The sequence below is a fragment of the Phalacrocorax carbo genome, chromosome 5, assembly GCF_963921805.1.
Source record: "Phalacrocorax carbo chromosome 5, bPhaCar2.1, whole genome shotgun sequence".
In the NCBI taxonomy this organism is placed as follows: Eukaryota; Metazoa; Chordata; class Aves; order Suliformes; family Phalacrocoracidae; genus Phalacrocorax; species Phalacrocorax carbo.
In genome coordinates this window covers 53,911,057-53,981,831 of record NC_087517.1, presented here as the reverse complement: position 1 = coordinate 53,981,831, position 70,775 = coordinate 53,911,057, and the positions used below count along the sequence as shown (strand labels likewise).

The window sequence follows — 70,775 nt, the reverse complement described above, 5'->3', positions numbered from 1 at the left end:
CATATCACTTCCCCCCTCCTTCTTTGACATACCATTCCTCCTCGCTATCTAGGCTAATCTTCATCAGTCATTGCCCTGATGCTCTCCTGCTCTGACACGCTCCGAGTTTCAGTACAATTCCTGCGGCAGGTCGTGTCACGTCCTCTCATGCCGGCTGCTTTACATGGATCCCCACCGAGGCACCGCACAGCCTTGAGCAAGACTTCTTCTGCTTGTAGTAATTTAGGGTGTCTTTATTGCTGGCTGTTCAGCTCCCTGGGAGGAGGAGCTGGGGCTTTTGGTTTGCTTTGGAGAGCTGGCTAAAACACGGTGCAGGGCAGAAACCAGCTAGCGTGTTCCAGCTTGAGCTCCTGCCTGTGTGATTTAGACACTGAGGGATGCAGACTTGTTATTTCTGGAATGTTAGAGAGTTTCACTTGGGGTGGTTTTTTGTTTGTTTTCTAAAAGGGCCCAACTGATACCCTGTTTATGGCCAGCACACCGTGCTCTCTTGAGAAAAAGGGGTCTGCTTCCACAGTGCTCTCTGCCACACCTCTGCTGCTGCAGGAGGTACATCACTTCCCTCTCCAGCTCTATGCAGATCGAGGTTCTAGCAAGGGAAGGAGCCAGTCTGTGCCACTAGTTCCTCCCTGCACTTCCTATCCTGTCCCGCCCTGTGCTCCCCTGCCCACCTTAATCCAGTCCTCCATCCCTCCAGACTACACAAACCCCTTTTCCCATCCTTCACTTGTGCTCTCTGTTTCTGTACATCCTTCCCCGTTTGCTTCATGTCTTTGCAGGGTTGTGCTTTGTCATGTTAGACAACACCTTGCCTTGTAAGCTTGCAACTCAGTTGTGCAGTCCTCAGCATGACACGTAAAGAGGTGCCACTCTCTTTTTGTTAAGGCGTCTGTGAAGATCTCCCCCCCATCCACTTGAGCCATGTCTTGCTGGTGGAGGTGAGTTTTGCAGAGCATCAAACAGTGCATTGCTCTGATAGATTGGTGATGGGGAAAATCTTGGTAGTTTGATTGTGCAGGTGAAGGAGTAGTACCTGAGCCAGTATGAGGAGAAGCCTCCCAGGTCTGGAGGACACAGAGGTGAAACATCTTCCAGTATGGGCTATGAGAGCAAGCCAGGAGGCTCTTGAAACTGAGCCAGTGTGTCAGTGTCCGTGACTGCCATGGTTACTTGGTTAACAGGCAAAAGAGATCGTGCTGCCTTTGTGTTTACATCTGGTATCACTTCCCCGGGCAAGTCGCAGGGCTGGGCAATGCCCAGTGTCACAGGCTGTAATCTGTGGTCTTTGTGCTTTGTTGTGTAGCGGTTACCTGAGCTGATATTGCAAGGCACTTTGAATACTAACAACATGTTTGCATGTTATCTTTTGCCCTAAGTAGTTGCAATGGACCTGGCAGATGAGATGCAGCAAGAGAAGGCTGCCACAGAGAGAAGACATGCTGCATGCAGGGGTGCAGCCATGGAGATGGGGACCTGTCCTTACCCTTCAGTAAGTTCCCAAAGGAAGTTTGGAGCCAAACTGAGAAATATATTCAAACCAAGTTATAGATACAGCAAATGATAGCACTCCCACTTTAAATTTCCAGGTGTTTCTTTCTTGGTGCTGTTACTGCTGCTGGGTAGCAAATAAACTGTAAATACCAGAAATCCTTTTTCATGAAAGACTTTGAGTTTCCTGAATCTGTGCCCTCTCTGACCTGGAGCTGTTCTCCCTGTGATCCTTTTAGCTCAGCTGAAACCTTCCACATTTATGCTCTTTAGGGTTATATCTCACCAACAACGTGTAAAACTCCAACCCTAAACTGCAGAAGGTGGAGCAGATCCTGAGCCCTGGGGCCCCCCACCGTCTCACCTGCTCCATCAGAAGAGGGAAGGAGCAGAGCAAGGAGGGAGAGGACACCCCATCCCTGATGGACAGTCATTTTGTGCCTCCCCCCACTATTTCCACCCTGGCAACTGGCAGTTACTATTATTTTATTTAACAATAAATAAGGAAGAAGGAAGTTCTGAATCCAGGCATATAAAAACACTTGGCCAAAATGCAGAAACAGAGAGAAATGAGTTCGAGGAACTAATTTCCGTTCACGGTGACAGTTTTATCCCCTCCTGAAAAGAAAAAGGCAAGAGGGAAACATGTCTAGTGCAACCACTAAACCACTAAAAGGCCAAAAAAATTGGTTGCTTAACAGCTGGTCTTCAAATAAAGGTGGAACAGAGCCGTGCTTGTTGCGGGCCTGTTCCCCTATCTTTGCTGACAATGACTAAGATGCTTATCACGCCATAACCCCAGAGCAAGTTATTGCTTTGCATGAGCAATGATGACCCTAAATCTGGTGGTACTCTGTGGTGGTCTCTTTAGACCTGCAGTCCTAAAGCGAGCCTGATGTAGGTACTTAGCTTAGGGCCACTGGACCAGCCCTGAAGACCTTTTGGGACCCACATCCAGCCTGGATTGCAATCCCAATGACAAGGCACCCTTTGAATCCTGCTCCCCTTGTGCCTGCTTGAGTTTTGGCTAAGCTTGAGCAAGGAGCAGCCCGGCTCTGCCCCTGGCCCCTCTGCTCCCTCTCCCTGTGCAACTGGCCACTGCTTGGCCCCTGAGACATGGGGAGGAGGAGGAAGGCATTAGGCAAATATCCCCAACTTCTTAAGATTCCTGCTCAATGAGCACATTTGCTCCACACCGAAGTTTTGCCCCCATATCAGTAATCTTATCAGGCTGAGCCTGCCTCTGCCACCTGCAAGCAGAGATATCGGGGCAGGGAGGAGGGGGGGCATAAACCAGTTTGTTTTAAGTTCGTAGGCGCTAAAGTCAAGAATGAGTTTCAAAGTGAACTTATCGTTTTATTTTTGTCATAAAAAAAAAAGAAAAGGGATAAAACACGACCGGCTTGCTTTATGATTCACTGATTGCAGATGTTTCCTGTTGGGTGCCCGGGGTCCTTGGCTTTCTGTTTGCCACTACTGAAAGGCAAAAGTGCTTGGCACTGTTTTGGGCACATGTCGTGCAACTGTTGAGCCACCAAGCCTTGCACACCGCCTCCCCAGGAGGTGCCAAGTCCTACAGCTTCACCTCTTTACGTGCCTGCATGCGCGCAAAAGGACTTTTGTATCTGTACTCGGGCTAAAACCATGTTTCCAAAAGGAGTCGTAGGGACTAGCAGAAGAAAACAAGGTGTGGTAACATGTAACTGCCCACTGCCACTTGGAGTGAGTTTTAAAATATTTTCTGGCCAACTGCTAAGACATCTTACTTATACCAGGTCCGGGCCGGATCCTGACCAGCGAATGAGCAGAGGATTACACTTGACCTCACCTGTGAGCTCACAGCCCAGACACCATCCAGGGGTTCAGTGGTGGCTCACTCCTGACTGCTTTTGTCTTGTAGCCTGGCACAGGCTTTATCACATCCAGGCATAAACCAGTATACTGGCACTATCTTCATTGTTAAAGAACAGAGCAAAACATAAACTCCTTATTTCTACAAATACATATATGACAAATACAAATACAAATATGTAGGACCTCGAGTATTTGAAAGTAATCTTGAACAATTCTGTCCTACCTTAAACAGATGAAAATTCTGTGGTTTTTTCTGTGTTTTTTTAAAGTTTTGAAACAACATCCATTTTACAAGTGGTAAGTTGTATCAAGCATCTCAGAGATCTGGAGTGATAGAAATCCCAGAGAAGACATGTGCTGGACACAGTGCTGGTGACATGAAAAATATGATTTATCTCTCTTTCAACTGTTTATCTTGTGGATACCAACAGCATCACATCCAGGTACTGCCTACCTCCCTAATTAAGCATGCCATGCCTGTGTCGAAGGAGCATAGATACATGGTGTATGAAAACAGCACATATCCAGGTGTATGTTTGGCTGAGCAGCAAAGCTCAGCATCCCCCAGCAAATCAACACAGCCCACATATACACCTAGTGTGTTGCCATCGAGGGCATTGGTCTGCAGGAGCACAAAAACTCACATGCTTTAAGCTCTTTAGTGGGGTCTGCCTGAGGATGAGCAGGGGCAGGGGCATGCAAAGCCAGATGATGGAGCAAGAAGGGGATTTTCAGTACCCACCCCGACCGCTGGCCCATGCCTCTGCCTGGGCAGGCATGCCTGTGCTGAACAGCTGGGCTGCAGGTACGCTGGAGCACTTGCAACACCATGGCTCCGCATGTGCATGCAGAAGTTGCCATCGCGGGTCAAGATGAGAGATGGCAGCCTGATTTTGGAGATAGGGAGGGAGACTTTTCATCTCAGGGATCGGTGTGAGCTGCCTTCACACACAGGCTCAGGTCTGGGAGCAAACCCTTCAGATGAACACGTCACTGAGTTGCACTCTCAGAGCCAGGACCTGCATCCAAACGGTGGCTTGCTGCTATATTTGAATGGGGAAAAAGAGACCCTGAGACAGAAAAATGTGAGGCTCTAAGGGCTGTCTTTCCCCCTCTTTCTCCTTTCTAAGCCATGAGGATGCAGGGTAGCTGCAGGCATAGCTTGCTCAGGATCTGTCAGTTCCCTAGCCCTACCCTGTGCTTTAAACAGGACAAACAGGTTATGACATTAAAGTTTCAAAACCGGGGGGGGGTGTTCCTTGCACAGGAGAGGTTAATGCAGGGGCACTCCAGGCCCCCGGAGAAGGGGAGGGGATGATTTCAGGTTTGAAATGCAGACGCAACTTTTCCAAAATCAGAGGTGGCTCAGAAGAAAACCAAACCCACTCTCCCCACCCACCTCTGTCCTCCCACAGCTCTACAAAGTGCTGTACCTTGGCAGGCAGAGGCTTGAAAATGCAATGCCACAGGGCAAGGCTGTATCTCACCCTGATCCAAGCAGCCCTGGCAGGGGCAGCCACCTCCAGCCCGCAGCCAGGCTTCATGCACCCAGTTGGGGAACACTTGAGTATCCAGCTGCCAACCAGCTGTAGGGGGAAATAGCACTCCGCTCCCTGAGTACCGTCTGAAACAGCCCAAACATAACCAAAGATAGATAGCCTTAAACCCAGAGCCTGCAAGGCGCTGCCAGTCAGGTCTCTGTGCCATTCCCACCACCACAGTGGAAGTGATGCTGGAAGCTAATGGGCACAAGTGGGTCTTGGTTTTATTATTGCAACTGTGTGTTGGTGTGGAAGGCTGTAGAGATGAGCCTGCAGGGCTGCGAGATGAGGGGTTTTGACAGGATCAAGGGGAAAGCATGTGTCCAGGAAGCAAGGAGGAAGGTTCTTGGCCCCAGGCATAAGCTCTCTTCCCCCATGCCTTGAGGACCTTGCAAAACCAGCAGCTTATGGAGGGTGAGAGGAAGGAAAACTGCTTTTTGTCTGCCCCATGGCCTGGGGACCCCTCAGCTTGTGCCCTTGCCTCCTTGCTGCAGGTCTGGAGCACAGGGACTGCACCCCCAAATTCAGGCTGCCCCCATGGCCCCAGGGCAGCACCCGCAGCCATAGTACAAAGCTGCCCCTGTGGGACCAGCAGGCAGGAGCTGGGTGCCAAAGCACTTCTCCACAGGGTGCATGGCTGCGCCCACTCCGGCAACCCCAGAGCAATCTGCAAAAGAAGCAAGTTCTTGCTAAAAGATGAGAAAAGCCTTGGAGAACTTGGAAAAGGTACCTGCGAGGTATTAACTGAGCCACAGATTGGGACACGTACCTAAGAGCTGCTGCAATGGGAAGGACCTCTTTGGGGTCCAAAACACCCTCTAAGAAGTGTCCCAGGAATAGAGAGTCCAAGCAGCCAGCTGGTGTTAGCACACGGCCAGTGGCTTGGGAACTGCCTGCACTGCCTGTGAGCAAGGGAGAGGGGAAAAAGCAGCTTTTTGGGACAAAAGTAACCACTAAGCATATGAATTTTGCAGGCTGCAAGAAGTACTTGTTATACTCCAGAAGCATCTGTGCTGGACCTTTCTCCTTAAAACTGCTAGGAGCCTTCCTGTGGGATTTAATATACAATTTTACAAGAGAACATGGTATTTCCACTGGTTTACGGTGCAAAGGTGCATGGCATTAGCAAAGTAAGTGGTATGCATGGTCCCAGGGCTGTTTGGTGGTCAGGGCATGGGGGGTAGAGTGGGAAACCCCCAGGGACTCCTAACAGGAGGCTGGCCAAGGACTTGCATTCTCTCCCAGCTCTGACACAACTCCAGGAGGTCCCCTCCTGTGCTTGGGGACAAAACAGCCAAGAGATGGTGTGGCAGGGAGGGAAGTGCTGTGTGTGGGTGTCCCTTGACTCAGCTCAGCCATCCCTGGGTGCGGGATGTCATGCATGTACCTCTGAGCATGCTGAGCAGCCCCTGTTGCTCCCAGACCATGGCAGTGGAAGGGACAAGCAGAGAGAGAAAGCTGCCACCGCTCAAGCTCTGCCTGCTGCCCGTGCACCCCCCCCAGCTGATGGGTCTCCAGGCCCCAGGAGGGTGACACCCTGACATTTTCCCTTCTTATTCTGTCTCCAAGTGTCATTTCTCAGTACAGCCAAGGAGCTGCCAAGCTCCCTGTCCCCCGCAGTGCTTTGGAGGGCACCCACCGCAGCCACTGTGCTCAGTGGGAGGGAGTGAGAGAGATGGGCAGAATTGAGGCGGGGGGGGGATGGAGATGACAGCAGTTGGAAAACCCCCCATCTGCAAGTGGATCAGGCTTTCATTCCCAGCTGCTGTGAGAACTTCCTCATGGATCTATATATTTATATTTTTTGAAAATAATTTCTTTTACCTTCTGAAGCCCTCCAGTGCCAAGCTGTCATTTTGCTCTTTTAATTGTATTTTGTGCCTGTGCTGCGCTCTAGGCGAGTCTGCAAGCTGCTTCCAAGCTCTCTCAATGCTTAACCATTTATAGCCAGAAAGACATGCTGAGATGTTTTACTTCTTTCTGGAGGATGGATCCTTCCCCTGTTTTGCCTCCCTTTCAGAGGCTGCTGGAGCTGGTGCTACATTTGCAGTTTAGTTACAGCAAGATTCCTGTAAAGGAGAGGGGAGAGCATTTGAAGAAGAAAGGCAGTCCTCAAGGAAACCCCCTTGTGACTCTTGGTTTAGCTCAGATGTAGGGCCAAGGGAAGTAAAAACTAAATATTCTCAAATCTTAGCTGTTCTCAGCAGCTCTCCAAAGGCAGACAAAGGCATGAAATGGTGGTGTGGAAGAGAAAGCTAAAATGGATTCAGTAACATGCATTCTCTGTGTGTCGGGTAGCAGTTACCAGAAGTCCCAAGAAGAGGTATCCGGCTCGTGGCATCCCTGTGCTCCTTCAGCTGGGTTTGTTCTCGTGCGAGCTGTACATTACCAGCAGAAATTCTTGAAACCCAAATGTCTGCTGGATCACCTGGAAGCATGAGCCATTCCCAGCAAGCCTAGGGGCAAGGAGACAGGATCCTATTTTAACCCAGAAGACGCTTTTACCTACAACATCTGCTTGAGCAACCTCCAGAAGTGGCACTAAGCTGCCTTGGCACATTTGCTAGTGCCAGAGACATCCCACCAAAGAGACATTTCAAGCAGAGATGGTCCAACCGGTGCAGGTGGGGCAGAAAAATAGCTCCTTTCATTTTTGCTGTTTGCATCAAGTCATACAGAGACCAATGTGAGAACATACCACCTGCCATAGGGTGATAAGGAGGCTGACCCTCACAGCAAAGGCAGAGGAGTACTGGAAAGAAGCTCAGACCATGGACAACAAGATGGATAGCTGCTTTGGGGTACCCAAGTCTCATTTTTTAAATGATGGAAGAACTCAACCTTTCTAGATGGAAATCAGGTAAGGAGGTGGCCCTGCTGTCCTAGGTTTTTTGTGCAAGTACGTGGCTGGCAGGGCAGCAGGGGAGCCCTCCACTTTGTATATCCACAGGGACCCTTGTTTCTGGGCAGAAGGGAAGAAGCTCATCTGGAGCTAGTGGGAAGCAGAACATCCCACACTAGCAACGTCCAACCAAACCCATTTATATGCTGCAGAAGGAGGACTCCCAAGGGCTTCACGGGAGCTGCTCCAGTGCGTGGAAGAGATTTGGTGTAATTTGTACCTCTCCCACCTTCCCCCACTCTCACCCTCCCCTTCTTTCAGCTACAGCTCTCCTCTGCAGAGCGGTCTCTGCAAAGGAGTGCTTCTGAAACAAGAGGTCTTTGCTGCATCTGCCTGTCAAAGTCACATGTAGTGGCTGTAGCAGTAGTGACATTTAATGCTCCCCAGCCTTGCAAAGATGGCACTTTTGGGTTTTAACCCATCACATGGATCAGCCAGTGGGCTTATGTTACCATAAGCAGCAGCAGATGCTGAGGATGAGCATGTTGCTTAGCTATAAACAGCAGCAACAGGTGATGAGGAAGATGGTCTACCAGTGCTGAGGAAGACCTGCTACAGGCAATTGCATGTAAAAATCACCTGTAAGATCCAGGATGAGTTTGCAGGGTTGGTAGTTAGATGAAAAATGTTCTCCCTCACGGGAGAGGAATTTGCCCCCTGGCAGATTCTGGCCTCTTGCTCTGCATAATGCACATGCGTTTGGCTATGTAAAATGTAGCTGGGTTGAATCCTTGCTCGGAGCAGTGGCAGGGCTGGGATGCACACGTGGACCCCCAAACCGCCATGTGCTCCCAGCCCATGTAGCATTGCTACAGCCTCTGCTGCCTTCCCACTTGTTCTAGTCATGCCCCACATACTTCTCTGTGGACCTAAAAACCTTGCCTGCTCCTCCTAACCTAAAGTGAACAGGTCCTGTTTATTCTTCATTATAATAATTAATGCTATTACTTTTATTACAGGGCTACATAGAATGTGCCTTCGAGGGATGTATTAAAGGAGATGATGGCTAAACACACGGGGCAGGACAGGCTCTGCCCTGCAGAATTGATAGCCAGGGGTGTATGTCTTCCTTGACTTGGAAATGTGCTGGTCACACATCTCATTGACTGCAGGTGCCAATTTGGTAAAACAGTTGTTGAACACAGCTTTATGAACATGTTCCTCCTTTTGGATTCTGTGTCCCACTTCCCTGAACAAGTCACAGGCAAGAAGACATTGTCAATGCTTGCCTGAGATTTTCCAAACCTGTTTATTCTGGCCTCGTTCTGGCCATCCAAAGAAAACACTGCTGGGATGGAGTTACTCTTTGTGGAAACACATGTAGCAAGAACAGAGCGAGGGCAATGGCTATCTTTGGACCCAGCCTTTTCTACAGCAAACCAAAGCTGCTACATCCAATAAGAGTACTTTTAGTGAGCCCTGAGTTGTGCTATGGCCTTCTTTGCCCCATTATTGGAGCTCAGTTGCAGCGCCTGAGCTCTTTGCTCTCCCATAGAGAAAGTAAAAGAAAGGAGAATGTGCTGGGGGCAAGGGAGGCAGGGGGTGATGGTGTGGCAGGGACCCCCTCCCTGAGGACCTGCACATTGATCAGCTGCAGCCAATGCTATGGGGTGACCGTTTGTCCCCTCTCCTGGGTGTGTGACAAGGGAGCTGCATGCTTCCCAGCAGGCCCCCTGCTCAGCAGGAAAGACTGTGAAACTTACATTCGCAGCAAATTGGACATAGTTTTCCCTTTCTTGCTTCCCTTCCTTCCCTCCCATCTGATGTCCCTATAAATTGCATCTCATGAAATGGGCTGCACTCCCCCCACCACAGCTCCAACAGAAGACATGCAAAGGGATGTGGAGAAGCAGCCTGTGCCTGCCACAGACTGGCGAGCCTGTCTGTCTGCCAAAAATGACAGTGGGGTTTCCTACAATCCTTCAAGCACTTAGAGTGAGACTGGCAAATGCTGCGACCAGCAAGGAAGGGAGTGTGTAGCACCATAGCAGGGGCCAAGAAATGCATCAGTGAGTGAGAAGGGCTCAAATCCTGCAGGGCTGACAGACTGAACACATGGTTAGAGCTGTCTGCTGGGATTGAAGTCCAAACCTTTAAGACAGCCTTGAAAACTTTGAAGTATCTTTACAAAAAACTCAAAACTGAAGCCAGCTGTAGCCCTGGCACCTCTGCCAGCATCCTGGAAGAAAATGTGCCCTCTTGGGCAGATGCATTTGCCTAACATGTTTACAAAGCACTGGCCAGTCCCACTGAGTTGGCAGAGGGATCTGCTGTGGCCAGGTAGTCCCAAAAAGAGCAGACACCAGGAATATCCGTGTTCCAGGCAAAGGTTCTTTTTTCTTGGGGTTCAGAGGGTAGAAGAGTGTGTTGCGAAGGGCCAGGAGCATCAAGAGAGGAGGGGTAGCGCTGGGCACGGCTCACGGCCATCACTAAAATATCCTTCAGGGATGTGCCCAGGTCAGCACCGCTCTCCTGTGGCTCGCCAAGGGTAAGCTAGCTGGGCTCACTGGGGCAGCGCTAACCAGTGTCAAAACAGCAGGAACAACCTTACTCAGGGGGACTCTGCTGTGACAGCGAACAGAAAGGGACTAAGGGGTGTCTGAGACATAGACCTGGCTGCCCAACTCCTAAGAGCCTGAACCGTTGACTGTCATGGCTCAGTCCCTTGAAGCCACCCGCACCCAGGGAGGGGAGGGAGCCAGGCTGCCACGATGGGATTCACTGAATGCCAGAACACCACCTTCTTGAACAACCGTCACCTGTGTACCACCCATCTTTCTTCGGGTGCCCATTAATCGTAAACAATGGGAGCCCAGCAATGGCATGGGGTGCCTGGGGAGGGGGGAGGGCAGATCATCACAAAGAGATCACTGCCAACCTCAGGAGATTGCCACAGGATTACCAGTACTTTGTGTTATATTTTAGAAGCTTGTCACTCTTGAAGTGAGAAACTCATCCCTTGGGTTATTTTCCCTGCGAAAATAATTCTGCAAGCTCAAGCTGTGCCCATCGGCAGCAGGTAAATTCAAAGGAAAAAAAAAAGCACTGTCTGTGAAACAGACCAAACCATGCAATGCTTTGGGTGTGGGCTGGTGCGGGCCTGGAGAGGGGCTTTGCAGCTGTACCCTTACACTGAGAGCAAGGAGAGCTGCAAGGAGACCCAGGCGCCGCCAGCCGCGCCTGACCCAACCGTCGTTTAGCAGAGAGGCTCCTCATGTGTTTGTCACTAGCAAGGCCGGGTGCAGGGGGGCACCTCCGGGGGCCCGCCCGCGCTCCGCCCGCAGCTCCCCGCCGCGCGGGGCAGCGCCGGGGGAAGCGGGGGCGCCGCGGCCGCCGGCGGAGCCACAGCGCCGCCCGCTGCGCTGCCGCCGTACTGCGCGCGCTCCCCCGCACGGCCCGCCGCGGGGAGCAGCCCGCGGGGGCGGGGCGGGTTTCGCGGGGGCCTCGCAGCTGCTGGGGCGGCACCTTGCAACCCCTGCTCGTTCCCCTGCGCCTCGCGGGCCCTCATGGTGCGCCCTGCCAGAAAGTCGCTCGTTCACCACGGCCGGCTCCCTCCTGAGCGTCTCAGACGTGCAGAGATTGGCCCTATTTCGCAAGGGTCATCTATTTAATCAAATTTCCATCTTAAAACACACTACGCAGAAAACTACAGATCTCTCTGTAGGTTCACTGCATCACCAGTTCATTCCGTGTCTGCAAAGCTTACTAGCCACCGTCATTTTCTTTCAGACCATTGGTTAAGGTATCAAACAGTGTTGGCCACAGAGGATGCCATCCTCTTTTTTACCAAGTGTGCTTTGCTTTGGGCTAGTTTTCCACGGTTTTTATACCGCACAACTAACTCTTCATTTTACCTCATCTCCTTGAACGGAAAAGCTTTCAGCCTGGCAGTTGGGGTATCTTAAATTAAGACTACATTATTTGAAAGGGCATTGATGTGCAACTGCCCCAGACTAACTCGGATGAGCTGCTCCCCACAAGGTGATGGTGCAATGAAGACCTGCCCTTTCACCTGGGCAGTAATCATGACTTTTTCCCACAAAGAAATCACGTCTTCCTATTTTCTTGAGCTTCCTAATTGCAGATGCTTCTGGTGTCACTGCAAAGTGTGACCAAAAATCTATACTTCTTCAATACCTTGTGTATTGCCCTGGAAAGGGCTAATAGGAGAGGCAGACCTCTTAAGAGGCCGATCGAAAGACCCACCTGATTTTGATGGTAGGTGTCTTGCAGAGTGATGCACTGTCTAAACCCTCAATTAGCCTTCCCTCGCCTCTCCCTGCCTCCTGACATCCGCAGCAGTTAAGCCCTCTTCAGCATCTGTAAGTAGACAGCTGCCTAATAAAAGGCTGCAAAATACCAGCACATCCCTGAGCCACTTCAGGAGGTTGCTATTTAATGCTGAAAAGAGATGCGGTGGAGGGAAACTGCCCCATGCCTCCACTTATAAGGAAAACAGGGAAACCAGGCAAGAAAGAAAAAAGCAGTTTTAAAAAAATACATTAAGAGGAACAGGGGGTTTAAGAGGTTTTAGAAACAGTTTCAGGTGAAGCCTGTGACCCCACCTTTTCTGAAAATCAGGCCCAGATTAGTCACTTCAATACAGGTGTCTGAACTGAAGCCTTTTTGGGTGGCCTGGGGTTTGACTGTGAAGAAAGGTAGTGGAGAGGCTGCAAGCCCTGCCCTGCCTTGGGGCATGCTTGGCTTTGGAGCAGTTCCCTGTCCCCTGCCGTAACATATCCCAGTGCTGTAGTGGGGCTAATGGGGAGGGAGCAGCAGGCACCCATCTGCAGAGATTATTGACAGTCACCCTGAAGCGAAGCAGGATCTGACCAAAAGGGATTTTAACAAGGGAGAAAAAGAGCGAGCGAACACACTGACATGGGCAGACGAGGGACAGGAGGCTTCTGCAGGCTGGGGCTGCACGTCCAGCTGGAGTCAGCACGCTTGGCTTCCTGGAAATTCAGCAAGGGAATGAGATTTCAGGCTCCCTCGTGCTCATCTCCACCCATTAAACAAATGAGTGTTTACTGAAAGGAACAGAGCTGTTCCAAGCCCCTCTTGTTTCAGGAAACCACTTCTTTTTTACGGACATGTCCTGTTAGAAGCTGCTGGCAGTGGAGAGGAGGAGAGGAGCAGACCTGAGAGCTGCTGAGGTTTTGCAATCCTCCTCTGATGTGTTCCCCCCCAGGCAGAGCTTGCCTGGTGTGAGGACCCATGGAAGCAGCTCCGGTTTTCTGCCTCCCAATTCAACCCCTGGCTGACCACCAGCAACCTACACTAGGGCAGAGGGAAGGCTTCAGAGAAAGGGTAAGGAAAGACTTGCAACATCGGTGACATTTATGACCGGTTTCTTTTGCAGATGGTGAGTCATGGTGGAGAAGGGATCTGAGAGGACGGTTTGGATTTCTCTTCTTTCCAGATGCGTCTCTGGTTACAGTTCTCTGAGACCTAACAGAGTTTTGATATCACTGACCAAAAGGCAGGGTGGAGATGGCTACAGAACTTTAAATCTGCTTTGCATACGAAGTAGGTAGAGGAGGTTTCTAGACCAGCTTTAGCTCCTATTTTAAGGCCAGTTGGCCCTCAGAAGGAGATTTCAGGTTCAGGACCATCTCCCAGACATCTCTGGGCCACCGCTTCTCAAGAGAAAATGAGAATGGAGTTTCTTTCAGCCATGCATGTGGGGAAGTGGGCAGAAATAAAACACTTTTAGTGTCCTGCACAGCTGTGTACACTGGGAGAAGGGGATCTCCTTTTCAGGTCTTGCTAGCAAGAATAGAAGCCCAGTGACTGACCTACCCATGGTCAATCCTACCACCTACAGCGAGATGGGAGAATAACCGCAGGATTATGAGAGGTAGTGAGGCACTGGTGGTAAACAGAAGCCCATTCTGCTTACTGCATGTCAGAGGCCTGATGGGACAACCGTTATGGGAGACAGGGAAGGGAGCAGCACACGGTGTTGTAATTACAGAAGAGTCTTAGAAAGGACCTGATTATGACTTTTAATGCTACTATTTGAACAGAAATGCAGCATCCTCCTGGTCCAGGACCTCCAAAGCACCTTGCAGAGGTGGACAAATATCAGCCATCTTCTGGAGAGGCTCTGGACGGAGAGGGGGAGCCTTCTCCGGAGACAGCATCAGCCACGTGAGCTATCATTTCTCCTGGTCTGCCTGTGCCAGAAATGGCTGGAGGACAGGGTGGGGGGAGGCTCCCAGGCCATGACTCAGTGTGGGGCCCAGCCTGGAGCACTGAGTGAGTCACTCTGTGCCACCACCAGTGGAGATGACAGGCCCCCAGGCATGTCACAAACAGCAGGCAGTTGCCCATCCCCATGACTGCTTGGCCTGCCATTGCTCCATCCCCACAGTTCTCAGCTGCCCAGCAGACATCAGGGACCTGATGGCACCAAGCAGGGAACCCTGAGGTTTACCCAGCAGCAACTGCGAAATGTCATGGCAATTAGAAGAACTCATCAAGGTGTCATATTATTGACAAAAGCATAAAGTGGTCCTTATATAAAAATTTTCCTAGCAAACTGAAAAGTGTATTGACCAGTTAACAGCTGGAGGGAGGGATGCTATTTTTCTTTCTTTGTTCTTTTTTGTTTGATTGCTTTTTCTTTTTTTTTTTTCCCAGGGAGAATCTCCCTCCTTTGTTGGATGCGGAAGGTAACCTTGTCACGAAAGATGAGGAGAAGGCTGAGGTACTTAATGCTTTCTTTGCCTCAGTCTGTAATAGTCAGATTGGTCATCCTCGGGGTTGTCAGGCCCCTGTGCTGGGACATGGAGATAGCATGCAGAATGAAGTCCCAGTTGTTGAAGAGGTGGCAGTCACCGACCTGCTCCTTCACCTGGATGTTCACAAGTCCATGGGGCCAGATGGGATCCACCCAAGGATACTGAGGGAGATGCCAGAGGACCTCGCCAAGCTACTCTCCATCATTCATCAGCAGTCCTGGTCAACTGGGGAGGTCCCAGATGACTGGAAACTGGTGAATGTGACACCCCTCTACAAGAAGGGTCAGAAGGAGGATCTGGGGAACTACAGGCCTGTCAGCCTGACCTCAGTGCTGGGAGAGGTCATGGAGCAGACCATCTTGAATGCCATTATGCAGCACATGTGGGACACCCAGGGGATCAGGCTCAGCCAGCATGGGTTTATGAAAGGGAGGTCCTGCCTCACTAATCTGGTCTCCTTCTATGATAAGGTGACCCACTTAGTGGATGAGGGGAAGGCTGTGGATGTTGTCTACTTAGACTTCAGTAAGGCCTTTGACACTGTCTCCCACAGCATTCTCCTGGAGAAGCTGGTTGCTCACGGCTTGGACAAGTACACTCTGCTCTGGGTTAAAAACTGGCTGGATGGCCGAGCCCAGAGAGTGGTGGTGAATGGAGTCAAATCCCGTTGGTGGCCAGTAATGAGCTGGGTTCCCCAGGGCTCAGTGTTGGGGCCGGTCCTGTTCAATATCTTCACTGATGATATGGATGAGGGGATTGAGTGCACCCTCAGTAAGTTTGCAGATGACACCACACCAAGCTGGGTGGAAGTGTTGATCTGCTGGAGGGCAGGAAGGCTCTACAGAGGGACCTGGACAGGCTGGATCATTGGGCTGGAGCCAACAGTAGGAGATTCAACAAGGCTAAGTGCCTGGTCCTGCACTTGGGTCACAACAACCCCATGCAATGCTACAGGCTTGGGGAGGAGTGGCTGGAGAGCTGCCTGGAGGAAAAGGACCTGGGGGTGTTGGTCGACAGCTGACTGAACATGAGCCAGCGATGTACCCACGTGGCCAAGAAGGCCAACAGCATCCTGGCTTGTATCAGGAATAGTGTGGCCAGCAGGAGCAGGGAAGTGATCGTGCCCCTGTACTCGGCACTGGTGAGGCCGCACCTCGAGTACTGTGTTCAGTTTTGGGCCCCTCACTACAAGAAGGACATCGAGGTGGTGGACCGTGTCCAGAGAAGGGCAACGACGTTGGTGAAGGGTCTAGAGAACAAGTCTTATGAGGAGTGGCTGAAGGAGCTGGGGTTGTTTATCCTGGAGAAGAGGAGGCTGAGGGGAGACCCTATCGCTCTCTACAACTACCTGAAAGGAGGTTGTAGCGAGGTGGGTGTTGGTCTCTTCTCCCTAGTAACAAGCGATAGGACGAGAGGAAATGGCCTCAAGCTGCACCAGGGGAAGTTTAGGTTGGATATTAGGAAAATCTTCTTCACCAAAAGGGTTGTCAAACACTGGAACAGGCTGCCCAGGGGGGTGGTTGAGTCTCCATCCCTGGAGGTATTTAAAAGAAGGGTAGACGTGGTGCTTGGGGATATGGTTTAGCGGTGGACTTGGCAGTGATAGGTTAGCGGTTGGACTCGATGATCATAAGGGTCTTTTCCAACCTTAACGGTTCTATGATTGTATGATTCTATGATTTCGGAAGTTTCTCTGGTGGGCTTTTCATGAGGATCTTTTTCAAGAGCTACTATTTTAAATTTTCATTATTTTCTATTCTCTCCATTGATGATCACAGAACAGCAGAGTCGCTGAGGTTGGAAAGGATCTCAAGATCACCTGGTCTGGCCCTCTGCTCACGCAGAGCAGCTGCATGGGGCTGGGTCCACCAGGACCCCATGAGCCTTCCATGCAAAGCTGCTTTCCAGCTAGTTGGCCCACACTATGTGCTGGTGTGTGGGATTATTTCCCTGCAGGGGAAGAACTTTGCATTGTCACTTGCTGAGGTTCCCATCTGACTACTTCTCCAGCCTGCCAAGGTTCCTCTGAAGGGCACCATGACCATTCGGCCATCCAGTGTGTCACAAGCCATCTAAGGAACCTCAGAGGCTAACCTCAATTTGAGTCCAACTTTTAAGTTCTTACTGGGCATGAGGAGTCCCCCTGGTCCTTTTTGGAGCCGAGTGGTGACTAAGGGCCAAAAGGAGACGAGTGGGAACTACACGCAAGGCATTTTCCATCTTGGGCATGGACTTCCCTGATAGGAGAAGGAGTAGTGCCAGGAAAGGTTGTCTTGTGCACAGCTGGTGCACAGCCATACCCCGCTGCCGGCTCCCCAAGTTGTGCTTGAAGACAAGAGCATGGTCTTTCTCCAAAGCTTTATTCTCAAGGAGTAAAATGATGAGCGTTGGATTTCAGCCTCGGGCCTCCACTGCCTGGCAGCTGCAATTGCCATGGAGACACCCCAGGAGTGGAAACAGGCACCCCAAGTTGGGGGGAACCACAAAATGGAGATGTAGGCCAGGTTTTCTGCCCATCCGAGGTCTGCTGTGACCTGTATTGCCTCTGCACTGGATGATGTCCCTGAGACCATAGGCTGCCACGCAAAGAAACTCTGGCACTGGGAGGGGATATGATGAGGGTGGGATGGTGACCCAAAACAGACCGGGGCCACAGCAGCTCTGCACCATTTGCTCATTTATGGTGCCTGAAGGCATTGGCTTCCCTCAGAAGGGATGCAGTCCAAACAGTGCTGGCTCTGATCAAACAGGGTTTTAAAGGAGACCTTCTCCAGGCATTGCCAGGGCTGAAAAGCAGCCCTGCGTCATGGGGCACAGGTAACAACAGGCAGCTGTCTCTGCACCCTCCCTGCGCTGCTTATCGGCAGGGAAGCGGGAGCATCTCCATTTAGGGATGTGTTTGCTTTGCCTGACTGTGGCAGTGTGATAGGGGCTGCAGCAAAACAAGGCAGACCCCGCTGCCCCCCGCTGCCAGTGTCAGTACTATGGACACCCATGTGCACAGGCAGACCTTCGCTCCCATCCCAAACTTCCACCAGGCCCAGTTCACAGCCGTGTACCCACCTTCTCAGTGCTTTCAAATGTGTCTGCGCTGCTTAACTTTGTCCAGTCCACCCCACCCTAACCTCTAGCACAGGGCATGGGAAAGCCCCTTACCACCTCCTAACCCCTCCATCTCTCTGAAAAGCAGAGAGAAACACTCAGATTTTGCTCAGTCATTTGCAAAACCCCAGTGCCAGGGTGAGAAGCTGTTCCTGCACATGGTGCTGGGATTGCATCCCAGCCTTGGTCCCCTCAGTTCCCCCCCTTGGCTATCCCTCACCCCACCCTCAGCAATTTCTTGGCCAATTTCAGGAATAAATGGCTGGCTAATGGCAGAGGACTGGAAAGGCTGATCTGGCTCAGCGCACGCCATAATGACAGGTTATCAGGTACATTGATCCTGCTCCTGTTTTTGAGCACTGGCGAGAAGGCTGCAGCATCCCACAGCCCCCAGAGACCAAGCCCCATGGCAGCCTCTCAGAGCCTGTGTGCCCCGGGGATGTCCTGGGGCATCCTCCAGGGCATGGATCGCTTGCTCAGGATGACCTGTGCTTGGGGCTGGATGCCTGTTTTTGTTGTAGTGAAGCGGGCTGACTTTCTGCGTTTCAGATGTCCTTTTGAAGCACTGAAGTGAGGAGTCTAATGGGGTATTACTTACTTGCAGCGCTGTCCCTCGCCTGCCAGGTGGTTTCTGAAGTAATGGAGAGATTTGATTAGTGCATGTTCCCCTCCAGTGCTGCCACACTTGCATCTCTCAGGGATCAAAAAGTTCCCTGTGCTTTCTTTAAGGTTCCTTTGTGGAGATGCCACTCAGCATCCCTACAAAATAAAATCTATTTTAGTATACAGAAAACTACTGTAAAATTCAATACCTAAGGACCCAGGGGGATAAGTTGAGTGCAGTTGTGCTGAAGCCAACGGGATAAGTCTTTTTACACCCAAAGTAGAAATTTCCCAGTATGCTAAAGCTCATGCTGAAGAAAAATTTGGACAAGATGACAATCCAGGGAAAGATCCTTGCTTTTTTATCATGGGAGTCTTTGTTCATCCCAGTCTAATGACTGACTTGGGAAGTGGAGATTTGGTTACAGCCCTGAAGAGTGCTGGAGCTGTAACAGCCAAACAAACCATAGGAAAGTGTTAAACTAACATTCTGCCATCCCATTATCAAAAAGAAAAGAATAAAAAAGGAGATAATCCTTGTTTAAATATCACAAGCAGCAGCTGAGTCAGTGGGAGCTTTAGACTGGAAATGTCAGGGAGGAATTTAGATTTTCGGAGCAGTTGCTGCTCTGCAATTATCATAAGTCACTTACAAGGACCCCTTGTCTCTCGTTGCCCTCAACCACGCATCTGTGGGGAGGGGGAGCAGGGACAAAACACATGGCCCTACTGGGGACAGATAAGGGAAACAAACGCCATCCCACTAAAGGCACAAGGCAAATCCCTTCAGGCTATGTCTAGGCTTCTGCCACTGTGCGGGTCAGACATAAGCGTAGGCGGGGAGGAAGGGGACAGGGAGCTGGGGGAAGGCAAACTCACAGGAGAGGCAGGGAAGCAATATGAGAAAAAGGAGATTGCTGGAGAAAACCACATGCTGCCTCACCACCCCCCCCCCCGAAAACCGTTTAGTTGCTTCTGGCAATGTTGTGGGGGTAGGAATGAGAAGGGAGACAGAACAACAAAGATCTGGAGGGGGGAAGGTGTCAGCCTTTTCTTCTGTGGTACTTTTCCTCCTGTAGCAGCATGCCTCCTTGCCATCTAGCACGTTCCTGCTGTAAATGAAATAAGTGAAAGTGCGATTAACTCTCCTGAGGCAGGCATTGCCTGTACCAACAGGGGAACAGGGAAGGATGAGCACTCAGAACATCATTTCCACCACATTAAGTGATGCAGAGACATTAATTTTCCCAGCTGGTACAGATGGGAAGGCCAAAGCCTTCATCTGCAGGGATGGTGTTTTCTTACCTGTCTTTTTTCACTAAAAAGGTGAGGTTTACAAGACGGGTCTTGGCTGGGTGCAAGGTAGAAAGACCTCAGCCATGCTGTGCTGGTGGGAGTAGGTAGGGGTCTACAGTGCCTTCCTGGCTCCGAACAGTAGGTACCCCTGGTCCGGCTTTGTGCTTTGTGAGATGGGTTATAACAGCCGTATCTCCTCCTGCACAGCACACGGACTGTACCATTCCCATTAGTCTTACCCAGTCCTGTCTCTGTGTCCAATGGACACATCTTCAAGTGAGGTACTCATTCTGCTTAGGGCACTTCAAGCAAAGTGGCTTTCCACAGTGTGGCAAAAACATGGCTTTCCCGATGCCCACTGGGCTTGCTCACCATCACTGTTAAAAATGAATGTCCTACTGCTGACTTGAACTTTTCTTCTTTGCCTAACTTTCAGCTACTGATCCTTTTGTTCGCTTCTCCACTAGATTAAAGGATCTGCATGTGCAGAGGACAGTCCTATCATGGGGAGGATAGGAAATGTAATCTCATTATCCCTGCTTTTCCATTGCATCATCCTAGAAGCTTAATGGCAGAATTACTGAAGTTTGGCATATAGTACCAGTATAGATCTCAGACCCTTTTCTTTACTTTCCATGACTGTGGATTAATAAAACATTGCTGATACACTTTGAAGATCCAGAAGAGAAGCACAGGGCTTTGATGAGTCATCCTCTTAATCCTGCTGGATGGAGTGAACCTTGCCATGGGTGATAAATTTACATTCATCCTCTAAAAAGAAGAGGAAAATATTTTCTCGTGCTCTTTCCCATGTATTTACTTGATGACTACCTGGTGGGAATAACAGATGAGGTCCTGAGCAGACATGAATCAATAGTGAAGCATTGGCTTCACCGTGAAGTGCTGGTGGCAATTTCCAATTCAGATCTGGTTGTGTCTCCATAATAGATCTCACCCATTCAATGCTGAATGCAATACTCCTTTCTGCCTATAAACAGAACAATGAGTAAACATTTGTATTAAGTCAATATCATGACATTTTCATAGGTCTGAGACCCTTTCATGTGACTCCTAATGCTAAAATCACATCAGACCTTTTGTTTGACAGGCAGATGGTTTTTATCCTCCACTGCCTGAGGAGAGAGGGAACCAAGTGGATAAGAAGTCGGTGTTTTTCTGTTTGTGTGGAAGTAGCACTGAGCTGCATTTCACTGGTCCACCTTGCTGACCTGGAGCTGCCGTTATGGAAGATGAAATAACAGGGGGAAGGACATGTATCTACGTCAAAGGACTGACATGTTCATGAGAAAGAAGAGTGTTGGGCAAACACTAACAAAGCACTGCTGGAAAATCCTTGGCTGCTTCTAGCATCATTTGCTTCCACAGCTAGAGCAGCGAGGGGTGGGTGACCAGGAAACTGAGGGGAAAACAACGCTCAGGGGAACAGCCCAAGAGCAGATGCGGGGTCCAGACCGATCCCAGCCACACTGTGCAGCCCTGCAGTGCAGGTCCTAACAGTCACAGGGGACTGGTGGCAATGGTCAAAGTCCCTTCTGGTCCCACGCCATCAGCTTTCACTGTACTAATATCACACCAACACACAGTGATGTGTTTCCAGTCCTCCTGAAAGGGCAATGGGAACTTGATTTGGATCCCTCACCATTGCTTGTCTTTCTCCATTCTGATGCCATCATAAGCTCGATAATTTATGTCTTATTCCATGGCATGGGTTGATGAGCAAGAGGGTTAAACACATCAGGCCAGATGCCATGATCAATAGCAGTGAAGAAACCAAGTTCCGACAAGCCCACTTGCAAGAATGACTTCATGCAGTTGGATGGGGACTTAATGAACTTGGCAATAAAATGGGGACATGCCTTCAACTTTCTCTTTTCATCTAGAGGAAAAGTTGGAGGAGCCAGGTCACTGCAAACCTCTTAGTGCTGAGACTTCTGAGGGTCTGAAGGAAAAATAAGCAGTAGCATGAATCCCTTTTCCACAGATATTCAGCAATGTAAAGGCCTGATGGGCAATAAGACTACAGGCAAGAGGACAGAAAGGAGGCAAGAGCCAAATATTTCTATTGATTTCTGTATCTGTTGACCACTACTAAGCGCTGCTTCACAGCTGAAGGTTACAGCAATTACCAGCCTCAAGGTAGAAGGCAGGAAACAAGGCAGTGAGTTAAACAACATGCCCACAGCCATGCAGTGAGCAGTCAGAAAGGCAGCCCTGTGTTTTCTGCGCTGGTTGTCAGCAATAGGATTAGTGCCAGACATTTGATTTTTCTTGTCATAATGTTTCTGATGTTTTCAGGCAGTTGTTCACCTGCACATCCTTTTTTTCTTTTTTTTTATTTCAGAAAAGCAAATTCAACATTCAGAAATTCTATGCCAGAGCTCCACATGATAATTACTGTTTCTGGAGGGGTTTTCCACCCCTGTGGGAGCTCCTAGACTCCTCTTCAATCTTTCCTTCCTTCTCAAAAGGGCTGCATTTAATTTTTCTTTTTTTAAAGAAAGGTGACTTCAGGAGCTGGGAGTAAAATCCTGGGTATCACAGACATAAAATCACAAGGGCTGGTAGTACAGAGGGAGACCTGTTGCAATACACATGGGCTACCTTTCTGCACGAAGGTGATATTCCCTGATGACCTTGTTAAAGAAGTTGTCTACAAGTTGAAATACAGTGGGCCAGACATCAGCAATTAGTTTTACAACCCCACAAGATGGCATGCTCTGAGACACAGTGCATTTTATTCTGCCACTCACTCCTGTCTGGTTGCTGCCCACATTTCCAAAGAGAAAATTGCTCCTAAGTGCTTCCCCATTGATCTGAGACAAGATGGTTGTTTTGGATTCTGCCGCGGCAGGTGAATCATCAATACAATATTTCTGAATTTTTACTCGCCTGTTCCACGTCCATTTCATGAAAGAGAGAGGGATTGCTGCTGTGTTTGTTTCTGAAAACTCAGGGCTAAATTCTCAGTTCCTGGGGAGAGGCTGATTTTCTTCTCCACCGAAGCAGCCTCCCTTCCCTCTGAAAACCCTTTCCCCAAACCATTCACTATTTTTCTGGAAAACAGGTTATTTTACTCTGAAAAGTCAGTTGCTGTAAAAAATTCCCAGAATTGCATTTTCATTGTTGACCAATGAAAGGAGATTTGATGGGGTTTGGAGAAAACTTTGAGCATCATGAGTACAAAATTTTGAATCTGGATGTGGAGATGAAAGTTGTAAGTCTAGGCAGACCCATGCTTCAAAATCCCTATTACCCACAACTTTTTGTGGGTAATAGGAATATTCTCAGATTCAGCTAAAACCTGACCTGGCCTTCTGAAATGTGAAATCTCAGACACAGAGGTTTGCATTTAACTGGTGAGGGTATTGGCCTTGATCCTTTAGTCATTGGTTTGCATCTGTGGAGCAGATCGATCCTGTACACTACATTGTGAAAATGTACTAACACATACCGAGGCAAAAAGGCACTAGAGGAGATTGCACAGCTCTGCTCCATCTTCTCTAGGAAAGTGTATCTTCTGCCACTTTTATTTTTTAACATAATTAGCTTTTTTGATTTTGCCTTGGAATTTACCCACTGGCTGGAAGAACAACACTTGCAATGGGGCTCTTCATGTCCATTGGTCACCTCTGCAATGGGGGAATGGAGGGCCAGGACCCCACATCTGGCCTGTCCACTGGACCAGGTCTGAAGCTGCTAAACCTCATCTGATCTTGCAGAGCTTTTCTCCCAGAGTGGCAGGAGACATCTCGCTGCCCCTGCTGAAGAGCTAACTCATCTTTGCTGCTTGCAGCCCACCATTCCCCCAGACTCCTCAGTTGTGTGAGAATGTGAGCATGAAAGTCAGTGTTTTCTAGAAAATAAGAGCCTGCAAAGTTAAGAGGGAGATGAAGATTTTAATTATCTTTTTTTTCCTCCTGTCGCTGCCCCAGTCCTAGGGAGGCTGCAATGACGTGAAAGCGTGAGGTGTCATTATGGGTTATTAAACTCCTTTATGGCACTCAAGGATGTTGAATGGAGCTGCGAAGGGAGAAGAGGAAAAAAAAAATCTCTTGATGGAGCTGGATAACCCCCCTGTAATTGCTTCATGTGGCAGACTGTAATTATTCAGGCTGTAGAGGGAACGAGAGAGTGGGTGTGTGGGAGAAAGAGCAACAAGGGGACCTGGGCATGCCACATGGCCATCAGGGTTGCCTTGGTTGTGACGGGAGATGGCAGCTCTCCCTCACATCAGCATACACCATCTCTTTCTTTGGCCCTTGGTGGGGCAGTCTCACAGCGCAAACTCTGTCCCTGTAACTTCCTGTGCCATCAGAGAGACCCCCACCCTCACCAGGCTGGGCTGTAAGTGCCTTTGCAACTGATTCACCCCGGGACCTGTATCAAGGCCACAGGCTATTGCACGGAGATCTCTCCAACTGCCACGATGGGAGGGATGGCAATTTGGCAGATGGGGCTTTCCTCTTGGTTCCCGTACTTGAGGTGCTCAGGAATGGTGATTATTGCAAACAATGCTTGAGGATGCACAAAATGACCACATGGATCCAGCCAAAAAAGATATCTTGCTCTGCTCTCTGCACCACCAACCCTGCATCCAGCGGCAAGTGAAACGAGCCTCTGGAGGACCAGCAGTGCTCTGCACCTTAATGCCATTTCTGGATTTTATTGGGTCTGCTTTACGCTTGAGGGAGGCACAGCCAGAGCTGTCCAGTTTATGGGCTTTTCTTTCTGGGGACTAGACCAGTGAAGCAGTGTCCAACAGTGTTTGCTCTTTCTGCTTTATGCCAGATTAATCCCTTAAAACACACAGCTGGATACACATGGCACCTGCACACATTCAAGAATGGTCATGTGGTTGGAGTGTGAGAAACAAAGCAGTGATGAAGACCCATCCATCTGTTGTGTTTCCTTCATAAAGCTTCCTAAAGGCTCCTCTTCCTCATTAACAAATCTGGTAGTTAGTCAAACATGACAAAAGCTGAGACAAGCCTGGCTTGGTTTAAGCAAACAGGCTCGCATCCCCTAGAAGTGATGTCTGATAACAGTAGAACGTAAACATGGACCCAAGCAGGTGGTTTATAGAGATGTAGACACACAAAGAGATGGAAGTGTCCAAGCTGTGGATGGTCTCAAAAAAGGTGGGACTTTGCCTGGGAAGAACACAGGTGGAACATGTGTTAAGGAGCTTTCACTGGACCAGCTGGGAAAAAGCAATGCCTGTCCTTTTGCAGCTATGCTGATGACACTGCTCTGAAGGATGTCTACCTGCTGCCCAACTTCCTACCCAAAAGGAGAACCTGCTGCCATGTGGTTTCTCCCAGCTCACCTCTTCTGTCAGCTACTCCAGGGCAGGACAATCAACGTGATTTTTCCACTCCTATCAGAGGGACAAAGTCTTACTACCATCACTCATGGCAATCTGGAAATTTTGCCCTTGGTTGTGTATAAAGCAGGACTTCACTTTGGCTATGTGGAGTCTCTGGGCTGGAGAACATTTCTGTACAATGCAGGACTCATCATCAGACAGGGATGGGGGTGACAGATTAGCAGGGCTTAAAGAAGAGAGTTGTATGCTCAATTTGTCAGACAACCGTATGCCAATTTGTTGTGTAAAGAAGATGGATTAAAAATCAAGGGCTTTGGGATGAGATAACTAAGCAGAAGAACTGATGAACTTAAATAAGATACTGGATTTCACAAGGAAAGTAACAATATGTAAAGAGACCAAAGGAGACAGAAAATATATTCAAAGAAATTTCATCTCTTCATACTTAAAAATTGTCTGATGTTATCAGCACTTTTAAAAAACCACTGTTTGTCAAAAGAGCCTTCACGTGTGATCTCTGAATATGTTACAGCCTACAGGAAGGATGAATGACTCTTTCTGTTCCCATATTTATTGAAGTATTTTACCAGTTTTCTCAATTCTTTACATGAACTGACATTTTAAGGCTATCTTTTCAGCAAATTGATTACAAATTTGGATAACTGGAACTTGCTTTGATGCTGATTTTATGTTTATCATGACTAGCAAATGCTGTTCTAAAGAGACCCTTAAACTCAGTCAGTTACCAAAAATAAAAGGTTTAGCAAAATGTTTTCTCTTCTGATTTTAAGGTAAGAAAACAGTATGAAGAAAAAGAGATTAAATTCATTAAGCAATTTGAAGTTTGTCTTTGTACTAAAATTCAGCTGAAAACCTCAAACAAAAAATGTTGAAATTCCATATTCTACATGCTGTTTTAAAGGTAGTGCAATCCAGAAGAATTCATCCAGAATTAAACGTTTATTTGATAAAAATATTTAAATGCAGTTCTTGCAAATCTCCTCCTAGCCAAGTCCCTTTTTTCTTCCCGAATGAAATCCCAGTGAAGCTGGTCCAATCTTGGCAAGGCCTTTCATTGGCAACGCTCATATTGTAACAGTGTATCACACTAGCAAAGCCTCTCAATAGTTTTAAACATTTCTTAAGTACTTATCCCAGCTATGACTTTCTGCCCTCAACACCTTTTCAGCTTCATTCTAGGCAATCTAACACCACCATTGCATGAAATGGCCTCGTGTGGTTGTAAAGCCACAGAGGACAACTTCTTCTTCAGCAAAGCAAACAGGCAATGGCTGCAAGAGGCATCTTTGCTTTCTTTATGTGTTTACTTTACTGACGTTAATGGAGTCACAGAATCCCCAGTGAGGTACCTTCACTGATACATAACATGAAAGTTAATAAGTTTAATTTTTGTGGCCTCTTTTGGAGTTGATTCTTCTTCCTGCCAGTCTTCATAGATTATCTTCAGATGACCAATATGGTCTTAGTTTGCTTTTAACTCATATATTTCCATATGAGATCTACTTCCTACATACTAGGAAGCACTAACAGCAGAGTGGATTCAGGCTTCCTGAGGCAAGACACTGGTACAACCTAGGACAGACATCTGCTTGTTTGAAGGAGCTGTTTCTGACAGTCTACTGACTTACTGCTTGTCTTTAATCCCCCTATATCAGAAAAAGATACTGAAGATAAACTTAAAAAACCACAAAAATCCAAGAATTTTTCCCCTTGGTCTCTAGAGAGGACCAGATCTCTTGCAGGGTAAATCAGGATGAATTGCTATGATGGACTTCTGTGGGACTGTCTGGGGTGGGCATCCCTCTTCACCCTCTGTGGCTGTGACTGGGGTAAGACAGAAAAGTTCCAGCATGGGAATGAGTGTCATACTGATTGAAAGTCTGGTCTATGAGTTCCCTGAAAAAAGCCTTGCTTCAAAAAATTGGGACAGAATGTGGAAACATGAGACAGCATGGGTGGCAATCTGCATAAGATCCTAGTCTTCTTAAGTTCATGGAAAGTATAACTTCAGCAGGAGCTGGGCTGTGTTTTAAATGAATGCTGTCCCACAGTTAACACCAAAGCCCTTCATTCCCTTAGCCAGGAGGCAATCAAGCGCTGAGCATGTTGGCGAGCCTGGCCATCAAAGACAGCCGCCACTCCTTAGGTGACAGAGGTCTCTGGGTGGCAGAGCGAAGCAATGCCAATGATCTGCTGTTCTATTCATTTGCTTGAAAAATGGTCTCAAAAGGGTTGTGAAAAAGTGCAGCCTGCAGTGAGCACAGCTGGGACGCCTGGCTAAGGCAGCAGCATGGGAGTGAGCACCAGTGTCTTGGAGCAGTGTTCCCCGCACCCCAGCTTGTCCAGCTACCACGGTCCACCTCAGCCAGTGGCACAAAAAAAAAAAATCAACCGTAGGATTGTGCTAATTTGTATTACCCAGTAAGGGGGTCCCAAGGCCACCCCAGTAGCCAGGGGGTAACTGAGCCTGTAGTGCTGCTCCTTGCCCTGCTGCTAGGTAGCAGGGATGGCCCAGGATCTGCCCCTAAAATGTTTTCTGAGATGATCCTGCAACACCAGGCAGCATTCCCCTCCATCAGTTTGGTGGGGTTTTATCTTATGTTTTGAGCATCCAGGGTTTAGCAGAGGGCAAACAGAAGGTGAGGAGACTCTGAGGGGATTAGGGATGAAATTAAAGCAAAAACAAAGGCTGCTCTTGGTGTGCGAGGTGGTACCACATGGGAGGACACAGAGGCTGGGGAGAGAGGAGCCCTGATGGCTGCTTAACTCTTTCCTCTGGTTTCCACTGGACTGAACAGCAGGGTGTCCTCAGCACCTGTAATAAGAGAAGCTGCTCCACCTGAATTCAAATTATTTTTGGCTCACTGCTGGACCAATTCTTTAGCTGCTGCCAACTGCTCACTTCAACTTCTTCCAAGCTCTAGCCAGTTGGAGCTTCCCAAGCTGCCTTGGTGGGTCTGGCATTGATCATGCTACCTGCTCCCTGGTGTTTGCAGGAGATGGCAAACATCGAGAGCTTTGCGGCCTTGAGGAATTCAATGGGGTGTTGATCCTCCAGGGCTTTTGTCACTGCAAAAATCATCAGCGTGCTGGCACGAACTCAGCTATCCCAGGACAGGAAGGACAAGCCACCAACACTAACCAGGTGTCTTCAGCAGATGTCTTCCAAAGCAAGGCTGTTGTTGGCAAGGTTGTGGGTGAGCTCCCCAGCAGCCAACCAGTGAAACACCACTGGCTTCCCCACAGCAGGTATTTGTGCCAGGCAGTGGCTCACAGAAGCAGGACCGTGCATTCCCACAATGCTTTTTTTGGTGTGGGAGAGCTGCTGCAAATCCCCTGGGAGGAAAAGGCCTTTTTGCTCAAGCAAAGCAGAGTCCTGGGACATGTCCTGAGCTGCCACCCATTGTCACAGTCCCAGAGGTCCTCAGGCATTTGGTCTCTTAGGAATTACTGCAAGAGGAGCAAAGCCCTTGGGAAGGCAGGATTGAGAGTTTGTTTTTTTTTCCCCAGGTTATTTTATTTAAAGCTTTTTTCATCTTTGAGGGCTCAAGGGGGCTGATTCTGTAGTGCTGCTGTCAGCGTTCCATGGCCAAACCAAAACACAAGGTGGTGGGAGAGCACCAAAATGCACAGAGTTTGCAGGGGCCAGTCATCGGAAGGTGTGTATGTGAGAACAGCATCCAGTCCCATGGCTGCCTTGGGGGAATCAGTGTTATTTTCCTATTCATTTACTGCCTCAATGACAAGGTAAACATGGGGGAAAAAGAGCTAGAAAGGACTGAATCCTTTCTTTGATTTTGTCCGTTCACAGATCAAAATCCTTTCATGCAACTCCCAAGCTGGGAAAGCAAATGTGTCAGACTGAAACACGGCACAAGAGTGAACTCCATCAAGAAGAAGAGGAGGAAAAAAACAGACTAGAAATCTTTTGGGCACAGGCAAACAGGTGGGGGGAGCGTCTGGTCTGCAAAGGCAGGGTGTCTGCAATCTTTGTAGCGATTAGATTTAATGGGACAGAAACGTTTCTCTCCTTCACATCCCCTCCTCCTCTCAGCCCGAGGGCGAGAAAGGAGGGAGGTGGTGATGGGGAGGTGACGGGGGGAGAGAAGATTTGAAAGAGTCTTTGACGTCAGCCCTGCCCTATAAAAACCTGGCAAGGAGCTAGAAAGCTGAGATGAGAGCTTGTGGAAGAGCAAAGATGCCAACCCCAAACATCTCCACATCTGCCGCCAAAGGCTTCCGCAGGGCGGTGTCAGAGTTGGACTCCAAGCAAGCCGAGGCCATCATGGTAAGACAACCCTACCCCACTTCTTTCCCTCCCCCTCCAAAAACTGCAGGCTATCCTATAGCTATAGGCAGAGGCAAGCAGGATAGATGGACCAATACTGCCTTTGTGTGTGTTCCTCCGGGCTCCAGGCTGGCAAAGGGAAATTACTGGAACAGTTCTCCGTACATACTGGTACATGTGAAATGCAAACATTTAGGGGGATGAAAGCTTGAACTAATTCAACATGCTCTTGCAACCAAAAGCAGGATAAATAACCCATAGACCTAAGGCAGGAATAACAAGGAATCCCCAGAGTGAAAGGTAATTCGAAAACCTTAATGCTCTCCTGATTTCAAGGCAATAAATTGCAGAGATTTCACCTGTTCCAGCATAATGAAAAAGTGTGGCTGTTATTTCAGACAACATACAGGCACAGGCAATTTAATCAGTTTGTTCGCTGCTTCTGCATCCACAGTTTTGCTTTTTCCCAGCACATCCTTCCCCTGTTTCTGTTCCCAGCCCTCCTCTGATGTGGTCTCAGCCCTGGGTTTAGCCTGGGGAATGCTTCTGCACACACCAGGTTTGATTGTGTCAGGGAAAGGAGAATAAAACTTCATGATGAGCTGTCAAGTGCCTTTAGAAAGTTAAGTCTGGCCAACCCATTGGACTGGCTGTAGGGACAGCGACTTTTCACCCCTAACCCAAATGCCAGGGCAGGAAGAAGCCCAGAGACTCCTGGCATGGGTCACTCATCCTGTGGGTTAGAGATGTGGCCAGGCTGCAGGCGACCACGGAGGAGCCAGAGCAGCCACTGGCAGTGGGTGTACCAGGAGGGGACCCGCTTTGGATGCTCGGTAGCAGGAAACACAGGAATCGAGCCTGGTTAGGGAGCAGATGTTTTTGGCAGATATCTTCAGGATGACTCCAGCAGGTCAGTTATAGAGCTCCCCATTTCCCTCCCCTACACTCACTGCCTTTTTCACCCCCTCTCCTCTTAACCCCGTGTGATGCTCTGACTCGGTAAAATCAGCCACTACATAGGCAGCAAGAGGTGTCTGGGGAGTGGAGTGTACTGGGAAAGAAGGGAAACATTTAGGAAACAAGGAGGTAAGCTTGCTTTCTCTAATAAATGGAAATCAGGGAAGGCTTCCCTCTCACACTTAAGTGGTTCTTGAAAACCTGGTATTTTCCAGGCTGCTCATCAAATCAGTACTTGAGACACTCATTACTGTCTCGAGAAGGGGCAAGTCCTTCGTTATTACCCACCCTGGGGTGCTGCTTCATGCTTGATGGGAAACAGACCACTGACTGAAGGGGCCAGAGGAACTCAGGTTCATCAGGTGTGCTGGCAGAAGCCTGGCAGCCTGCTTGGGGTGAGTGGCTCCTCCAGCCTGGGTTGGACATAAGACCTCAGCCTATCTTTGCATCCCTTCTTTGAATGGAAATTCTCAGGAAAAAAAAAACCAAACCCCAAACTTAGTCCTGTTAGGGTCACTCTGAGAGCAGCCTGCATGGAAGACTTTGCCCTTTGCTCTCACCTAGCATTGGAGCTCTCTACAATCCCATCACTTATTTTGCTGGCTTGTACCAGGCAAGAGGCATGACTGCAGTTGTATGCGACATTGCGTGTCCCCAGTCCTTGTGGTGTTGGCCTGACCATGGGTGATTGGCCAGCCAGCCCCTGCCCACTACCACACCAGCTCTGGCAGGTCTGAGGTGTTCCTTTGCCACTAACCCCCAGGGACCAGCATCCTGCTGCAGGGGAAACTGTGCAAACTGGGGGGAAAAAAAAAGACCTTTGCAATCTACACTGGCAGGTATTTTACCTGTCAGCTGAGCCAGCCAAAAATTGAACTCACACTGTGGACAAATCTTTTGTTACTTATTTAGTTTTTCTGCTGCTAATAGTTTTTACAATACACCCTGGGACTGTAGGTGGACCAGGGTTTTGTTACAGAGCACATAACCAGAGCCAGGCAGGAGACAGCAGCTGGAGGCAAAGCAGCAGGAAGAAACATCCAGGGAAACAAGGGTGGGGTGTTACTGTCCCCATGCTGCGGGGAGGGAAATAGTCTTTATAATCCTTCCTGCTTGCTGCAAATAATGAGCCAGGGAAAAAAAGGCAAAGTACTTTAACTCAGAGCACCGTATTTTTAATGACACTGCTTAGGCAGGGCACTCTGAGCTGCAGCAAATTCAAAGAAGGAAAACGAGCTAATCCTTCATAAGAGGTGAATGACCATATGGGACTCAGGCCCCAGTTAGGCAAATAAATGCTTTGCAAAAGCAAATTAAACTTCTCACTGTAGCTAGATATGCACTCAGGGAGCTAGTCTGCAAGGCAATTTGGAAATACCATGTAAAAGTGCCTTCCGAAGAAAGGAAGGCATTTATGATGAGAGATCAGTTTGATTAGTTTATATGCCAGATTCCTAATTTCTAGCAAAAGGAGGCGATACCCCAATAAGCGTAAATGTGAGGGGTAGAGGAGAGGATGCTGAGACAGGGAGCATGCAGTCCGGAAGCCTCTACCCGGCAGATGAGACAGCAGGCAGGCAGACCCCTAACAGTGCTCTTCTCCCAAGCAAAATTCAGACTTTTTTTTTTTTCTTTTTTTTTTTTTTAAATTTATCCACCCAAAACGTGCCAGCTTGGAGCTAAGCAGCTTCCGGGACCCCTTGACAGGGACTGAAACCCCCGACTCCTGCCTGCCAAGGGGCCACCGAGTCCCCGCCTATGGGTCTGACTGTGTCTGCCTCTCCCTGTGCAGCTTTCCAGTCACACAGGTCTTCTCGCTATTTAAACTCCTTCCAGTCAGATTTTAAGTTGATTTACAGCCTAAAAATGGGGGTCTAATTTCCCTCCTCTCCCTCGCTCCATCCCAGAAGTAAAATCCTGCTGCACCTCTGTGCCTCAGGGCACAGTGTGATAAAACATCCTTAGCGAAAGCACTGCCTGTCTTGGGACTTCTGCAGAGCCCAGTTACTGTGGCTAGCACAAGGCTGTTTGCCCTGCTTATTGCAGGCACTTTAAAGTAAACGCCAGCTTAGCTTTAAACACAGTAGCAATATAAAACACATGCTTAAAGCTGATCACATGCTCACAAGCTTTTAAAAGTTGTACTTCAGATTATTCATTAGATGTCTTCTCTCTTGGGGCATAAATACCATCAATGTAGACAAGCAGCAATATGTGCTTATTTCTTAGAAGGTGTTTTTCTGTGCCACAAGGGGCACAGAAAGGGGTTGAGGATCAGCAAATATAATTTCAGAGGGGTACCTTTATTAAAAAAGGACCAGATAGAAGTGTGTGGGCTGGTGCCTAGACGTGTTGTGTTTTTCAGGCTGCATTTAAAATGTCAGCTTTACACTGCTAAAGCATCCACAAGGATTTTCACAGGAAATATTAGTTACTGACGGTGGGCTTTGGAAATCAGAGTAAAAATGGGCTTAGCAGTTGAGCAGGCTGTCTTTTTCAAAGGAAAGCATTCTCCAAATTTTTACAAGGTAGAGAAGGTGCTGCTTGGTTGTCATCTATCTCTTTTCCAGATATTTTCAATATAATCAAAGGGAAAACTGCAGCCAGTCCTGCTTTATATAGAATCATAGAATCATTAAGGTTGGAAAAGACCTCTAAGACCATAAAATCTACAGTACTGGATGGATTTATGTCCTGTTCCTTCTTTAGTGCTGCCCCAGGTTCCTTTTAGCAAAACCTGAGGGTTTGTAATCTGGTTTGGATATTGAACACAGAAAATTAGGACCAGCTGAACTGCTTCTAAATGGAAAACTGGTTGTGAAAAGACCAAGAACAAATAAGCTGGTATATGAGCCATTTGTATAACAAAAGAAACAGCAGTGATGTAAATAGTTTGTAGCTCACTATAAATATGAATTATTGACCTAAGATGGCCCCAGGCAGAGGGTTGCAGCATTTTAGGTGCAATTCCAAGTAACAGAAATCCGCATGAGTTTGTTGGGACAAACAAATATATAGATCAGTGGGAGGAGTTTATTTTCTGGGGTATGTGGATGTGGTTCCAATTACAATTCAATGGGCAAGCATCCACTTAATCTCACTGTTGCTAGGGAAGGTGTGGGGAGAAACCCACTCTTTAGTTGTGCTACAAGGATATTTTACAGGTATTTTTCCTAAAGCTCCACATTTCCAAAAGTTCAATTCTAAAGCCTCAGTCCTCCTCATCAGAGCTTACTCTACCTCCAGGCAAGTCAGTCCAACCTTCCCCTTCTTCCTCTGCTGAGACACATTGGTCACACCTCATCCAGCTACCGGGGATGCCTCTGGTCTTCCCTACAGCTCTATCAGATGTGTTAGTTATTTCTGTTCTGCCTTCAGTCTCCACGGTTCATTGGTAGACGTCAAAGCCTTATTGAAGATGCCAGGAAGGAAAGAGAGGCTGCAGCTGCAGCCACTGATGCTGCAGAGTCTACAGAGACCATTGTCTTTGAGGAGAAGGATGGGAGAGCCATGCTGAACCTCTTCTTCATGCTCAGAGGAGCCAAGACTTCACCTCTGTCCCGTGCACTTAAGGTATTTGAGGTGAGTACCTAGCCTGTTGTATGGGAATCAAGGAACGCACTACAGGTTTCATGGCTGTTCTGTGAGAAATATCACTCAAGTCTACTGAAGAAGACTCAGACTAGTCTGCCTGCTGCAAATTATCAGTTAATTGTCTGATGTCCCCACAGTCATGCTTTGCTCATGACCCAGCATGCCCTCACTTTACATCACTAAGAATAAACTGTACCTCTGTCAGGTAGTGCTGTTAAGCTCTGGACCTAACTTTGCTTAATTACTGGATCCAGCCACACAGTTTCACACCTACAGTCCACACCCCTGTGGCTTGTAGTATACTCTGCCAGCCCCCTCCACTGCTCAGCACTTCAACTTCATGTGGAGGGCTCTGATCCCACATTCAAAGCAAGCTATGTGCCCTCCATGGCTACAGAACAAACCCGCCTTACTTGTGGATCAAGGCTTTGGCAGTCTCTGAATCATTGCCACGTTGGTCCTTGGTCAAAGAGTTACAGGAACAACTTCACCCTGGGTGTAAAACTGGTGTATTGATTTCAAAATTACCTTCCTACTTCAGGAATGAATTTGATTCACATGTTAAAAGTTCTGTTGGTTCACCCCAGAGATGCTCCTTTTATATGCTTTTAATGCCAGGAAAAACTGAAAACTAACTGAGCTTTTCCCCCAGCCAGCAATATAATGTTGCATTATCTAGGATTTCAGTATCATGAATAAAAAGACTGAGATAAGTGCTGTCTATTTAAACAGTAATCAAAACACAACTTGCATTTATGTAGTACATTTTCATCCAGAAGGATTCAAAAGTGTTTTGCAAACTGAAGTTCTGAGGTATGTTTTATCTACAGTAGCTTAATTTCATTGACTTCAGTGTGAGATGAGAGGACAGTTTGTTCCTATTAATCAGTCACATGGGTTGCAAGGGGCTTTTGGAGGTGTCTAGTCCAACCTCCTGCTTAGAGCATGTCCAGTGACAGCAGATTGCTCGGGGCCATGCCTGTTGCACTTTGAATATCTCCAAGGTAGATCCCAGCCTCCTTGGACCCCTTGAGCAGTGTTTGACTGCCTTCATGGTAAAAAGCTTTTTCTCTTTTTCTTTTTAATGTCCTTTCTGGGAAACATATGGTTCTTGTCTCAAGACTGAAAGAGTCTCTAAGATAAGCTTATCAGACAAAAACCTTGGTGTTGCCATGGTTGGGGTCTCCTTCCCAGGAGTACACTGCTGTCGGCTAAGGCATGAAAAAGCCATCAGTGTAACATTTCAGATGCAACAGACTGCTTAGTGGGTATGAAACATAGAAATATAGGCTTTTGGTAGATTTTATGTTACACTGCATTTAAAGTCTATAATTTAAACAATTTTTAAAACATCAAGCAAGTAGCAGGGGCAGCTTATGTTATTTGTTTCTTCCTGGAGCAATTTACTTGCTGCATCAAGAGCTTTCCTAGAAAAAAAGCTCTTTGAGCTTGCCACAGAGAGAGGTTTAAATATAATAAAAAGGCAAGCATGTCAAGTGACAACAGAGGAAGATTCATTTCCCAGATCCCTCTGGCAATGCAGGTACAAGATATGAAAGCAGATGGGCATAATGACATTTGCCTCATCATGAACCAAGCTGCAGGGAAGCTGGTTTCACTCTTCTGTATGTGTTACATGCAGCCAAAGCATAGGTAATGCAATCACAGCTGTCAGATTAATGCAAAGGTATTGATTGTTGAGGGGCCAATGTAATAGTGAAGTTGGTAGATGCATTAAAAAATACGGTCCTAAATTTAATTTACTTGTGGCATCGCATCTGTTCCTTCTCATCTTTCTGACTCTGATTAACAAAAGAAATCATGTCCCTTCCTCTACCAAAGATCTTGCTGAGACTTTGGAAAGGTTGAATCATTGCCCAGGGACTTGGGTTTGTACTTCCAGTTTTCACTGAGCTAAAGAAAATATCCACAAATTTACCAGGGCCCTTTGGAAGACTGTAGACTCCATTTTGTCTCCTTCTTATTCTTTGGGGAGGTCAGTCCTGATAATCGGCCCAAATGATACCCGTTCTGCTAGTGAGCCCCAAGCTAACGCTACAGCAGCCTGGGTAGGACTCAGCTCCCCCGGTTCAGCACCACGGCCAGCGCCGCGCGGCCCGCCCGTGTCCGGGCAGCGCGCGCCCCTTTTACGTCATCGCCAACCCCTTCCCCCCAGAGCCAGCAAAAAAATCACCTTTGCCTGAAGTGGGAGATAAAGGAAAGGCGGCCATAGGGGGTGGCGTTTTGCCACATCAATTTCCCCTCTTGATACGATCTTCTTTGCCACTGTGGAAGTCTCCTGTTGATAGTTATTGACCAGCCCTGCTGGTTGTCTGTCCAGAACGAGAAACAGTGGAATTAATGGGTAAGTGTGTTTATCCCAGTGGGTGAAAACAAAGAAGAAAACGACAAGGGGGAGTCCCTTCCAAATGCACCCATATGGGAATCTTTGGGAAGTACCAGCAGGTGTTTCAAGTGTTGTTTAATGTTTTTGTTCTCCTTTTCCATGTCCCCAAAGACATTTGAAGCTAAAATTCACCACCTGGAGACCAGGCTTAGCCGAAAGCCCCGTGAAGGGACTGCTGAACTGGAGTACTTTGTGCGCTGTGAACTCCACAGCTCTGACCTCAATACCTTCATTAGCTCCATCAAGAGGGTAGCAGAAGACGTGAGGACCACTAAGGAAGACAAATGTAAGGAACTCACAAACTGTTTCACTTTTGCAGAGAGGCTGAGCTGTAGAAACAGGGTGGAGACTTTGTTATTCCCAGAAAAGGGGAAGGGCTACTGTATGCTGAATCTGGGCAAAATAGAAAGGACTGCCTCTGGGTCACCTGAGTCGTGAAAGCCACTTCCCTCCTTGTCCATTTCTTAACTGACTACTCCACAGTCCATAGACCATTCTTCTGGTGCCAGATTGAAAAAACAGAAACAGAGGATGAAATTTCATGCTTTGTTCACACCTCTTCTACAGAGTTCTCCATCCCTACTCCTATGTTTTATATTATAAACATAAAGTAGTTTCCTACTTATGTGTCAGGAACTCTGTACAGATCCAGCACTAAACTACAAGACACTCCCCATGCCATTGTGTTCTGAAGACAGGGCGATTCCTATTGTAAAATATCCCTAGAGATCTGCAGTGACCATTCTATAACTAGTTGGACCTCTGGATTTGTTTTTAATGTGAAGTCTAGAACCTTTAAATAAAATCCAATTTTTATCTTCTTGTGTACTTTTGTCACAAAATACTCTGCTGAGAGATGGGCAGGGAAGTTGTGAGATGCAGATAATGGCATTAGGCCTGACTCTAGGACAAGAGCATTGAGAGTGTGGGACTACTGCTCCGAAGGCACAGCTGTGTCATGCTGATCGTTTTGTGTGTGCATTTGGTACACCAGGTCAGATGTATCTTATTCAACCTCACAATCCCTTCTCAGCAGGGGATTCTCCATCTTCACAACCACAGCCAGTTTTTCCCTTTCTCTCTCCCCACAGTTCACTGGTTTCCCAGAAAAATCTGTGAATTGGACAAATGCCACCATTTGGTCACCAAGTTTGACCCTGACTTGGACCTGGATCACCCGGTGAGTTGGTCTGTGTGGCCACTTCCCCATGCTGGAGTCCTGAGCCTTCCCTCAGAAGCAGGGAGCCAGACAACACCTATTAATGCAGCTGATCTGGGAACTGTAGTGCAATCACCATTATGTGAGAGGTTTTTCCAGCCAATGATGAACTTTGTTGGGTGAGAAATTTTAGTAACTGATTAAAAATCCTGTCTCTGTTCCTATTTGTCATCACAGGGCTATTCTGACCAGGTATATCGACAGAGAAGGAAATCGATAGCAGAAATTGCTTTTCACTATAAGCAGTAAGTCTCTTTCCTAACATTCATGCAGGGGTAATGTTGTGTTGATACAACCTGTTGCAAAGTCATTGTGCCACCTGCATAAGCCTTGCCTTCTTTCATGTTTTGTCTCCTGATTCAGCCTTGCCAGCTCCTTTTGTGTCCCTCTTCTCTCTATGTATTCCAGTCTCTTTTTAATTAAAATACATCTGTGGTCATTAATTCATACAATTCATACACTGATAAATCCAGAATAAACCTCCTGCGTAACAAAAGCCACATGTATTTCTATCAGCCCTCAAAGTTCATTTTGAAACATAGCACCTCTTTTAGAATGACATCTAGTTTCAACTTCAGTGCTTCAAGTACTGAAAAAGCTACCACATGCCAGAAAACTTGTTCCAATGTATCATTATCCTGGCTGTGAAAAAATGTGGGTTTTATTTCTAAACTGAACATTGATAGCTTTAGTTTTCACACAATGGATCATACATGCCTTTCATCTGCTAGATTGAATTCTGCTATCAGATTTTTTTTTGCTATGAGGGTATTTATAAACTAAATGGTTCACCTCTAACTCTCTCTGATAAATTAAATAGATGCCAGTAAGGATCTCATCATTGTTTTATATAGATTTAAGACTATCTCTTGTACTCCCACTTAATCCTCCTGTTCTGATACATGCAGTGACAGCGTTCAGCCTCTTCACTACAACTTCAAACAGAGCTCTAATATTCAATTGGGTTTGTAAAATATCTCTAGAACTTATTCAGTAACGCTGCCTTCCGGCATAGCATCTCCCTCTCTGAGCAAGACTTTAAATGTAGATTTCTGTAGTGAGCTGTGCTAAACACAAGCTATAGAAATTATATGGGTCACCTTCTTGAGCTACCCCTGCAACTGCTGTGATCCCAGCATGGCTTTCTGCTCTGATAGGTTTCATATTCTTTGCAGATTTGAAGCCCAAAATATAGACATTGATGGTTTTTATCCTGTACTAATACTAAATGCACAGAAAGTCACTGTGCCAGCAAGAGAGTCCTCAGGGACACAGGAAGAAATAAAGTCCTAAGATATGAATGCATTTAAGATGTCTTCTCTCACATCTCATCTGCAGGTTAGCATTTATTAGCCACTGTGTAGCATCCCTTCAGGCTGTTAATGGAAAAGGAACTATGCTTTATCGCTGTAATATGTGAATATCTCATTTGTTCAAATACAGAACCAAAGGATTTAGGAAATACAAATGCTAATTATGATGCAGAAAAGGCAAAAGTTCAAATCCATTTAGTTTTCCTTATTAGCTGCTTTTATTTCCCACTACTGATTCATTCTTGGAGCCATCAGCCCCCTGAAGTTCAGGCACATTAAATTAATTTATTTCCACACAAAAGTTCAATTTTTTTCCAATGAAAACCATTTTTTTTTTTCCCCTGGAAGATGTTATGCCTGCTAAGCTTTTGATCATCCCTTGTTCATTTATAAGTTCTGGCTAGACTAATGCTTTTCTCTGTGTCTATGTATTTGTTGCATCTGTACAAACGACCCAGTACGAAGGCTTTGTCTTTCCTGTCATCCCTTTGTTTGGTTTAAAGAAGATTGATGCCATGCAGAGGTTCCCCAAAGTACTTCCTTCTCAAAGGGAAGAGAAGCCTGGCTTGTGCTCCACTGCTGTCAGTAACGGTGCGTTTGCCTTGCAGCGGGGACCCAATCCCTCATGTGGAGTACACAGCGGAGGAGATTGCTACCTGGTGAGCACTGATTTGTGACCTTTTTTGGCTTCACCAAGAGAATCACAGAATCAAAACCTAAACAATTAGGGCACTACCTCTTGAAGAATATATCAGGAATGCAAGCATCTTAATGGCTTGTTATAAAAATCAGTAACTCATTGCACGGTGCTTTATGGTAGAGGCTGCATTTGGGAGACCAAGCTACCTCCAAAACAGTGATGCTCCATCTCCTTCTTGGGGCTGCACCGAGAGCACTTTCACACTGCAGCCCCCAGGAGTTTCCTCCAAAGGAGCCTCCCCAGAGAGCAAGGTAGATAATTTGGAGTCCCCCTTCTCTAAGGAGGCCTGGCTTAGTAGCAGCCTCCAAACAAAGGGCTGTTATCATAGCTGCAGAAAGAAGCATGAGACCCATGGTGAGTATCTTAATAGTACCTCACTGGCCTCAGAAAAACACTTCCCTTGAACACAATTCTTTCCAGGAGTGTTGCTGCAGGAGTGTCGCTGCAGGAGTGTCGCTGCAGGAGTGTCTCTGAAAACAAGGCCAGTTCATATGAGCTGAGTACACAGGCTCCTAAACAAGGTCATCTCCTGGTTATATTGACTGTTTTCATAGTGCAACTTCAGGAGCTAACCTACAGGGAATATTTTAATTCCAGTTAATACCTTTTATACAGTCTTCTGACCTTCAAGGTCAGAAATAAGTCTATGCAGATATAACTGCTGACTTTGCAGGCTCATTTGAATATGTGTCTGTACGTTTACATGCCTCTATCAATGCACGCAGACATAGACTTAGTGGTGGAGAAAGGCAAAAGGACAAGAAACTGAGAGGCATGAGTTCTTGATAGTGTATAACCAGAGGACAGGAGATGAGTAGACATATCAAGCCACTGAATATTTGCTGCCTGTCATCCTGAAGGAAGGAGGTGTACAGCACCCTGAAGAGCCTGTACCCCACCCATGCCTGCAAGGAATACCTTGAAGCTTTCAATCTACTGGAGAAATTCTGTGGCTACAATGAGAACAACATCCCTCAGCTGGAGGAGGTCTCCCGCTTCCTGAAAGGTGGGTACAAGCCTGGGGGACCCAGGACAAGGGTCTGCCAGGGCTCCAGCACAGTGGTGGCAGCTACAGCCAGGAAACCTGAACCTGAAGGAGGAGTGGGTGAGCTGAGATTTGGGAGAAGAGCTGGCAGAGGCTTGTGCATTGCCCACAGAGGATGGGGTAGACCCCAGGTGGTGGGGACTGCAGCTAAACACAGTGGGCTGCAACTGAAGGTCGAGCTTGCAGTCAAATGATCCCATTGCACACATAAAGAGGAGATGGTGCTCCCTAGTAGGAGCAAAAAGATGAGGCTTGGCACAGCAGAAGCCCTTTAGTTTCCAGCACTGATGCTTTTGCTGTCTGTGCTGGGAACATGGGACACCAGCACAGCCCATGGGCCATACACCTCCGCAAAGACGGTATGCACTGTTTCAGAGAGGACCGGCTTCCAGCTCCGGCCAGTGGCTGGCTTGCTGTCAGCGCGGGACTTCCTCGCCAGCCTGGCCTTCCGTGTCTTCCAGTGCACGCAGTACATCCGCCACTCATCCTCGCCCATGCACTCCCCTGAGCCGTGAGTATTGCTAGACCCTGATCACCTCCCCTGCCCAGACAGTCCATCTAGCCAGCAATTAACCTTTCTCCCTAATGGACAAACTCTGTCTGCTGCTGACCTCGTTTTCCTCCTTTCCCCCTGGCCATTGGCAGGGATTGCTGTCACGAGCTGCTGGGGCATGTCCCAATGCTGGCCGACAAGACGTTTGCCCAGTTCTCTCAGGTAAGGTGGTTGTCTGTTTCCTCACCCCCAAAAGAGCAGGGCACGAGGTGGGAACCCAAACTAATCCCAGTCTTGCCACCTAAACACTTCTTGTTCTAGGATTTATTTACATTAAACACAATGTTCAGGAGCCGTAGTGATGGACCGAGAACAGTAGTACAGAGTAAAAAAGTTCAGTCTCTGCAGCAAAGCATTTTTAGTCAGAGCATGATGAAGCCCCAGCAGAAGCATGGCAGCACAGGGCAACAATATCTGTTGTCTCAAGGCAATAAAACAGAGCAATCCACACATAAGGCCCTTAGACCAAATCTGTCCTGATGTTCGCCCCTTCCCTTCTCTTCCCAGGACATTGGGCTGGCGTCTCTGGGAGCAACTGATGAAGAAATTGAGAAACTCGCAACAGTAAGTTTTCCTCTTTGCTGGATGGGAGCCCTGACCCCCCCAACAGCACTTCTGTGATATTGGGGGGACTGGTCCAGCCTGGTGTCCCCAGGTTTGCAGGCTCAGAGCCCCTACCTGAGCTGCCCCAGCCCTGCTCTTTCACGATGACTGTGCAGAGCAAATATCAGTTAAACAGCAGAGCTCTCTTGCACATTAACCCAATTTTCTCGGACACCAGAGAATCATCAAGCATCATATTTCTAATGACAGCACTGCTGGGACTCTTTGGGATGGGATTAAATGACATCCGCTTCCTTTGGCTCTCCCTCGGCAAGGTGACCCATCCTGCTCCAAGGGCACCAAAAGGCAACACTGCACGACAGCCAGGTGCACAGGGAACCAGCACATGGACACGGTTTCCATCTGTCCTGGTGTGGCAGTAGCTTAGTTTAGCACTTTGCTCTGGCAACAATGGGTACGGGGTAAGGAGAGGGGACAAAGTGCCAGGTTCTTGTTCATTTAAATACCCCAGACCCCAGATGTGATTCAAGGGTCAGAAGTGACAGGGAGATGAAGACAAGGAGCTGTGTCCCCTATGCATTTTTCTTACTCCTTTCACAGCTTTACTGGTTTACGGTGGAGTTTGGGCTCTGCAGACAGAACGGAATAGTCAAAGCCTACGGAGCTGGGCTCCTGTCTTCCTACGGGGAGCTCATAGTAAGTCCCAGAATAATTTGCCTCTCTGCTCTAGACCCTATACAGCAAAAAACCTTCTTCCTCTGCCCAGCTCCAATTACTTTACTTGATCTGTTCTCCACTTCTGTTTATCACATATGTGCTCTTTGATCCCCTTAATTTCATGCCAGCATTTTTCTGCTGTGTCCATAGCACTCCTTGTCAGATGAACCAGAGGTGCGGGACTTCGACCCCGATGCTGCTGCTGTTCAGCCCTACCAGGACCAGAACTACCAGCCTGTATATTTTGTGTCTGAGAGCTTCAGTGATGCCAAAAGTAAACTGAGGTAGGACCGGGCAGTGAGGGAGACACAAACAGAAGAAAATAAAGCCATAATATATTGAAAAAGGGCTTGGCACCATGGCTGCTTTCAGCTCAAGGTCTCAGAAGTACTCTGGAAACTGTTGTCAGGTCTTTCAAAGTAAAGTGGTTCTCCCGTTCCTACAGGGTCCAACTTCAGTCCCTTGGGTTCACCCAAGAGTCTCCCAAAAATATGTTGGACTCGAGGGCATGGGTCCAGGAGTGGGATGGATTGGGAGCCACTCTTGGAGAGAAGACTGAGGGGGTGAAAGAAGGGACAAATTTAGCTCATCTGCCCAGTTCTTAGAGAAAGGAGTTATAAGCTATCTCTGGTTCCCAGGGGAGGCCAAGCAACATAAGAGAGAGCTGGTGGTCCCAAACCAAATTGGAGACCCAAACCACCCGCTAGAACCCCCTCTGCTTCCTTGCTGCAGAAGGGTCAAATGATACAGGTCAGGTTCCAGCTGTGTCTCATGGGAGCATCTCACCAGCATGCGTCCATCTGAAACACGGGCTTCTGCATCATGTAAAAGTTTGCTCTGTGGCTGAAAGTTTTAGGAGGGAGGTGACGAGCTGAGTGGTGGCATTCTCTGAATTTAGGGTGCAGAAAAGTGTTTGTCTTTCTGAGCAGCTGCTGGGCAACTTACCCATTTATCAGGCAACCAGCAAAAAACTCCAGGCATTGTTAGTAGCTCATACACAAAGAAAAAAAATATTTTCTTGATGGGGATAGATGTATCCATGGAAGAAAGGGAACTTTTGCTTCCTAGGCTGGTTAACATGGGTTAGCAGACCCGGGACAGCATCCCACTGGTGTAATTGGATTTCCCCATCCCATGGGACTGCAACCAGGATGAAGAGGGGCAGCTCTACCCACAGACATCTGTTCAGAAGAGCATTTTCTTGGCCATACCCAGAATTTCCCACAGCAGGAAAGCTCAGTCCCTTAACATTCAACTGACAGAGGAAAACTGTGTCTATACCATTTTATCTTAGCTGAGGAAAAGGATAGGATGAGATGAAGTATTACACTACGTACATGACTTTGCAGTTCCTGCAAGTGGGGTATTTAATATAAATAACATGACGAGGACTGCTATATTTCAACTTCTGCTTTTAATACCCTCACTTGCACTGTTCATACAACCCGGAGTCTAGCTGCTCAAAAGCAAGCACCTGGGGAGCCCATCCTCTCACACACATTAGGCTGCTTTAAAAAAAAACAACAAACCTCCAACTGTTGTGTAATGAGTCATTTCCTTGTATTTAAAAGGGGAAAATACACCACATACACAACCAATATTAGGCTAGAGTGTTTTGACAGTGACAAGCACTATGAGTTATGCTCTTTAAAGACCTCAGAGACCACACACATGTTACTTGATGAGGTGAAAACATTAAAACATCTATATTTTTTGCATTACTGGCAGCTGCCATCATGGACCTGATTACCAGTGTTATCTCTCAAGAAAAACCTCTTTTCCCAGAAAGAAAAATTTCCCCCAGTCTTCTAGGGTGGACACAGCCCCCTGATGCCCTTCCGGGCACCCGTGTTATACTTGTATGCTTCAAAAAGGTGTCAAGTGAACACACCCATCTTGGAAGTCAAGTTTCTAACCATTAGCAGCTGTTTTGGGAGTCATCACTGTGGGTGATAGCATTAATAAGTGAGGTGAGCTGGCCCTTGTGTGGGAGAGGTGGGGGTGCTGAGGTAAGTTGTATCTTTTAGGAGGTGGATAATGTGAGTATGCAGAAAACCCCTCTATTTGCACTTGTTTTTGTTTCCCTGCAAGCGCCATCCTGTGTCTTTGGCCATGCTGCTGCTTGGCCCTGTCTAGATCTGGTGCTGTTTTCCCTGAACCCTGGGAATCCAGAACTAGGTTTCCCCATAGCATGCAGTACCAGCTGGAGGAGCATCTGAGAAAGGGATGTGCTTCCCTGAGTCCTGTGCCAGAGCAGACTCACGGTAGCCACAAGAGGGTACCCTAAGCTAAGCAATTCAGGAGTGAAAGGGTGATGCTTCAGCAGAGGTGAGGCATGCCTGTTGCTAGTGCTGTTTGTCCCCTCATCTTCCTGCGCCTTTCCTGCATAAGACTGTAGCTATGAATACCTAAAGCTAGATTCCCAGCTCCATGTTTACACGGCCACTAAAGAAAAAAACCACTACCTTGTCAAGTGTATGAATCTTAGTGTTGGAGGTGAACATGAGCAACTTTGGGAGAACCTTACCCTTCGTTTGTTTTTACTTGTCCATATACTTCTCCATTAGAAAAGCAGCAACAAGGTCTTGGTCTTGAAAGCTCTCAGGCAAAGTCAGGCTCGTCACTAAGATCTAGATTCCAGTTGGCTTTGGTTGCAGTGGTGTAACTCTGCTCAGCCACATGACTCTGGTGATGCTATTCCCTTCCCCTCACCCAGGCCTGAGCCACTGCCTATCAAATTTATCCTTGATACAGCTTGCAGCTAGTTCCCCCACCCCCAAGCAGGGATTAGTCAATAAATGAATGTCAGAAAGGATTTAGGAATATAATACTATAATACCACAGGCTTTCCCTGAAATTAGCTTCTAAATCTCCTCGGCATTTTTGAGAAAGAAAAAAGAAATTGGAGTAGAGGATGCCTGGTGGTGGCCAGTTCTGTACACCCTCCCATTTGATTCAAGCTCATGTGTTCAGCCCACAGAAAGGTGGGAAACCAGAGATTTTGTGCTAACCTAGAAATTCTACCTAAAGGAGACATTAACATGTTGTGATTTGGGTGAATGGTGATGGGTAGGAGGCAAACTCAGAACCCATCTCTTGTACCAAGCTCTCTGCACCCTTTCCTTGCAGGAGCTACGCGGCACACATCAAGCGGCCTTTCTCGGTGAAATATGAGCCCTACACCCACAGCATCGAGCTCCTGGACAGCCCTCAGATGATCTGTCACTCCCTGGAGAGTGTAAGGGATGAGCTTCACTCACTGATTAATGCGCTCAATGTTATCAGTTAATATGAGAACTGGGCTCTCTCCTTCCCCTTTTCCCTTGCAGCCCCAAAGCTGCCCACCCTGCCTTCACCTAGCTGATAACTCCTACTTGTCTTCTCCAAACATTTGCACCACTGCCTGTCACCATGCGACCCCAACAGCTTTCCACTTTTGTATGTAGGGCCAGCTCGGAGGAGGTCGGAAGGACAGATCCAAGGCCTGCTGGTGTTTTGGGTAGCTTTTCTGTTGACTGCTGGAAGAGGCTTAGCACAGACCAAAAGCATGGCCAAGCTGCAAAGTTGAAGTCAAGAGCTGTGTGCTAGGCTCCTGGGTGCAAGGAAGACAAGAAAAGCTTCTTTATTTACAAAAAGAGAAAGAAAACTTATTTTTTGCAGTTTGAGAGAATAAATTAATCTGCGTTTTTAGCCCCAAAGCAATTCTTATAGCAACTTCATGAGGGACCCTCAGTCCCCACCATCTCCTGCCTCTTACAGCCTTGTACATTTGGGAAATTCAGAGCTGCTTTAGAAGCTTTTCTGCCTGAACCAACACTATGAGGTTTGATATTTCAGCTCCCAGCCCCCCTTCAGCCTCTCACACAGAGAGATGCTTAGGCCCAAACCCCTGAGCTGTACCACCCCACTGGGTTGCCATAAGTGTCCTAGGTCCCATGAGACTCTAAACTGACCCAATCCAGGAGTTGCCCATCTGGCATAGAGCAGTCCTGATCTACCGGCATCCTCCCCAGCACAAGCGCCACAGAGCAAGTCCTGGCCACCCCAGACCAGAGTGTGGGCACCCCCTTCAATCCCTCTTTTAAAAGCTCCCACAGCAGGGAGTGCTTAAGAACCCAGTTGCCATCCTTTACAGCAGATAGAAGTCACAGCTAGTGATGGTCATGCATGCTGGTAGCCCAGGGCAGCCTTGGCAGCCTCTTGGTGTCCTGAGTTTATTGGTTATTGCAGACCAAGTGGGGCCACTGGTGTCCCAAGTTTGCCAGCCCTTGGGAGGATTTCATGCACTCTTGCTTTTCCAGTCTATTACACAGGTACAGCATTGTCTTGTTCTTAGATATCCCAATATCACTGTCATTTGATGTAGCTCAGGTGTGTGACTAATGCTACTGCTGGCCATTTCTGAGGAAGGTAACATATGGTGAGAATGCTCCAATCCAGTTTCATCCAGCTTTCTCTGTAGATATTAATGGCTTGATCTGACCCAAAGCTCTCAGTTTTCCTCCCCCTGCTTTTGCCCATCTTATCTTCTTGCAGGCTGTCTCATAACTTAGTGGTTTGCTCAGAAGTTTGGCCCAAGGTTATGCAGCTGTGCAGTATCAGAGCTGGGCTTGGGATGCATGGAGGCACCTAAACAGCTGTGGGGGAGAGCGAAGGGGAGAGTTACACATAGTTGTTTGCATGGTCAGTTATAACATTTCTGTATAGACTTTTACCATCCTTATCCACTATATATGACTTTTATAATTTCTTCTTTAAAGAAATGAAAGACTTAGCAGTCAAGTTTTGGCTATTAGGTGTAAGTATTCTCCAATACCTACATACACCATTGCTCTCCAGTGTTACTTTTACTGTGGCTCAGTCATAATAGTTTACAATTCATTATACTTTATCCCATTTCAGACCTTCACGTACATATGCTTAACACCCAGTTCTCTCAACTTTTAACTGCTTAGCTACTGACAGCACTTAGTCTCCCACCTGCTTCAATCCCTCCTTTCTGTTTCCTTTCTTATTTTAGCCCCTTTCCTAAATTCCTCCGAAATTGCTTAAAAGACCGTGACTGAAATAACACTAGGGTTAGCTGCTGCTTCCTAAGTTGTTCCTATTTGGAGGATTGTCCCATAAATGAATAAAACTGAGTTCATTCAGTTGTTCTAATTTTAGAGCACTTTTTCAAAAGCTTCAGCTATGATTTCCCAATCTGGGTGGATCCAGATCTTGAGCTGTAACTCTCAAGGCTGTCTTAAGAGCTGTAACAATTTTTCATTCGAGGTCTTAAGTTATCACTGTTAGATTAGGTAGCTGGAGCAAGCTATGCAAGACTAAAGCAGGTTAGGTTATAGGTTAGCTATCTAGCCATGAAAATCTTATTGGTGACCCCAGTAAAACAGACTAAAATAAAGAAGATAAAGCTCCAAACAGGCAAGATGTAACAATGAAACCTGTATAGTTAATGCATAGCTTACGTCCTTGTTAGCAATAGCAATGCCTTGTTACTGGCCTGCAGGTCGCTGTTCCTCCTCTCCTTTGGTAGTCTCCAACTCCTGGATTACTGCCTGTGAGTGCAGCAAGGATGCTGCAAACCCTGCAGACACATCAGGCTCCTGATCAGGACCAAACAGTGCATCTCCTTGGACGTGTTTGCTTTCTGGTCTGGCCTGAAAACCCATAAAGGTCTGAAGATGGTTGTCTCTAGTTCTCCAAAGCGCTTCACAGTCATTATCTGCCTTGTTAAATGTCTAAAATTAATACAATTTTTAAAAAGACCAAACCTATTAATATGGATTGGACAGCCAAGTTAAAAATCCTTGCAACTGCAGGAGCCCTCAACTCCTCCGCCTTGCCTCAGAGTTTGCATTACTGCTCTGTGACTTTGTCAGCTGTTGCTTGTTCAAGGAGCTGTAGTAAAATCTGTTGCTCTACGAAAATAGAAAATAAGCAAAACTCAAAGCATAAACCAGCCCTGTTAGTATGCAAGCATATAAAGAGATCTACTGCAGCCACATGGGAGGTAAACACCACATGGGTTGCACCCCCTTGCTTCCGAGAGATGAGGCTGTGCTGTGAGTGCAGGGGCTGAGGCTGAACAGGCGCCTGAGGTTCTGTTTTGGGGCATTTTATGTCTCTGTGTTCTTGATAAATTAATGACAGATTCCAGAACTGTTTTCCCCCTTAGGGGGACATCTGAGAAACGTGAACCTGTTTGTATTTACCATTGCTCTCATCTATTGCTCTTCCTAGAAATGTTGGACTAGATGATCCCTGGGGTCCCTTCCAACCTGCGATTCTGTGATTCTGTGATTTAAGATCTTAGGGACTTATCCTATTAGTAACATAATAGGTCTCCTTCCATTTTGCTTTAAGGCTTCCTTTTAATTTGATTTCAAATACATTACTTGGCCCCTTATTTCATAAGTCATATATGAATTGGATTCTTCCTTTCTCATTTTACCTATTTTTCTCAAGGTGCTGTTTCTACCGGAGCCTTATTTTCTTCTCTATCCTGCGTAATATTTTAGGGTCTTGGACATGGGACCATCAATGAATGAGCTATACAAACAAAATATAGTAGGGTTGTAAACCAGTCCCTAATATGTCACTGCTTCTTAAAGCAACTAATATCAAGGTTAAATTTTCAGCCCATCACTTTGGATATTGTCCTGCAATTTTCTTTAGTCTATTTTTAATAGTCTGACTGATTTCTTCCTACTAGTCTGGAGGATTGCAGGTGGTAGGGCATATGCAGTCCTTACTTAATCCCCAGGTTACTTTTTAAGGCTCAGGTTACTTCACTTGCAAAGCCCTCTCCTCCATCTCATCCTACCTCAGCTGATGTTCCATATCTATGGATAATTTCCTTTAACAGCATTTTTATATTTCCAGTGGTTATATTCCTTTTAGGTGGAAGAGCCTCAACCCGTCCTGGAAAGACAGACTTGGTGACAAAGAGATACCGATACTCTTCGTTAGTGTGTGACAGTTTATCTGAATGATCCCTTTGCAGTATTTGCCAAGGTCCTTGGTTTAGCCGGTACAGTAGAGTTGGCAGCTTTCTTTTACTAGTTCACTTCTGCATCATTATTATGTTGCAAACACCTTACACAGTTTTTATTTATGTTCTCTATATCTTGCTTCATTTGGGGCCAAATATAAAACCTTTGCGCTTTTTTTAGAGTACCTTGTACTCCCTTAAGTAACTTATTACAACATTCTAAGATGACTTGCTCTCATTCAGCTGGCCACAGTATCCATCCCATCTCTTCTAGCTGACTCCTGGTTGGGGCTGCAGTAAACAAACTGAGTCAATTTATCTACTTGCTCACTAAATTGTTTCTCAGTATTGCTTTCAGTATTCCCATGTACTTTAACATCCTTTACGTATATTTTATTCCCACTGTCCTTCTAAGCTTGTAAAATAAACTTCCTGTTTTCTTCATGGGTGTCCCATTATGTGCTTGCTATCGCCTTTCTCCCTATCATGCATCCAGTATTTTATTCTATTATCAGCACAGTGTCTATCTATAGAGAGATATTGTGCAGAGGGGTTTGTCTTTTACGGACAGCCTGTAAGCTTCTTGGCAGGATCCTTTCTCTAGTTTCTCCACTATTTGTTCCCTCATTCCACTAATACAAGTATCTTGGATTATTTTTCCTTCTTGTTCAATTTTAGTACATCTATGGGTGCATAATACCTTTGGTTTATTTCCAGTTTCCTTTAAAATTATATCCACATTAATATCCATTTCTTCTCTTTGTGTTTAAGAGCAGAGCATGAGTAGACTGGGTTATGTCTGGACCACTGAGGGTGAAAGCCTTGAAGACCATCACAGCCTAGATTGCCTCTGACTAGGCTTTCTCATAGCCAGGGAAATTTTGCTTCAGCTCCTGGGAGGACTCATACGCTACTGGTATCCATTTCCCTTCACTTTTTTCTGTAACAGTAGTGCTCCCACAGAATCAGCTCATGTTAAAATTCTTATTAATAGCTTTCCTTTGACTGGGAATTTTAGTGTAGGAACTTCTCAAGCAGCTTCTTTCATACTAGCTAAAGCATCGTCTTGCTCTTTGCTCCATCTCCCTTCCTGATTCTTTTTCTGTCATTTCCATAATGCTCTGCTGGTACTAGCAAAGATGGATACACTGCCATAAGATACTAGCACAGTTATAGATATGCTGCCATAGAAATTAAATCCTCCCAGCACTCTTCAGAGCTGGGACTGATTAGAGGGAGTCTTTATTTCACAGAAAGCTTAACCTTTCTAGCACCTATTCATCATCTTGTTTCACCAGTTCCAATTCCCAAGCAGTTAACCTGGGGTTGCATTAATTGTGCCATATTCAAATTGACTTTAAATCCCATTTGGTCTATTAATTTTAAAACTCAGCTTCTTCTCTCTTGCACCTCTTCTTCTGCAGCTACAGTCCCAAGAATATCATCCACATAAGACTATTTATTTTCTCTGTCTCCCAGATACCATCATTCAAACACTTTCCTAACACAAGGTTGTACAGCAGGGCAGGTGCTTGGCCCTGTGGGGTACAAGTGAAAGTATATTTTTTGTCTCTTAATGTGAAAGCAACTCTGTAAATTGCTTCTTCCCCTGTGTTTTGCCATATGGGAGTTTGCTGTGAATTGTGGAAGTGTGTTTGTGCCATTAGCTCTCCTAATTCATCTGCTGTCCAAGGAGCCTGACTCAGCTTCGGGGCTGCCGGGGGCAATGGAGATACCTGCACTCCATTGGGAGTGGGTGGTTGGTGCATGGTATCATGCTCTGCTGACATTTGAGCAGCTCCCCATCAGTTCATGAAAGACTTTGCATCTTCTGCAAGCTTATGGACTGATGTTAGTGCTGCCAATTGCATCCTTATCGTACCATTCTGCTGGGCAATTTGATTAAATGCCCATGATGGCATGATTAAATGCTCATCAAGGATGTACCCAGCGTGCAATGAATAAAAGCTGGTGGGGTATCTAATCTAATCAATTTACTGCTTAATTCCCATTTAAGTCAAAATCTGAAGCAATTTCTCTAAGTCCTATACTGTCGTACTTCCTTTCATATCTGCAGCTACCTGCCTTGGGGTCACTTTTTTTTCATTGTAATAGCTACAGCAGTTTGATCTGCCATACCTGTCTGCCCCAGGATGGCACTTGTGGTCTTCATAGGATATGCTGTTATTCTCAGCTTCTCTTTCTCTTCCCATTTGCCTATATCATCCTTGAAATCATCTTCCTCTGATGGCTCCCGATTCAGTTCTTTTCCACACTTCCTGCAGCTACAGCAGTTATTTTTAATTTTTGCATCCCAATCTGCTTTTGCAAGTGTCTAATTTTAGCTTCACATTTACTATGATCAGGTCCCTTTTGAGCTCTCCCTTGCTCCAGGGTGAATCACTGCACTATATATGTTAATCCCTCTCCTTAATTTTGCAGTTTCTCCTCATCTTTTTCTAAATTCATCTGATTTTCTAATTGTCATTGCACCTTCTTATTGCCTTTTTGGGCCACTAGATGGTATTCCTTTTCTAAAGACAAACTTATTTCAAGTCACTTGATAGGCTCTTTTAAAACACAGTTTTCCTGTTGCAACAGCTGATATTCTGGTGTTGCCTTGGCTTAGTCGGCATGCTTCCCATACCAGTCCTGCTAATAGAGGTGGTGTATCCTTGAGTCTCCCTTCATCTGCTCTCCTGTATTGGGGAACATTTGGTCTCTATCACCCATCAGCTTCCTGTGGCCTGGAGAGGTGCCCACAGCCCCTGCTGTAATCTCTGATATTGATGGGATTTCCTGTGGCCCTCCAGTATTCCTCGGTTTAAGCTTTTTTCCTGAGTCTTTTGAGATTTTTCCCATGTTTTCAATTTTGTCTTAAGGTATCCCCTAAGTATTTGTGCACGAGGCTGGTCAGATTTGTAGAGTTGCCTTGAACAAGATCGCCCAGAGGAAAAGACTTTGAGGATCTATCCCGTCACACCCTCCACCAAGTGATGTTATAAATTCCCTTTTCCTGACAGTGGAGCAGATTTATAGGATTATGAGGCTGCGTAGAGCTAAGCTCAAGCTCATGTCCTTTGGGTGGGTCATGGGAGCCTTCATGCCATTTCTCCAGGCCTTACCAAATGTGTCTGCAAGCTTTATAAAAGTGACCTGGAGAAAGCCAAGGTGACGGCTCAGCCCAGGTTAAATCCTCCTGTAGATGGAGCATGGGCTGGTGAGGGAGGAAGAAGGGAGAAAAGCCTTCCCCTGAGCCAGGCCCCACCGTACCCTCTGTTATCTGCATGTCTCAGTGCCTCGCTGAGCAGTCTCTCGCTGTTGTCACTGCTGCTGCTGTGGGTGGATGTCTGTCTCTCTGTGAAAAGAAATACGAAACAGAATTATTTTTCATTTTGGAAACGTGCTGCTGCTGACATGATATTAAGAATAAAAAAAATATATTTCTGTTCTAGCATCCTGAGTTTGGCTCTTGCATCCTTCTGCTGTCCAGATTCAAGTCGGCCGTCTTGCCTGCAGGCAGTACACACAATCTGACCTGGGTCCCATTATGGCAGGAGATCCCCAACTGGCACTTGTGCCAAATGTTAACTTGGAGGTGGAAAATGGTCCCTTGTTTGCAGACAAGCTGATCTAAGCCTTTCTTTGCTGGGATATTACCAATTGCACAATTATGCATGGAACAGGAGTTGGGAGGTCTCTTCTAAATAGTAACACACCAGGGGGCTTGCCTTCACTACGTGCTTTCTCTCCCAGCATTTCGCACTATTTCTGTTCAGTTCCAGTAATGCTGGCCATGTAGGAACGCTGGCGTATGCACTGTGCCTGGTAATGTAGTCTGGTTGCGTGTAACCAGACTATGCAACCCCAATCCTAAATGTGTTGAGCACCCTTCTAAGAGTAATTAGGGGTGGATCCTGCTTTCTTAAGCATAGGGACTATTTTAGATGACCTCAGGCATCTGCTGCATCCATGTGAGAGTGGTGGATGGGATACAGGATGCCCAAGAACTGGAATGCACTCCTGGAGGCCAGAAGAGATGCCCAAGGCCACGTAAGTGTTTCCTCCTCTAGAGTTATCCTTATGTTTAAGGAAACTAATTCCAGTCACTGCTGCAAGTTTGGCTTTTATGTGAAAGCCAGATTCCTTCTTTGGTTAAATCCCTTTCAGAATCATGGACAGAGGTGGATTAATGTATTGCTGGCACAGGTCTGGACCATGCATCCAGGCACCCCAACACCCTCTGAGAGGGAGTTTCCTAATTCAGGATTGTAAGGATACCCTGTACCTTCATAGTGCTCGTTGAACTGTTACAGCTGTAATGAATTCATCTTCATTACATGCTTGGGATGTAGAGGACTACTCTTGTCCCTGTAAAAGGCTGACAGATAAAACGAGGCAGAGAATCAGAGACTCAGACCAGGCACAGAGCCTGAAAAGTAATTACATGCCTAAGCAGCTTTGGGAAGAAGTGTCTAAGTGGCAGATCTGGGGCTTGAACCTCTGTCAGCTCCCTCAGCACCAAATCTTTCTTCATGTGCTGTGATGGTACGGATCAGAAGAACTCAATTATTTACAAATCCTATAGCTGCAGGTATGCATGCACACACACACCTCTCCCCTCCCCCACCCTCCGGCCCCAGAGACGGGAATTGATTCGGATAAGGCTGCAGCTGACCTGAGCTGTCATTCGTACAGCTAATCCAGCTCAAATCAGACTCGTTTCTTTTCCCAGGGACCAGAAAAGGTACTGCACTTTCCACTGCAAATAATTTGTTTCAGTTTTCCTACACTTGTTCATTACAATGTGTGGGAAAATGCTAGGTTTTCTAGGGGAAAGATGATCTTTTGACATTTTCCTGGCACATTTGAAAGCAGAAAGTATCTGAAATGTCTTCAAAACTGATCAGCAGATTTTTTTTTACCGGAATATACAGGTTTGCAAAGATTAGGTAAGGGATTTAAAACCCTGCGTGACTGCACCTCAGAGCTGCTAACACAGCTTTGTACCACTCTCATTGTGCAGCTAGTATGGTTGGCAGTGGCAGGTCAATAAAACAAGTGTTTGGACATTAGATATTTTTCAGGCTTGCTAGTGCTATGCTTCAAATGAATAAGAGTTTCTTCATGTCTCTGTTAATGAATTCACTTTGACCAGCTTGTACATGGTGTGTATCACCCAGGAGCAGATGGGGCATGTGCACATGTTGACTTCTGTACCGCAAACCTCCCAAAACCACATATGTCCCAGCAGGGGTGGGACCCACCTAGGCTCCTTGCACACCCCCTGAATCCTCTCCCTCAGAACTGTGGAGGGTTCGCATCCCAGTCTAAATTCCCAGTACACAGACCCCAAATTGAAAATACTCCCTTCAGCTCCAACCAGCCACTATCATGTGTTTCTGTATGCAATGTTCAGAGGTTTAGCTTGGGGTGGAGCAACTGGTTTTGAAAGTCATCTGAAACATAAGTTTGAATTAGATCTGAACCACAGTGATGCAAGACTGGACAGGCTTGGCGGTGGGCTCCAGCACCTGATGGGGTCATGGCCCATCCTCATTGATTTCCCTGGAGGGATAATGATGCAAACCCCGTTTTTTTACTGATGTTAGTTCTACTCAGTCTCTTTGCGATTATTTTCTCTGGGCACAGCAGGGTGAATTGATCTACAAAATACTTGCAGGGATGGTAGAGGATTAAGTATCTCACACAAATAGTTCAATGCAACAGTTGTTACCCAGTACGGCGGAGAGAAAAATAGGGTGGGGTAAGGGAGTTGTTCATTTTCCTTCCACTAAGGTCAGCCTTAAATAACTCTCCCACCTCCCTTGGAGGCCAAGATGAGATAATAAGGACAGAAATGTCAGAGCAAAGTATGGGGCCCCTCTATTTACAGCAAAGGCCAAATCGCTAACCAACAGATCGGAGCTTGCTTTCTAAACACCGATAAGCGGCAACTTTGAATTAACAGCCCCAGTTCCTCCGATGCTGTAAATCAGCCTGACCCCGACTGCCCACAGCACCCCAGTGCCTCCCCCCGGCCAGGGGGCCCCCAGCAGGAGGAGGGGGTCTGCAGCAGGAGGCTCACCCCTTCCGGCCCTCGGAGATCCCTGTGCCTGGCTCCAAACACCCCCTGCCTCCCCCTCCCCAGCCCCCTAACACTAACAAGCCTTATCAGTAGGATTTACACCTCCTTGTCTAGGAACCCATAGGCAAGCCTATGGATCGGTTACCGGTGTGCATCCAAATCCTTAAAGTAGCTTTAAGTGCTCAAAATTATCCACTTACCCAGCAATAATTAATGATATTGAACATGGGTGTCCCCATGCCCTGGCAGAGGAGATCAGAGCACTCTACAACTGGGTCTGGCCAACTGTGAGTGGGGAGGGGGTCAGCCCTTCTGCAAGTTCTTGGGACCTCCCAGCCCTGGCGGAGCATCCCAGGAGTGAGGGAAAACCAGCATAGCTGCTGATGACGCAAGGGAGATGGATGCCTGGGAGCATCCGCAGCTTGGAAGAGCAATGTTGGGTTGGGTTTTATTTGCTGCCGGACGCTGTGCTAGGAAAGGTCCTTTGGCACAGAGCTGTGCTGGTCAGCAAACATCAATTCCCATGTGGGTGATGCTGTGGGAGTGAGGGGGAAGGAGGAATAAATTATAGCTCCTTTCTTGGGTCCCAACCCAGCTGGAGGCATCTGAAGTGCTAAAGCTCAGAGCACCCTGTGAAGGCAAAAAAGCAAGTGGCACCTCCAGATGGCAAGCCACATCTCATGGGGAAAAGCAGCGCCTCAGAGCAGTGGCATCAAGACAGCATGAGCCACAATCTCCAAGAGCACCCTAATAGCAAAACAAGGACTTTTAAAGTAGAGTTTATTCTACAAAATGGAGTCCCAAAGCTTCATATTTAAACTCAGCAAAAACTGTGGTGTGAGAATGAGTGTGCTACTTCCTCAATGTCCTCTTGCAGTATCACCTGCAGCCCCCAATTTTATCATCGGGAAAACTGTGGCAAATGTCCACAGTGCACCCCCAGCTGCAAAGATGAGCAGAGGCAGAAAATATAAAGTATGTGACATGATTATTTATTTTCAATCCATGAGACCACTTTACAGAAGGGGACAAATCCAGTCTGAGCTAGCAGAAACCATTCCTCTTTTTTTGTTTTTCATTTCTCTGCTTATCCCCTTGCCACCTTGGCTGGTTATAGCACCCATTACTTTTTGCTATGTCTGCTGCTTTCTGCTGGCCTGCCCATGCTTTCCAGCATCATAGCCAAGGACCAGGTTTTCTTCTTCTCTACTTTACCAAAGGCTTCTCCAGGTCATCGACTCTTTGCTTTCCAAGTGGTGCCTGTGATGCTACCTGCTGTGGAAGCCATGTCGGTGGCACCATGTGGCTTTACTGCTTACAGCTGCGGACACTGGAGAAAACTCCCTGATAAACTCAATGGCTCCTATCATGGCTGTTTCCTGACGTCAAGATCTTCTTTGGTTATTCTCATGGATTTGCATGACATGAAAGACAGATGTGGTATCAGTGCTGAAAATGTGTATTTTTGGACTGGTGCTGATTAGGCTACTTTTCCAGCGCTTCTCCATTCCATGAAAGTTATTTGTTACTTTTGCTGTTCATTACTTGTCCTCTAGCAGGGTGTCATCATCTCTTCTAATGTTTCTCTATCTACGCCAAGGATTACTTTTGGGCCATTAATAGCCACAGATTTAATCTTCTCATTGATAAACAAACTAATTTGTTCTGCTGCGTCTGCTAATAGCTGTGTCTAGGAACTATTAGCAGCTCTTAGGTGCTATTTTCTCCTCTACCTTCTCAAAAATGTGTGGCCAGTAATATTTTAATGGGGTTAAAAGGAGTGTACCTGTTTTTTACATCTATATTTATAACCTTGCATATGCTCTTCCCAAGGTGGATAGGAAAGATTTTGGGGGCTTTACTCTAGAGATCATTAAATTTGGTCTGTTTCACTTGGGTAGCTGTACTTGTGTAGAGGTTTAAGCCTGCAGAGGCCAAGGGGGATTGAGTGAGGTACAGCCAAACCAATTTGCAGGTGCTAAGGTCCCAGGTGAGCCAGGCTGGCCAAAGGTCAGCATTTCCCTGCCTAGAAGTGCAATGTGCTCAGGAGAGGTGGCCAGAGGGTTTGGGTCACAGGTGGCCATTCTCAGAGCTACAGCACACCTGGGAAACTCCCTCATCCTCTAATGAAAGCTACTGGCTCTTCAGAGTTGCTCACTGAAGCATCTTCTACCGGTGATCTGCATCTCCAGAGGTATGGATGTATTCAGGACCATCTCCACTGTTAGCAGCTAACCTAAAGGTGATGGAAACCAATGGGTAGACCCAGTTGGTTACACTGGACTTTGTGTTACACCCTCCCTTCTGTGAATCAACCCTTTGTGCTCTAAGCAACAAGATAATGTCCCTGTCTTGGAAAAGCTTGGAAAATTGTGAAATCCGTGGTCTGGCAGAAGCATCTCCCTTGGGCCTGGCAGCTGGTGGGGTGATGGGGATGGCTCACATACCCTGCACCCAGGCAGCCACCCAGATTAGTTTATAGAAGCAGCTGAGATTACTTGTAGCCCAGTGAGTGACCCCCTTCTATGCTTGCACAATGCCCCTTTTGAAGCAAGGGCATCTCTCATTGTGTGGCTCCAGATAAACTGCAGAGCCTCACCCTTTGCAATAGCAGTCCCCTCTCCCCCTGGAGCCCAGAACAGCTGCCCCATCTGCCATGTATCTCTGTAGGCATCCCAGGATTTGGCTGTAAGCATTCCCATGATTAAGCACCCTCCTTGGTGCCAGGTTCACCTTCCTGCCCTTGGTCTTGCACTGCTGGTGGGGTGGTTGCACGCTGCTGCTCCACACGTACTTGGACACACCAATGGGAGCACATCTGTTGGAAATCACATGGAGACAAGGAGCACCGAGGATGCCAGCTTCCCCACTCTGTGCCATGCTGCTGGCTGCTGCTGCACCCTGCATGGGGAGCAGAGCGAAGCCTCAAGGGGGAAACCACTCAGCTCTGGGTAGGGTCCTCATTCCCCTGTGCTAAGCGAAAAGCTACACCTCTGTATCTCAAATGTCCCATGTGTTTGAATGTATTGCCCCATCTATACATCTCCAACTACCAGTGGCCATGCTGGGGTACCTCCTGAGACTGGCCACCCCCAAAACCTGCTCTTGGCGGTGCCTTAGGACCATGTTTCAGCAGGCTACTGGCACGGTACAGGGGTGCATTGGCAGGCAGTGCCTCCTCCAGGGCTGTATGTTTCACCAGCCACTGAATTGGCCCTCCAGGGGAAAGGAGGCATGTGGTCACTGCTGCATTGCCTCTGCTCTGCTTTTGAGGCAACATACACCCAGGGATGGGCAGAGCAACCCTGTCAGTAGCTGCTGAGTGTGACAGCAGCGGTGGGGACATGAGCGGTGTTTCAGGGTCCCTGGGTGCTCTCCAAGAACTCGCTTGCCTCCACACCTGACCTTTGCTGTCAGTAAAACTTGCACAAACTTGTAATTGTTAACTAGTTGCCCTGTAGTAGGCTTGTTATTTTTTCAGGACAGGGTTCGAAAATGCTAGACATCTACAGTAGTAAAGATTTTATCATGCTGGCAATGGACTGTAAAACTTGATTACATGACACCGGGGATTGCCTAAACCTCATTCCCACTGATGCAACTGCTTGGGGTTGGGGGAGTATGAGTGAGAGAGGTGGCTTTGAGTCACGTCTGGAGGTGGTTTAGCACAAAGGGCAGGAGCCAGGAGCAGCCCACTCCCACCCAGCTGCTCCCTCCCTTCAGCCAAGTGAGCCCAATGTGAAGCTGAGGATCTCCGCGGGGACACAGGAGGAACGTGTAGCTGAAAGGATGGATGAGCATTTGGCCTATTGCTGCCTATTCACATGAAAATCATGGGGAAGCCCAACCTAGAACGAGTGAGCTGGGATTTTTCTGTAGAAAAAGCTTTTCCATTGAGAAACAGACTCCCCTGTTGGCCCCTTCTCTCAGGTCACTGCTGACATGGGAATTTTCCCTCTGAGAAAAAGCTTTCTACAGTTTATATCCATTTTATATCCATTTATATCACTGCTAGCATTTTTCATATTTCAAAGGACCATTTATGGTAAGAAAATATGGTTCCCAATAAATAATCAAAGTGATCACATTTTGGAAGGGGGGAAAAAATCATAGTAGGAAACTTTTGCAAAAATGTTGGCCCGTGCTGAAGTTTGAGACAGCATGACATCTTTTTCCCTTCCAATGAATCTTCTGGTTTACTTCTGCACCCAAATGAGTGTGAGCCAAGAGGGATTTCTGGATGCTTGGGTACGGTCAGCCTTTCCCCTGCTGGGCCTTGCTGCAGAAATGCCATGAGCTTTTTGAAGCTACCTCCAGAATTTGGTTAACCAAGAGTAAGAGCAGCAACAGACTAATAATATGACACTTCCAACACAAAATAAAATAGCTTTTTTTTGCTACATCAGTGGGGTAAGTCCCTGGGAAGGGGGAAGCCCAGCAGGAAAGCTACCCAGAAGGGAGAAGATAGTGGATAGAAGAGCCTCCTTACAAAGTCCCACTGTCAATAAAACATGAGTTCAGGTGAGCTCAGGTAATATTCAAAAGTGCAAGAAGGAAAACCCTAAATGACAAATTTCAGCATGTGATTAACCTGGGGAATACCCTGCTCTGGACCACAGTGACAACTGGACTGAGGTCCAATGGACCTTATGCAGTGGGGTGACTGCGGGAAAATGCTAAGGGGATCTGTAGGGTTATTCTGCAAGCCGTCTCCTTCATGTGAGATACCAGGTAGGGGCTCCCTGCTCTGAAGGAAGTGTGAGTGGCACAAGGCTTCTGCTCCTGGCTTTGAAAACTTACTTCAGATGGGTAAAATGCCAGGTTTTATGCTGTATAGCTACTAATGCCCCATCTTCTGGTAGAAAGAAGGTCTGACTAAGTGAATTCCCTGTACTCATACCTTGATGAAACCTGAGACCCTCTTCATGGGCATACCACTAGGTCATTCAGGAACATCCAATATCTTTTTTGAGGGAAGGGAGGCAGATATAGTGTTACACATTGTGCAGAGATGCTATTAACTGTAGTTGAGCATCACAACTTGGATTTATTAGCAGGAGGCCAAAAGATCTACACGGCAGGTGATGTAACTGATAACCTTGCCTCACATCCATTTGAGCAAATGAGTCCCCTCCCTGTATGCTCATCAGAGATTTAGCACTTCTCATGAACCTTTTTGCAATTGCAGTAATTTAGCAAACATATGATACTTCGCACTTAAAGCCATGACAGGGTCATGTGGGACTTCCTTCCTCCTAGATGCTGATGGATGGAATTGCTTTGGCTACTCAAGAAATCAAGGGTCTGGTTTCAGTCTCAAGGCATTCTGTTGATTTCAGTGAACTACCTTCTGATGTACTGTGTATGGAAAATCAGGCTTATTCTAAACTAAACAAGCAGCAGAGTTCAAACAGGTGAAAATGTCTCCTTTTCAGTGGTGCTGAGCACTTGTAGTCTCAAAATTTAGAGCAATGGAAGTTTGAAGGTCTTCTCATCCCCAACATTTATAATGGGCCATTTCAGGCAGGAAAAAAAAAGTATACTTTAAGCAGAAAAAGGTATAAGCATGCTTTTGGTGGCAGAAAAGTTGAGCACAGAGGTATCAAAAAAATGGGGTAAAGAGAGTGCGAGCTAGATCTGTTGCCAAAATCAGACCCATGAAAGTCAGTGGACCACTCCTGGCCCATCACCTCCTATTAAAATAGAACTTAACAGCCAGAATGGAGATAATTGGCTATCTCCTGGTTTTCACTGGGATTTACCAGAAATGTTTCTTGGTGTCAAAGACACAATTTAAGGCAGAGCCCCAGAGAGAAGAGCTGATGCACCCAGAGCTCTCACCCTCAAACAGTAGAGACTGAATCTCTGCTCTGCTTAATCCCAAACGGGAATTTGAAGGGGCACCTGGCAGATGAAAGAGGGGACCTGCCTTTCAGTGGGCAAAGGGGGAAGGGCTTATTTTTTCACATACAAAATTTCAGATGTTCTAATACTGGCCCTGTGCTGAGCTAAAATGATCACCCAAGGTCTCCCACAAAATGTAGATATTATTCTGTATCCATGGACGCGTGTCTCTCACTGTGCGCCACATGGCCAGCGAGCGGGGCCACAGATAGCCTCAGCACAATAATGTGTTTTCCTTCCTCTAACACCTGACAGTAGCATGGTCTCACTGACAACTTGGTCCTATCACTGCATACTTTCCGAGGTGATATTAATCAAACAGATTAACATGTTTGCCTTTAATTCTACATTTTAGGAACAGCTGTTGAGCCACCTCAATGCCAGCAGTGCCTATTGCCAGCATTAGTGTCATTAGCAATCGTTTCAGCTGTAATAGCACCATTATCTCCTGCTAAAAGGGTCACTGATGGCTCAGGACAGAGCTTCACGGAAGCAAAAACAGGTCAGATGAAATGAGATGGAAACTGCAAACTGTTTCTTCTTTCTTAACTTGCATAAAGACCTGTTGATGCTACGTAGAGGGAAATTTATGTGCACAAGCAGCAAAAATTTTGGCTAGAGTGTCATTGAGGAGGTGGGGCTTGTGCTAGCTTTTGTGTCACTTGGGCTAATGTAAAGCATATAAATATGGGAAAGAGAGAATGGGGATATTACTACCAACCAAACAGTCTTCATCTATCAGAGCAAACTTCTTTCCGTCTCTTGCTGCCAGTTCTTCGGGTAAGTGCAACTGCTGCCCTTTTAGCTTCTACCTGTTTTGCAGACCTGTTTTCTTAAGTTGATATAGCTGTTGGTGAAAAGTGCTGGCTCACTAGTCTAAGAAAGTGAGGTTTCCTCAGGTCTTTGAGAGCATTCTGGTTTTTTTGGGTCACCATCGTAAAGAACAGCCCCTTCTGACTTGGAAGAGAGGGTTTTTCCTCTGAAGGTGTCTGCTGATCTTGGCTCTCCTGAGCACATATGCTACAAGGCTCAGTGGCATGGCTCTTCCAGTCTAGTCTGGCCTTTTGGGAGAAGACAACAGGGATGCCAGGACTGATGTGAACATGTGGATGGAGGTGGACTTCTGGTTATAATCCTTAGTAATTTTCTGTGATTCATAAAGCCTGATGCAGAAAGCTCTCCTTCCCACTCAAGCTAGGGTAGCTTTGGAAGGTCAATCTGCTACTTTGGTCTCATTTGCATGCCAAAAGAGCTGAATGTCATAAGTTGCTTGATGACAACCTATTTCTTCCTCCTAGACCTCCCTGTGTCTCCTCTGCCTCCTAACCTTAGGCCTCACCCTGCTTACCATGGCTCTCTGGATCCGATCGCTGCCTCTCCTGGCCCTTCTCGCTCTTTCTGGCCCTGGGACCAGCCACGCAGCTGCCAATCAGCACCTCTGCGGCTCCCACTTGGTGGAGGCTCTCTACCTGGTGTGTGGAGAGCGGGGTTTCTTCTACTCCCCCAAAGCCCGACGGGACATTGAGCAGCCTCTAGGTAAGTCAGGCTGACCTTGAACGCAGTTGTATGCCAAGTGATGCAGAAGGCAAAAACTACCTATCTTTGACAGTGACACCAGGAATGTCCTTGATGGAGAATGCCATGAATACCTTTAACATACCAACAGCATCACATTGCTAATGAAAAGCTCTTCAGGTTAAAAAGGCAGATGGGAGTGCAGGCAGGGAAAGAGGATTTATGAGGCAAAAGGAATTGTGGCTGAAAGCTGAAGCTTGTCTATTTCTTTGTGTGGCCATTACACTGGCCTGGGAGTGTTAATAGAAAATAAAGGTGGAAGGAACCCAGGAAGCCTCCTTCTGCCCCAAGATAGGATCAGTTGTTCCCATCCTATTCCTGACCCATGCTTGTCTAGTATGTTCATAAAAACCTCTAGTGAGGAAGCTGCTTCTGCCTTCTGAAACTGCCCTGTTCCCATGCATAAGTGACCTTCTTGAGTGTTTCTTCCCATATTTAACCTGAAGGTCCCTTGCTGTAAATTATTTCTTGTATTTTCCATAGAGGACATGGGAAAGAGTCTACTCCTTTCTTCTTATGGCTGCTTTTCAAAATTTTGAAGACTGTTCCGATGTGTAATTTTAACATGCTTTCAGCTATATCCCCTCTACACACCCCCACTACCTTCTTAGTTCATATTTTTCTAGATCTCTGTCCATGCAAATTGTTCTGCATTTGGCCTGCATCCTTACTGACTGGTGATGTCTGGAGAAGAGCACAGGACCCCAGCTGAGGCCTTGCCAGTGCAAAGTAGAGTGAGCGAACAGGAAGAATGATACTGCATTTTTTCATACCATGTTCCTGTCTACACAGGTAGTTTGCCTTTTTCAGAGCAGTTGACTGATAGCAATCACTGTCTCCCTTGGATGCTTTGGCTCTCCCTCAGGTGGATCAGCAGTCCTTGAAGGACAGCTACCACAGTCAAACCCTTGTCCTGGAAGCACAACACAGTCTTCCTGCCTACCTTTAGCATCTTTCCCATTTCTTACTGAACACCACCTCACCTTTTCAGTATTTCTATAGATTCAAAGGTAATTTTTACTACTAATCTTGCCCTTCAGGAGGCTTACAGACCCCACAGCTTTATATCGTCTCTTATTTCATGGTGGTGGAATGCTCGTGGTACTGTTTTGGTTCCCCTCCTTAGGACTCCTGGACTACTGATGAGTGCAAGAGCTGGAAGTCAGGAGGAGATGACAGCCCTGCCCACCCACCCTCAGTGCCAGGTCACTGCCCCTGGTCCAGCACTTTGTGTCCACATGGGAGTGCAGATGGGATGAGGCAGTCCAGAAAGGTGCTCTTCACTCTGGTGTTTGTATCTAGATGGGGCCAGGACCTGTAATGTTCCAGCTGTAATGCCAGGACGATGTCTCTCCTGGAGATGGGTACCTGCAGTTCCTCTCAGCTTTAGCTCCTCTATGAATCCAGCAAATACATTCTCGTCTTTCTTCCAAGCTACTAATGAAGTCTTTGAATGAAGAGACCTCTGCCAAATCCCAGTCATTTCAACCCTCTCGTTTCAAGATGGACCATTACCTAACCTCCCCTGACTATGATGCACCTCTCCAACCAGTCTCTTCTCATCACACTCTGGTTTCATTTGTATCTGATCCCTTCATCTATGTATGCAACCATCCTATGAAATACTCTTACAGGTCTTCAGAAGGTGAAGCAAGGTAATGTCATAGCAGAGTGTTTGCCATGATTTGTTTTAAATGGCCAGTTGGGCTGTTAGTTTCTCCCTTCTCTGATGATTTGTTTCTAAAGACCACCATGAATGGGTTGGAAGTTCTGTTAGCCAATTCCCTAAATACAGTATTGGGAATTTCATCAGGGCCAACAAGTCTGAAAGTATCTGAGGACTTTCTACCTCTTGTTCCAGGATTTTTGCCTGAGCCACCACCTCTTTGCCACACAAGCTTGCTGTGTTTACAGTCTGCTCACAGCTGGCTTCAAGGGCAAAGACAAGTAAATCACAAAACATTGACTAGCTATTTCCTCTTCTACTCAATGTTGGACTAAACCTTTCCTAAATTTTCCTCTTAGCACACTAGTATAATGATTTCTTATTACTCTTGTGCCTTGTTCATTGCATCACACTTCGGGGGCTTGGGGATTTTGCATCTTGTGCTGTACTTTCATATTGCCCTAGAAACCTCATCTCGTTCTTGCTTTCCAGGCATTTTCTTTTTGTTGTTAGGGCCTCTTTTATTCTTACAGAAAAAAACTCTCATTTGTCATTTTCTATATTTTCATTGGGCAACTAAAACCTGAACAGTTTTGTCTGCAAGTCTTCAAGTTCCCACCAGAAAATGAATCATTCTGTTGAGTTTTGTCTGTATCCAAATACGCCAATCAATCATTCCTTCTAAGTCATCCCCAGGTGTGAACACGGACACACACGAATGCTTTTGCCGTCGGCTCCAAGGCTACATGCAGGCAGCCAACAGGAACAGGCTGTTCAGGACCTGCTGGGAAATGCATCCAGCCCCAGGACTTGCAATCCCATGGACATCCTAGTTGTTTGCTTAGGTTCCCAGAAGAGTGGGTAACTGCCCAAGGGGGGCTTGCAGTCCCAAGCAACTTATCTCTCTGGAGCAGACCAGCCCTTTTTACCATCTTATTTACTAGCTGCTCACCCCAGGGAGGGTGCAGGGTTTCTCTTCTTCTCCACATGCCTGCCTCAATAAATCCCCTGTATCTTCTTGTCCCTCACACTATTGACATCTACTCAGCTTGGGTCCTTCTAAGCACCATAGGATTATTCTGGGAGAGGAGACATAGAACCTGAAGGTGCTACAAGCAGCATCAACATGGAGAAACCTTTGCAACTTCCTCCCTATTTTCCAGCCAACTCTGGCTTAAAAATGTGGTGTCTGCAAAGAGGGTCTCCACAGGACTCGAGAGCCAGGGCTGATGCTGTATGACATCCCATGGCTTATTCTTTTCTTCTCTGGCAGTGAGCGGTCCCTTGCATGGTGAGGTAGGAGAGCTGCCCTTCCAGCAGGAGGAGTTTGAGAAAGTGAAGCGAGGGATTGTTGAGCAATGCTGCCACAACACATGCTCCCTCTACCAACTGGAAAACTACTGCAACTAGCCACGAGGCCAGCGGCGGGGAGCTCACGGGCCGCAGGCAGAAACACGCACTTAGGCTACTGCACCTTCAAAGCAATTGAATAAATGTTGTGGATCTATTCGAAGGGCTGTGCTCATTCATGCATCCACGTCTTGGGGTGGGGGCACTGATGTTTACTTTAGGGTGCCATTGTCTGTGCTCAGATAAGGCAGTTTTAAAAGGTCCTGGAGCCACCCATCACATCACACTATCCTTCTGCTGTCCAAGTAAACTTCCTGGGAGGGAGGGAGGAAGATTACACAGTGCCGGAGTGGGTATGCACAGCCTGGTGCCCAGGGGGTGAAGAGGAGAGGGCAGAGAGGTTTGAACAAGACTTCTCTTTCTAGGGAAATGTTACAAGGGAATATCTGTGGCAATGTCATGCTGATCAACTTCCTGCAGTTCACAGCCCAAATATAGCAAGGCAGCTGGGAGGCCAAACTTCCTTGGCTGCGTAATGGAAACAGTTCAGATTAAGCAAAGAATTAAGTCACCTATTAATTGTACCCAGAAAAATCGTGGATGACCACCATCACCAATTTAGAAAGTGTGTCCAGTTCCCCATTCTGCTTGTAGGAGGCTCAGGCAGAGTTCCTGCTCCGGGACATGCTTGTTGTTCACAAGTATTTGACAAGTCATGTGCAGAAAGAGCATTTCATCCAAAAGGAGTTTTGAGTGTATTGGCCAAGAGCTGGGCATTTCAGGGTAGCTACAAACCTCTTTCAAGTATCTGGCCTCAAAATTGCCACTTTCTGGGAGGAAAAGCTGCCATGGCAATGCCAGCTGGCTGGGGTGACAGACAGTGTGGGGAAGGGTCATGTCTCCTGTGCCGAGGGACTCCAGTGACAGTGTAGTGGAAGCCATGCGGGAGGTCCCTGTGAGATGGGTGCAGCCTGGCAGAGGTGGCAGCAGTGGCTGGGGCTGCATATTGCTGGTGGCAGATTTTGAAAGCTGGTCTGAGAGGAGGCTGTTCTTTTAACAGTCTCTTTTCCCAAACCAGATCCCACTGCCCCCATTGGAGCCATGTAGATGGAAGCTGCCATCTCATCCCTGCCAGCATGCGTTGGTCCTGCTCCTATCAAGAGCACAAAACTGGCAAAACCGCTGCAAACTGCAGGGCTGGAAGAAGAGGCAAAGGAGCTGCTGAGAAGAAGACATAGCTATAAAACAGGAAATCAGAAAGCACCAGCAATTCCCCACAGTGACACTCCATAGAGGCTCCCTTGATGCATCCAAGAGACTGTGACAGGGCCCCCTCCTGCATCCGCCACACCAGAGCTGCTCTGCTGCTGATGCTCCCCCTGACCACCCTTCCATCCCCCTCCCATCGCCTCTTCCTCTGGGCCCCACTGAATATTCCCAGCAGCAGAGCTTGCAACTATGACAGGCAGCCTTGGGCCAAAATCGTGCAGTTATGAAAGCATGCAAGACATTTGCTGTTTCTGAGCTACTTGGCTCCCACCAAACATCACAGCATGTAGGTCTGGTGATTTCTAAAGGGTACTCCCTAGAAACAATTCTCCTACCTGTCCTGGTGCCCCATGAGATCAGGACTGGTGTTACTGCAGTAGAAAAAGTAGAGCGATTGCTCATGGTAAGGCCACCATCATATTCAGACATGCAAAGTAGTTCCAGCAATCCCATACATCCATCCGCCCCAAGGAGATGCCACCCTGATCCCAAAGGCAGGGTGTTGGGTCTGCTTGCATGGTCTGGAGGGAAAGGACACCCAAGACAAGTGCTGAAAACCCAGGACTTGTTGGAGTCACCTAGACTTGTCCTGCATCACCTAGGACCGAGATCCTGCACTCAGCACCTGGGGTCCATGGAAAGCAAGTGAGCAGAGAGGCTCTTCTGAGACAAGACTGAGACTACTGCAGATTTTCTAGTGCAAATCTGAGATTTCCATCAGTACCTACCTGACAAAATTGGACAGGTCTGCTGGCAGAAAAGGCTGGAAGCATAAATACTGGAACAGAATGAGGTGGTGTAGAAGGAGCCTTGAGTGCCTGACTGCCAGACTAATACTAGCACTTCTCCAAGTGTTGCATAGTGGTGACAGAAACAGCTGGGAGAAGAGGGATATAGCCAAGTCTGTAGAGATACCTCTGGCTTCTCCAGGAATGGGGCACATGGGTCATGCTGAGGACAGGCGCAGATTGGAGTGGTGTAGAGTCCTCAGTCATAGTATCAGAGCTGCATCTTGCATTATAGAGAGAGCCTACAAGGGTTCAGCACCAAAGGGACCAGCAGCCACTTGCAGAAAGGTCGAGCTTCCACAGCAGAGCATGGTGGTTCCTGCATCCACTCCAGAGCTATTTATCTGCTGGCAGTCCTGCCCTGGCAGTGATGCTTGGGCGAGGACAGCTCTTCAGAGATGCCCGACTTGTTTCCTGCCCTCTGCCATTGTTTGGTTTACTCATTTGTTTGTTTGCTTTTTCTGAATGCTCTCAATTAGGGCTGGTTGGGAAATTGTAAATGCCATGTGTTTTTTGCTGGAAAATGTTGATTCAACAAAATCAGCACTTCCCACAGGACCGGACTGGTTTTAACAAGGCAGGATTTGAAGGGATGAAGGGATGCGGGAGGTTCAGGTGCCCACTCTGCAGGCACCAGAGCAGGGATTTCATCCTGTACACCCGATTGCCCAAGACCACATGTTAACCACCAGGCTCTGGGCTACCCTGGGGTGGGATCATCTCCTTCTGCTGAAAAATTCCAGGAGGTTTCAGCAAACACAGAGTGGGAATTGTTTTGAAATCTTAAGATGGGGCAGGACCATCCTCTCCTACCCAGCTCAAGATGCAGTCTGATATTTTGTCAGCAGGTTAGGTTGTTAGAAGAGATGGGGGTCTGGACACACTGGGGGCCCAGATGGTGGTTACCCTGGGCTGGAGCAGAAGAGAGAAGGATGAGGAGCAGAAAAGGGCCATGATGCACATTTCCCACCATTTGCCTGCCTTTGTGCCCCTTGGAAAAACAAGTCAGCAGGTCCCTTGGTGGAGAAGGGAAGAGGATGGAATGGTGACCACCTAGGGTCAGGGAGGGAGGGGTGGCCCCACGTCTGCTTTGGGGACCCAGGCAGTCTGGGATCTCTGCAGAGTGCATGCAGTTGCCATTGTTCCCTTCCTCCCCAAGCAAGAGCTGTCCTGGAGGCGTGTGGCATACAGTGAGCTACACTGCTCTCCAGGATGTGCAGGAGAAAATACTGCACCAATTTAAAAGCTGTAGAACACTTTAAAAAAAAAAAGTCCTTATGAATACCCTTTGCTTTCCAGAACTGAAAATAACATTAAGGGCCAGCTCTTCACTTTTAAAAAGCTGCAGCAAGGTGAAGGCCAAAGGAGAACAAAGGTACTTTTTCCACTTTTTTCTGGGACTCCAGGGAAGGAGGCCTGAAGGCACCTTACGTACTTTCTGCACTGGAGCACACAGCTCCTCTGCTTGCAGACGTGATGCTGCCAGCTCGCTGACCCTGTGCTGCAGCAAGGTGGGCAGTTTTAGTCCCCTACCCCACCCAAACCTGAGGATGGACAACAACCTGTGGTGTCCTTAACTGTGATCCAGGATGGGGGTTTTTATAAAGCCCACCTCAAATCCCTATGCCATCGTCCAGGCCATTCTCTGCTCTCAGATGTGCTTGGGAGGTGCCAGATCTTATGAATTCCTGCAGGAGAAATGTCTAGGGGACAGGGAATGCTGCATCCATTGACCTCCCTCCCCGCTCCTCGTCTTGCCAGGATTTGCATTGTGATCTTTGGGAAGCAAATACATGCAGCCCCCTTTATTCTGACTCAGCAGTTGCTTTGAAGTGATTTTTGCGGTAGCGGTGGGGCATCATGCCCGGCTAAAATATTTTGGCTCTGCTACTCTTGCAACAAACTTCCAAAGGTCTCATGCTAGTGGTGGAGGGCAATTTGAAGAGAATGCAAATAAAGGCTTCGGTTCATTCATGCTGCTTGAATAGAGAATTGAAAGCTGAGCCACAGAGGGGATTGCAAGACAAATTCTTTGGGCTGCCGAGTTGTTAACACTGCCTAGAAAAGAAAGGACCGAAGTTGCCCCTATTTCCCGTATGCATGAACCCTTACCCGAAAGGGCTCCGCTCCGGCTCTGAGGAAAGGGGAGCGGTGTGCACAGAAATGGGAATGGAGGGGAGCCGCTGCAGGGCACTGACCGGCAGGATCCCCGGTGGCTGGGTGACAGACCATGTCCTCTGGGTTGCTGGATGGACTGTGCTGCTCCAGCTTATCTGGAGAGGAAGGGAAGGCTGCCACTTCCCTGGAGCTAATCCGACAGTATTATTTCCTTTTCTGGAAAGCTGCAGATAGAAGAATGCTGTCCATTACCCTGGGAATTCACAGATTCACTCTATATAAGAAATAGCCAGACTATACCCTGGGATTATTTTTTTTTAGACCATCTTATCAACCTTTTAGGAAAATTTAAACCTGCTTACAGCCTCTTTCCTTATTTGCAGCATGATTCCTTAATAACTGGCTTGCAGCAATAACCTGAGTTAGAAAACATGTACTGAGCAGATTTGGTGTTAACACCCCAAATTCCCTCTGATTTAGACTGACATCACCAAAGACACATATTCTGAACAAAAATAGCCCTTCTTCCTTCTCCTTTCACCCTGGGCAGGAAGAAAGCTTTAGGTCAGGCTATAAATTGATCTGGAAAGTCATTGCCAGCGCATTGTCTCTGGGTGAATTATTCCTGTGTGCAGTGAGGAGGAAGGAGGCCATTTTTTCCAAGCCCAATGCCAAGATGGCTCTCGCATTCCCCCCAGTCTGTTGGGCAGAGCAGGCAGAGGCAGATACAGGACAATAGGAGCGCACAAGGAAATTATGTGAGCCT

At 47.3% G+C, this 70,775-nt stretch overlaps 2 protein-coding genes across 2 annotated transcripts; both read left to right on the top strand.

Moving 5' to 3' along the window:
* Window positions 1-29,091: 29,091 nt before the first annotated feature.
* TH (tyrosine hydroxylase) lies at window positions 29,092-52,708 on the top strand. The gene is made up of 13 exons (XM_009506576.2): window positions 29,092-29,188; window positions 33,524-33,727; window positions 36,258-36,432; window positions 37,238-37,326; window positions 37,543-37,610; window positions 39,287-39,337; window positions 40,239-40,384; window positions 40,799-40,934; window positions 41,069-41,138; window positions 41,484-41,540; window positions 42,141-42,236; window positions 42,408-42,541; window positions 45,387-52,708. The coding sequence occupies exons 1-13, from the start codon at window positions 29,099-29,101 to the stop codon at window positions 45,544-45,546; spliced, it is 1,476 nt and encodes a 491-aa protein (XP_009504871.2). The 5' UTR covers window positions 29,092-29,098; the 3' UTR covers window positions 45,547-52,708.
* A 9,760-nt stretch (window positions 52,709-62,468) lies between these two features.
* Window positions 62,469-65,997, top strand: INS (insulin). Its single transcript, XM_009507694.2, has 2 exons — window positions 62,469-62,779; window positions 65,758-65,997. Exons 1-2 carry the CDS (start codon window positions 62,593-62,595, stop codon window positions 65,892-65,894), a joined length of 324 nt encoding a protein of 107 aa, XP_009505989.1. The 5' UTR covers window positions 62,469-62,592; the 3' UTR covers window positions 65,895-65,997.
* Window positions 65,998-70,775: the final 4,778 nt, after the last annotated feature.

What these genes read in the sequence shown, in the direction of transcription:
- TH (XM_009506576.2), top strand. Translation starts at nt 29,099, where the DNA reads ATGCCAACCCCAAACATCTCCACATCTGCCGCCAAAGGCTTCCGCAGG. An exon ending in GTGCACTTAAGGTATTTGAG is followed by an intron (nt 33,728 to 36,257) that starts GTGAGTACCTAG and finishes ATGTCCCCAAAG; the next exon opens with ACATTTGAAGCTAAAATTCA. An exon ending in CGTTTGCCCAGTTCTCTCAG is followed by an intron (nt 41,139 to 41,483) that starts GTAAGGTGGTTG and finishes TTCTCTTCCCAG; the next exon opens with GACATTGGGCTGGCGTCTCT.
- INS (XM_009507694.2), top strand. Translation starts at nt 62,593, where the DNA reads ATGGCTCTCTGGATCCGATCGCTGCCTCTCCTGGCCCTTCTCGCTCTT. An exon ending in GGACATTGAGCAGCCTCTAG is followed by an intron (nt 62,780 to 65,757) that starts GTAAGTCAGGCT and finishes CTTCTCTGGCAG; the next exon opens with TGAGCGGTCCCTTGCATGGT.